This window comes from Protopterus annectens, chromosome 2.part2 (genome assembly GCF_019279795.1).
Source record: "Protopterus annectens isolate FY-2018-M chromosome 2.part2, PAN1.0, whole genome shotgun sequence".
NCBI lineage: Eukaryota > Metazoa > Chordata > Ceratodontiformes > Protopteridae > Protopterus > Protopterus annectens.
The window spans coordinates 680,960,684-681,032,772 of NC_056730.1; positions in this window are offsets into that span (position 1 = coordinate 680,960,684).

The following is a 72,089-nucleotide window of genomic DNA, read 5'->3' on the forward strand; positions in this document are numbered from 1 at the left end:
GGGCACTACTGTGAAGCTGCAAGTGATTTATTTCCTGACGTGGATTATTCCATTTTTATCTTCAGCTGTGGTCTAACCATTGGTCTTTTCATTTTTTTTGTATGTCCATATATACCTGTATAGATATATATGTGTTTACCTTTGAAAGGGAGACAATCATTTCTTTGAATGGCCCTTTCTGCAAACCGAAAGGACCAATCCGTCATTTCTAATTGCACCAGAGTTCAAAACACAGTAAATCTAAAGGCAGTTTCGCTGATTCTCAAACTGCAAGTTGGAAAACATATCGTAATGCAGGGGGGCAAGCCCCCCTGCACCCCCCATATGGGGGTCTGGGCCCCCACTACCCCCCTAATGTGATATACTAACTCCGAGTTCACACTACAGTGGAGATAGGCAAATATTCCCTATCCCCACTATAGTGCCATCCGCACACAAATTGCCAAATCTGCAATGAGCGAATGCATAGTGACATTCGCTCATTGCACATTCGATGCAGTAATTGCAAGACTACGCAATGCTGAGAACATAATTTCGGCCTTCCAGCTCTAGGAGACATGAAATTTTACCTTTGAAGGGTGAACCAGTAAACCATATATATGCTTACATATATGCATTTTTAGTACTGTATATATGTGGACATATACATATATATCTATAGATGTATGAGTATCTATGTATATATATGCATATATTGGCATATATATGTATATATATATATATATATATATATATATATATATATATATATATATATATATATATATACACACACACACACACACACACACACACACACACACACACACACACAAACATACATCTACATGGCGGAAATCATTCCCTGTACTGTTGTATACCTGGTCTGGAAGATATGTATGTGAAAACATCATGAATATGCATATGTGCATATGTGTCATGGCTTAGTGGTAAATCACTTTGGGCATGGTCCTGGTTTCGAGCCTGGCAGGAGCTGTTTATTTTGCTGCTGGACAGAACACAGCCCATTGGATATAGAGTGATTAAGGCACTTTAAAACAGTTGTAAGTGGGTTTGCGTGGGTTTGCATGATGGTAAGCACTGCTTAACTCCAGTTATGTTTTCATACACTCAAGTTAGCTTCTAAATTCCTTAACCTGTGTAGGCATTGCTTAGCTCCACGCAAACATGTGAAAGCACGCTTACAACTGCTTTAAAGTGCCTTAATCACTCTGTATCCAACGGGCCGTGTTCTGCCCAGCAACAAGATAAACAGCTCTTGCAAGGCTCAAACCGAGGACCCTGCACAGCCTAGACAAAGTGATGTACTACTAAGCCATGACAGATACACAAAACGTCAATGTTTTCAGAAACATATCATTCAGTCCAGTCATGCAACAGTACAGAGAATGTATACCAACATCTAGATGTCTGTGTGTGTAACTATATTAAACTCTTAACAGATACAACATATATATATATATGTGTATATATATATATATATATATATATATATATATACATATACATATATATAAATATATATTTTGTTTTACTAACTCTATATACATATATATCACTATATATGCACATATATACATGCATATGCCTAAATCGACACAAATATGTGTCGACATCTACATGTCTACATATACACAGTATGTTACATATGTGTACGCAGATATATATCTATGTAGATATATACGGACATAGTTATATATCTGTTAGCAGATATATATATATATATATATATATATATATATATATATATATATATATATATATATATATATGGCCATACATCTGTAGATATCAATTGTAGATTAACAAAAACACATATGTCCACATGCATCGTTAATGGGGATAAGAGGCCCCAAACACTATACGTCTTGTACGAATAGGCACCCCCCACAGCCAAACACATGCACCCTGTAATGCACTACCAAGTACAGTCTGCCTCCCATAGGACATGTAATATATGTAAGCCATCAACATCCCTAGGATACAGATTCACAGACACAGATATGCAGATACAGATATACATATATATATATATATATATATATATATGTATATATATATATGTTCTTATGACTTTCATCACACTACAAATCCGACACTCACCTCCCTCGACACCACCATCACACGTCCATATCATCGACAATTCTCTCGGTACGCGCTTTCCCCCCCACAGGACCCATGATTCCGTATAATCTACCTTGCAAGTGCTACCATGGGTCCTGTAAGGGGGAAGATCGCTTACCGGAATTGTCGATGATATGGATGTCAATGGTTTAGTGTCGAAGAGGTGAGTGTCGGTGATTTGACAGTTCGATGAAGTCATAGGAACCCATATATATATATATATATATATATATATATATATATATGTGTGTGTGTGTGTGACTACACATACACATGCAGATATCTGTACAGTAAGATACATATGTAGAAGGTGCACACAATATGGAACAGCCACTATGCCTACAGTTAACACCTGAACAAACTGGACAGTGTATGGGCCACACATACTAATGTTAATCATTGCCTGCAACATATACACATAGAAAGTTCATAGAAAAGACACCACACAGGCTTGCAGAAATAGGAATCCTTTAATTGTGTACTATGATTTCTATATGCCATGTCATATAGCTGTTCAGATACTGGCAACCATATAAACAGAGTACTGCAACTGTGAAGCACTTACACTAATACAGTAGTCTGGAAAGGTTCAAAGTTGTTGCTGTCTAGGCCAAGCCCTTTGAAATGTACAATAGTGAAGACAGACTGGTCCACAGGATACCACACAATCAACAGTATGTACTGCAGATGTGTAGTTCACCAGCCTCTATCTACACTCTGTGGAAACTCTGTAGGAGGTAAAGATGTTTTGTGATTAAATGGGTTGTAACCGGTATATAACAAGGCATAACAAACAGAACAGTCTGTATGGCAGGAGGCAGTAGGCTTGCAGTACCCCAATTCATGTAAGTAAAGTCAATATAGGTGAAGTATATGGTACTGTACATCCAGATACATTGTGGCAGCTCACCCCTGATTCCCTCCACATTTTGTAAGAGCCTAGGTCATTCATGGTGCTCCCCACCTAGACTCAATAATACAGGCTCATAAACCACTGTTACATACACTGGCCTCTGCAGTGCATAAGGGCACACGTGTTGTGTAGGTGATGCCCACACATATATGGCCCCAGCCTTACTGTATGTTTGGGGGATACAACAGCAGTGGACTAATGGCAGCAATGGCGCTGTGATATACTCACATCCCACTACAGAACAACCCCAACAGCATGACATATGTGCAAAGCTTGGTATGTAGATGGAGGACAGAGGCCAGAACACAGGCACATATGTGGAACATTGTTGCCATACACTAAGCAAGGTGCTGGTTTTACAGGATAGTCTGTAACATACCCTTTGTCAGGGGATTGAGGTTAGAAATAGAAATAAATGTAGCCATGTACTGATAGCACACAACACACACACTACCAGTGTAATATCTAACACAGGACCTGTGTGGTGGACAGACAACACATGATAGGCATACCTCTGTCCAGCAAGAGGATAGCCCCACAGTAGTGAGCTATGCAGACAGACTGCATTCCAATGTACGCTAGTATGTACACACACACACACACACACACACACACACACACACACACACACACACACACACACACACACACACACACCCTGTAACACCAGTACTAGGCAAAGCATAACACATCTCTACTCACAGTCTGTCTGTAGTTCCTTATCCTCCTACAAATGTGTGGCCACTCTGAGTGTGCAGATTCTCCTGTAAGAGGTATTGCTACCTGCTGTTTGTATCACTGATGCTCACGCAGAGGAAGGATGTCCATCACACAGGAAATGTAAAGGGACCACGCCCACATGCTGTAGGGATTTATAGTGGGTGGTTGCCATGACAGTGGTAACTGGAGGTAGTACACATGTGTAATTTCATATATATATATATATATATATATATATATATATATATATATATATATATATAGATAGATATCTGGATAAGTATATGTACATGTATTTCCACCATATGTCCTGGACATGGAGTGTAGTCCTACCCCAGCCCCTATAGTCCAAAAGTCATAGTGCAAGGGGATGTCAGGTATGTATAGCAGGTATATTACTAGACTGTTACTACTGTCATTGGGATCGTCTTCACAGACATGGTGTGTGTGGAAGGTGACATCTGCTTATAGCATTGCTATTGGCTACTGACAGATATCCTAAGGAAATCATTGTAAAGTACCGCCGCTAGCATGTAATGCCCCTGTGGAGTGCAGCAGATATATTGGCCACTATATGTGGAACTTCGGACACACCCTGTACAGTCCAGAGGTATACACATAATCCCTTACTGCACAACATGTGTACCAGGCCTGATACTATAGATGTAAACAGCCATGTAGATGGGTATAGCACATAATGACTGGTATACATTTGGCACCCTAGGTGTTGGATTCACACACTCCTGTCTGGCCTGACACATAATGACTGCTGGTACAGGGGTGCCATGGACACCTACTACCCACTAGATATTGACATACATCTGTACAGCATCCCACTGCTTTGTCTGACATACATGACTTTTAAGGGAGGCCCGGCAGCAGTACATGTGGCAAGTATCTGCACATGACATCCCACTGGTTAAGTAGACTAAGCTGCTAGGTATGTAACAATGCACTATGCAGGCTACATGCCGACTGGCTCAACACTCGTATGGGGGAATGCACATGTACCTGCATATATAGCAGGATCAACATCCATGTCACAGCACAGGATAAGCTACACCTGTGTGACAGTGCATAACCACAACCAATGTGAACAGAGTCACAGCCACATATGGTAAGCTATTGCAATATTACAGTATATGGACTATCTGTTCTACACCATCCTCATATGTGCCACTCACAGAACGACCCTACATATACTGGGCTGCTACACAGTTTGGTCTGATGGCTGTCTGTGGTATGAGATGTGTGTGTATGGCCCTACAAACATGTACGGCAAAATGGTACCATACAGTGGGCAGCATGTAACATCTGATGGAAGGGGAGCTAGAACAATGACATCTACCATGGTCTGTACACAGGCTAAAGTACATATTAACAATACACACACTGCTGACATTCACCATCACTACACAGACCTAATTACTGTACAAACATCCAGAGCTTATGTCATGAAATACAACCCCTATTGTACATGATATATGTAGCAATCTGATATATCACTGGCTTGTTATCAGATATGATGACACTATTTATGGTGTACAGCACATATGCACCATGTCATGCATGCCATATGTACAAAGGTTGACAGAGGAGTGGCTGACAGCACATACACAGGGCCAGTATAGACAGGTTGTTGTGATAACCTTATATATTTCCCATTGTAATGGGGTTTGTTGCAACATATGTCCTATGAGGGATATGAAGTCACTAACTGTCATGGCCTTCACCATCTACAGACTGCAATTCTCACACTACATTCTGCATTCCACAGATAGATGCACTGTGGCTAACACATGAAACCAAAGGCACAACACTACTCAGTCTGCAGCTGACCCTGCAGATGGGCATTCCTCATATACATGGAACTGACATGGCAGGTATTGTAACATGTATGACAGGCATATCCAGACAAACACTGTTAAACCAGCATTACTCCAAATGCAGTATAGCAGCACTTACAGTCTGTAGTCAGGTCAGGCACATCCCCTCCTGTTTGTTGCCCTCTTTCTACAGTGTATGTTGTTAGAGGTAAATCCCCAATCTATCTAAGATGCTGTTTGCCAAAAAACAGATATCGTTCCTGCTCACAGTGACTGAAAAGGGCCAACACCACCATGATGTTCCTAGGTACTGGAGAGTGTTTCCATGCAATTGGCTATGGGAATGTTACCACAGCTGTTCCACGTGCATTCAGCTAGGGGAGGGCTGAAATTCCTGCAGAGGCCATCAGCTGATCATGAGCATCACTTAAAATACACATGCTGCTGCCTAAGCAAGGTAGGTGTGGGTCTCCACATCCACCAGAGATGGAGTGGGGGAGGCAGACAGAGGCAAATACATGTCAGGGAGTGGTGGGAGAGTAAAACTGAAGCACGCTTGTGTCACACACCTACCAGCACAGGGTATCAAACCCCTGACAACTATGTAGTGCTATCACAGTTTGATGCAGTTATTGGATGCACCACATGGGTTACCTGATGTGGAGCACTCAGAACATATATGTGACAGGGACACACAGACATTGACACAAATGTCAGGGCCAGGAGTGCAACTCATCACTAGTGGGATTGCCACAACACATCAATGTGCAGGTATCATATGCAACATAAGGGTCATACAGACTTTGTATGGGCAAAGAGTATGAGGAGGTGTCAGAAATCAGGCAGCATGCTTTAGCATGCTCTGGGTGGTTGTAGTGAGTGTGGATGTGGACATACACACCATACAACACACACACACGAACACACAGGGTGTCAGTTCTGACATGCATGGGTGCATGTCTGCATGAGTGTGTGGTGGTCAACTGTGCAAGCAGGCTGTACAAGGGTAGGCGATTTATATACCTTGCATCAGGCCACATGACAATAGTCTGCATTGAGGCTCAGGCCTTTAGTTTCTGCATTTAGCCACACAGGTGGGTATTGCATCCCCCATCCAGTCACTTGGGTGACTATTGTGTGTGGCTAATGCTGTACATCACATGCCATGTATGTGTTCCTAAGACCATGACATGGATAGTGTCTGGGATGTGCACACCTCCCACATGCATGTACTGTGACATGTGGAACTGTACCTGGGGTGTCTGGCTCATGTTGTGAACACAGATTATCATCAGATGTGCCAGTCTTGCCCACCTGTGGCAGGAACTGGTAATGGGCAGCAGGATTACCCTGCACCTACATTGATAGCATGCTAACAGCATTCCCTGATGTCAGTGTCATCTGTCCATACAGGGCATGTTGTCAGGCATGGTATGTCCATTGCAAGTCACATGTGAAGGCACCACAGGTGGTGCAGGTGTCCATTAGGGAACATGGTAGAGGTGCACTCTCTGCATGTACATGCATATTGGACAGATGGGCAGGGTAACAATCCCTCTGTAGGCCACTGCTATCACTGCATAGTTACTGTCAGTTTCCAGTATGCACTGTACTACCCACATATTGGCTGTTGCCGAGGCATATGTGTGTATATGACACATGAGTTGAGTGTGTGCTTTAAGTAATAGTGGGGTTGCTAACTGTGATTGGCTGGCCTTGATGTCACATGTATTGGTATGGCATTGCATTCCATCCTCTTGGCTAATTTACATCTGTTATCTCTGTATGGTTGACATTACAATATATAGTAGGGCCACCATACAAGAAATAAGCAAAAACCCCCTTCACATTGCCCACCTCTACACAGGATACAAGTTATCACACACCTGTCATGTCTAGGAGTAGAACCCCGACCTAACTAGTTTATTACACTATAGCACTACGCAGTTATAGCATGCGCCACGGACATTACTGGAGCACTTTTGCCCTAAAGGTATATTTCACAATGAATGACATCAGCAGGATTACCAAAGTAGGGCATTTCAACTGTACTGTGAGTGACTAGCCTAAAATGCATTGCTCCCTACACAGACAGTGAGACACACACAAAACATCCACAACTGATGTGTTGGTATAGAACCCCTGACCAAGGCCTATGTCACACTACAGCAGGGAGCAGTTATAGGATGCACCACAGAGATTACTGAATAACTTTCTCCCCGAAGTTGTATTTCACAATGAATGACATCAGCAGGATTGCCAAAGCAGGGCATTTGAAATGTACTGCGAGTGAGTAGCCTATAATGCATTGCTCCATACACAGACATTGAAACACACACAAAACAACCTGAACTGCCATGGGTGGAGATGGAACCCTACCACAGTTCTAAATCACACTACAGCAGTACGCAGTTACAGGATGCGCTACATAGATTACTGGGCTATGACTTTCCCAGAGGTGTATTTCTAGGTGAGTGACATCAGCAGCCTTGCCAAAGTTGAGTATATGAATTGTACGGAGTGTGAGTAACCAAAAAAGCATTGCTCTCTACTCAGTCAGACACACACACACACACACACACACACACACACACACACACACACACACACACACACACACACACACACACACACACACACAAACAGTTGCTAGGTCTGGGGTTAGAACACCTACTTAATTACTTTTATCACACTACAGCTGTACTCAGTTATAGGGCATGCTATGATGATTACTGGGCTATGATTTTCCCAGAAGTGTATTTCTAGGTGAGTGACATCAACAGCCTTGCCAAAGTTGAGTATATGAATTGTACAGAGTGTGAGTAGCCTAAAAAGCATTGCTGTCTACTCAGTCAGACACACACACAATGACACAGCTGCCAGGTCTGGGGTTAGAACATCTGCCAAACTACTTTATCACACTACAGCAGTACACAGTTACAGAACGCACTACAGAGATTACTGGGCTATGATTTTCCCAGAGGTGTATTTCTAGGTGAGTGACATCAGCAGCCTTGCCACAGTTGAGTATATGAATTGTACAGAGTGTGAGTAGTCTAAAAAGCATTTTTCTCTATACAGTCAGAGACAGAGTGACATGCACAGAAACACACACTCATACGGTTGCCAAGTTTGGGATTGGAACTACTACCTACCTAGTTTATCACTACAGCTGTATGCAGTTATGGGCCGCACCATGGGGATTACTAAGCTACAGCTCTCCCAAAGGTGTATTTAACATTGGATGACCTCAGCAGGCTAGTCATAATACTGGAATGGGGAGGGTGTGTGCATGGGCTATAACCCATTCATGTAGGGGTTGACATGTCACATGCGGGCACACACGGGGTCATATGTCACAGGTTCGTATATACAGCTATTAGGTGACTACTTCCTTGTACAGTCATATTGCACAGCTGACACATGCACTACATAGTCTATCATGCTGACAGATAATGGTGGCTAGAATCTGCAGTGAGTGACATCTGCACCTCATGTGTTTGAGGCCCTTTGGCTGTGTGCTGGGTGGGACAGGCCCGCATGGCTCCTTGTCACAGTCACCCTCTTCCACACATCTATGTCCATCTACCTTTGGCTTATTATAGTGTGCTGTCCTTACATATATGTCTGTATTCCTATCCACTGAGTGTGCAAGGCAGGAGTGGTGCATACTGATATGTGTCTGCACTAAGAAATGTGACTGCCAGATATGTCTGGTCCACTGGTGTTTGCAGACATTACCTTCATTCCTTTGAGTGTGTGAGCATGCCCAGTATGGCCATCTATATTGCATGTGTGGATCAAGTCCAGGTAGTTTGTACTGCGGTGCTAAACTTTGTGTTGTACACCGACAGGTAGCATGTTATGTCTGCAGGGTATACATTGGTCATTTGGCATTGAATGTTGCTACATTTCTGCATAGCAAGGGGAGGGACACCTGACTGTTTCTACATTTCTATACAGGAGTGGAGGTCGCACCTGACTGTTACTATAAGTGTACGTAGGATGGGGGGGCACACCTGACACTTTTACACATTTGCTAGGACTGTACTGGTATGTCGGGCACACCATTTCAGTCTGTATTCTTACCTATTGTGCTGGCTAGAGGCATACCAGTGTACTACAGATCTTAGCTTTAACTACCTACATATTAGTTTCTGACTTCCTAGCCTTCACAACTTACATCCAACTTCCTGACCTGCTGTAGTCTGTCTGTGTAGGCCTGGGAGAGGGGTTACCCATAGGGCTCATTCAGAGGCCATAGTACAGCATTTGTTTGTGTTTGTCTACACCTATCCTGCTGGCTGTAAATGTTGTTGGGTATGTGAACCCCCCAACTGGCATGTGTGAGTCACTTACCTTGTGGGTGTCCCCAGTTTTGAGGATGGTACTGCAGGGCTGCCTATGTTGGATGCACATAGTACACTCCCTATACATGGTTGAGCACAGGTAGTGTCATGTTTATTATCCCTTTTATTGTATGTGCGAGTCAGAGAGAGTTGTCATTCCCTGGGTCCCTACTGTGTCAGTGCATGTGCTATGCATTGCCTCTTTGCCAAGGCCAGGTCATACTGGGCACACCTCCTTCTGCCTACTGGGGCAGGCTCAGGTTGTTCCTCCTCTGAGTCATTCTGTGCCTGTGCAGGTCTTGGCAATGGTGGGGGGGGCTGAGTGGCCCTGCCCCCTGCTGTTCCTGCTGCAGCTGTTTCCACAGGATCATATTGTGTAGCATGGCACATACAAGGACAATTTGGGTACATGTAGTTGGTGAGTACTGCAGGGCTCCACCAGATGTGTCCAGGCACCGGAACCGTGACTTAAGCATCCCAAACACATGCTCTATTATGATTCATGTTTGTGTGTGTGCCTCATTATAGAGTTTTTGTTCGGGTGTGTGTGCATTTCTGATGGGTGTCATCAGCCATGGCTCCAGTGCGTATCCGCCATCCCCCACTAGGTGACCGAGCGGGATGTCCCCATTGACAATTGACTGGTACAGCTGCATCAGATGCCAGATGTGGGAATAAGCTTCCACGGCAGCCAACACACACATTCATTATTATGCCCTGGTCATCGCACACAACCTGGCAGTTGATGGAGGTGAAGCCCTTGTGGTTGATGTAGACCCAACCCCGCTAACCAGGAGGTGTTTTGATGCAGATGTGTGTGCAGTCTATTGCACCCACTGTCTCAGTGTATTCTGCTATTTGGTGGAAGAGATGCACATTGCTCACGAATGCCTCACGGGTGATGGAGAAATATACGTGCTCACTGACATGTGCTGACATGGCATCCAGGAACTGGTGGAGAACCCTGGATGCTGATGCTTGTGAAATCCCCATCTTATGTCCAGTTGGCCTTTGGAAGGTACCTGTAGCTAGTATTCTTAGGCCTACACATACCTTGGTATCCACTGGGATGGGTTCCCCTCTGTTAGTTCTGTGTGTGAGACGTGGCTGTCACAACTCAACAATTTGCTGTAGGAGGTCCCTGTCTACCCTATAGCGCTCCACTATATCCAGCTCATGTAGCCCTTGGTAGGTTACCCTGGGTCTGTACACTCTTCTCTCTCTCTCCTTACTGTGGGTTGCTGAGCAGCATTCACATCCTCACCACCCTCAGCCTCTTGCACATGCTGGTTTATAATAGCAAAAGAAGCCTCTAACATTTTTTCTCTTGCTTTTGTTTTGTAAAATTTCCCCATCTGTATACACCGGTGGTGCAGAGTTTTTGGGAAAAACAAGGGGGAAAGGTGTTTGCATAGTTTATAGTGGTGTGCTGGGCTGGTCTGCTGCCTGTGTAATTGGTTGATTCTGATGCATTTCACCTGTCAGCTAAGCTTGTTCTCCTTGATTACCTTCCTACTGTTGCTTTCCCTTCCCATTGCCTCCCTGATTAAGCCTGTGTGCACTGCGCAAACGAAGTGCTCAAATGTGCATGGGGCTGCTATTTCCTGATTTTACTTCCTTTTTCTTCCTATAAAACCCGGTGCATGGCGCGCACACCCACTTACACTTTGTAAAGAGTGCTAGGCAGGTTTAGACACGCCCCTGGCTTAGCTGTGCTGAGCTAGGTGCAATCCTGAGCCACAGGGCTCCAATACACTTACAGTATGCCTGACACCCCCCCCCATGATGTCACCTATATCCTAGTTTTGCACCCAGCTATTTATACTCTTACACTCTTGGGGCCTGCCTCACACCCTGGGGAAATTTGGGTTTCACTATCCTTCCCCTCATTTGCATAGGATTGCCTGCTAATGCATAGTTACATGTCTCACACTGAGCCTCCCCCCTTAGCAACCACTACTCACTGGCCAGGTTGTCTTCTGCCTGCCATTGACTTGCATGGCAGAATACTGATTTTAGTTAGAATGCTCATTTTAAGTTTATTTTCTTATTTCCCCCAATCCCGTTTGTGCGCCGCTGCCCTATGCTTAAACAGCCGAGATCGGCAAAAAAAAAAAGTTGATTTTTTTATTAAACAGTTTGCAATGCCATTGGCCTTATACTTGGCTATTGGCATGCTTCCTCTATGATAAGCAACCTTTATTTGGAGCTGTCATAGCTTCGTTTTGGAATTTGCATAAATGTACTCGCTTACTAACTGAGTACATTTCTGCAGATTGCACTTGTCTTGCATGGACTATTGCAAGCTTCCTGGATTGCAAAATCACCTCATTTGCATGGATTTCTCCTGCAAATGAGGTGATTTGCATACCAAGGCTTAGTCCATGCAGGATTAGTGTTGGAGCTCTCATGCACGCTCCTGCCGGCTGTTCCTGGATCACACGGCAGACATATTGCCTGCGTGAGCTCCTGCACTCCGTGCAAGCTTTTGAGAAATCAGGGGTTTGTTTTGCAACATTTTAAGACACTTAGTAGTTTCTTTTCTTTTTTTTTTTGAAGATTCAAAAGGCATTCTTCTAAATTAGTAAGTCAAGTTTCTAGTAAATTTTTGCTTATTTTGTTTGAGAAAGTTTCATTTCATCAGTGCCGTGTGTTTTTAAGTGTTTTCCAGTTGTGTTGCACCATCTTTCAGCTCCTAACTTTAAATGTTATTCCACTCCAGTTTTTTTTTTATATTTTGCATGCATGCAAATGCTCTTCTGTTTTAATTTTGTTAGACTGTGTATTTGTTAGGGATAGAAAGAAGAATAAAGTGAAGCTTTCTTGTTATGTCTATAGGCTCTTACATCCTTTCCTCATGACTAGAAAATATTGGTCTGGATTGTGTAAAGTGCATGGAAGCTATTTTTGGACAGCACAGCAATGTGAAGGAAGACTTTAGCATACCAAATGCAGATGCAATTTCAGAAAGCACACCGAAAGCACTCCAAGTACTCAACTATTTGGCATAGGATAATTACAGATTCTGTGCATGCCAGTCTGATTCTAAAACACATTGCATGCACCCAATGCAACTTAAATGTGACTAACTGCAATGTTTACTCTGTTTTCAAAATCCTTGGTGCATGGTATATGGCCCACAAGGAATGGAAGCTACCACTTTGGATTCTGCCATATTCAGTAACAATACCAAAAAAAAAATTAAAATGCAACCTGCAGTTAATGAACTGCAACAGGCTGCAGTGATACAAGTCACAGATGAGGATGTAGCTGTGTACCTTAGAAGGTAGACAGCTAGAGTCAGAGCAAGGCTGCAACTAAGCCAGTTGTCAGACCAGCAAATAATTGAAAGACACTGGCTGGACAGACTGCTGGTCCAGGCTGTCTGCAGCATGTATGCCCTACACATGAAAATGTGTCTCAGCCTGGGGGTGTACCTGTATCTGGGACATTCCATAGGCACATGGAGATGCTGTGGGAGTGTTACAGACAGCTACCAGCCATATCCTGTCAAAATTCCTGGCAGCAATGTGCAGCAATTTGGATGACTACATCCACTTCTCATCTACTCCCATGGACCAGAGAATTATAATGCACCAGTTTACAGCTTTGCAAACTGCCCTATGTATTCAAGGTAATAGATTGCACACACATACCTATCAAGACACTGGTACATCCTGAAGCAGACCAATACTTAACCAGAAAAGGCTGGCCATCCCTTAACTGTCAGTTTGTGTGTGCAGCAGATGGCAGCATAACAAACACCATGACAACACCCTGGAAGTGTCCATGATGCTGCCATATTGAGGGAATGTGGACTCAGGGCTGCATTCTAGCAAGGTGAAATACCTGATGGACTACCACTGAGTAAGTACAAGAACACAGGTAGGATGTAAGTGAAGGTATCCCTCCCAGCAATATCCATGCTGAAAAAATGTGTGTTTATTTCACAGAACAGGTGACTGCGATTATCCAATTGAGATGCAGCTAGTGACCCTTTACTTTGAGCTATCCAACCTTGCAGAAGAGGCTTGCAAAAGAACACACACAACAACCAGAAACACCAGTGTACTGAAAACTAGGTTAAGATGTCTGGACACAATTGGGGCTGCACTGCAACGCACACCTGTGAAGACAGATGGCATGTGCCATACTACACAACATACTAACTAGAGCATATGGCAGTCTTCCAGCTGTAGGTATGGGTGAACTACCTGAAGAACCACAGATGTCTAAAGATGACTTCCCACAGGTATCAGAGGAGGAGCAAGAGGGCATAAAGGAAAGAAGACACAGGTGTAGGCAACATAGAGTGTGACCACAAGTGCAGGCCAAGGCAACACAACAGCATCTGACCCACAACTTTGAGTCATTACATGAGCATTGATGTTCAGGTGTTGCCTCACCACAGCTGCACAGATTGCATATAATGGAAATTACACTCTAGATGTACACACTAAGCATCAGACATAGCACCATAATCATAAGATATAAAACCATGGAACATATGCAACAATATCACAACAGGGATCATCAGCTCAGGTCACAGCTGACACAGGTATGCATGCAGACTCAGATTGTTGTAGCAGTGTATGGCACACACTATGGGACACACATTAGTGCAAAACATTCTTATCTCACCCCTCTCAAAAGCTGCAAATACATAAACAACAAAGGAAATAATGCAGAAATTTTAATATCACAAGTCAAATGCATCACTGTAAAGTATTGATAAAGTAATGTAATAAATGGAGGCATCTATGTTTATTAAAGCTGTTGAACTCAGATTGTACTGAGTTTTAAATAAGAAGTTTGATGTATGCTACTCCACTTTCAGTCTAATATTTGTATTTGCAGAACTCACAAGTGGATGGGATGTTAAAAGTATGTTAGATTTCAGATGTGCACATCAGTTTCATGTAAAAGTCAGTTATGATCTTCATGGGAATGTGAGGCATGATATAGATATGCTTTTCATTTCTGTCATGTTTTGCAATTCATCTTGACAGAGCAAAGGACCCGTGAATGATTGCCAATCAAGCTCAAATGGCAAGCATTTGCCAGGCCTCAGATGATGACAATGATGACAAAGATTATGAGTAAGCTTTACCCACATCTGCCTGAACCATCATGCCTGCTGTACTCTGGAGGAGATGATGCCAGGACCAGAAGAGAGACAATTATCAGGAGGAGATACAGGAGGTTGTGACCAATGTATTTTGAACAAATGAGGAGGGACATGATGGGGGACGTCTTCCAGGATATGGCACAGGCTATGTACAACTTGTTCAGAGAGATAGCCCAGTAGTTAATTTTTGAGGCTCATCCCCATCAGCCTGGTCCCTTAGGTCTGTAAGTATTGTCTGGGTTCTCCATCTGTGTTATGATGCCAACACGCTGATTGCCATGTAATTTCTATATGCACTCTTGTGCATGCATATCATGTAGCTGCCATGCTTATGTGTTACATGTGCAGTCATACCATGCAGATATTGTCATGTGGCATTTAATTATGTCTCAATATGTGTACGATACACATTAACAGATTAAACTTTCCTTCCACATTCAACTGTCAATGCATTGTGGCAGTTAACCTGCAGCTAGTGCTGCAACAGTTAGCCTGTAAACATGTGTTTTACTGAGGGAAAGTGACAGACAACAGACATTGTCCATAGTCCATCACTACCACTGTGGCATGTTTCACATTTGTGTATTGCCATATCATGTCTGTGCAACAGAAGGACATGTCATTTCCCATGTGTTTTGGATGGCAGTTGTCATGCTGTCCCACTGGCATAATGTGATGTTGAGTGCCATGTGTTGGCAATGCTAATGCCATGTAGGGTCATATGCAGGTATGTCATATGTATGGGCAGTCCTCCTTTTTTGACTGCATCAAATGCCAATGTAGCTATAATGTATACCCCATGGTAAGGATAATTTATTCTGTAACAGTACATTACGATTTGTTTGCTGTGTGTTACATTTCCACATCCATTCCTTATTCACATAAGTTCACACCTTCTGCTAATAGTTGCACACATTAACTGATGATTGTACATGTTTCTGCACATACTCCACTCCATACTGACACACCATTGTACCTTTGACATGTGAGTATTCTCTGGCGTATCATTGATGTGTTATAATGATGCTCACAGGAGTGTCCTCTCTGCTTAGTAATGACCATGATGCATGACCTACACCTGCAGTTGTTTATTCATCATTGCCATGACAGGATTTGTGTATATGATTAAAATTCTTAGCTTGCTTACCCATGCCTGTTGATGTTATATGATTGCACATTGCTGTGTATGTAGGATTTATTCATGCCCATTTCTGTGGACATTAGCATTCAGTCTGCACATGTGACATACATTTGCCATTTGCTTAAATGTATTTTGGATTGGCTTCAACAGTACCCTTTGTTCTGTACACATGCATTTGCAATGTGTAAACTAACCTTGTTATCCTGCTTTTTTCATGATGTGGGCCCAGGTTGTCCACCTCACTTCAACCTTCATATTCACGTAATATATTTTACAGATATGTTTACCTGCCATGCATTATGTTATTGTCATGACGAACATATGCCATATGTATGGCCATTTTACTTATATGCATATCTGCACACAAGTCACTGGCTACTTCTTGCAATAGATCCTTGTACTCATTATACCCATTTGTTAACCAGCATACATTGTTGAAATGCATGTTCACAACCTGATAAACTTTTTTAGTTGTACTGTTAGATTTGTGCAAATATTCTTACATGTCACTGGTGTGTGTATGTGTATTGGCACTGCTTTCATGTATATTCCATTTAAGCCACTGATAGTCATACATATATGCCTACACCTGTGTCTCGTCTTTGACATGGTATATGTTTGGCACAAATATGCATTCCATTGCACATTTGTTTGGGTTGTATACACCAACTTCTGTATATAGCAGCCATTTTGCTGCTATGCTGCAGCATTGCTGTTTGGCACAGTACTTGGTTGTTTGCCTTACATATGCATGATCGGAGATTCAGTTTTATCTTCTGCTGGAGTTATCTGGCATTCTTAGATCAGCATTTGCTCATCTGTGATGTTGCTTGGCTTATACTTGCACTGCTGACAGAGTACTTTGATATGTGTTTATTTATCCATTGTGTACTACAATTCTTATTTATTACCCTACAACACACATCTACCATTGGTCATACACATCCAGGTATGACTGCCACACAGTTTGCAAAATGTCATAACATGATAGTGCATGGGTAGATATGCATTTATGCATTTCATCATGGCTGGTATGCATCCCGATCCTGTTTGACAACTTGCCATTGTCTGTGTTGTGCAGTGTGCCATTTATGTAACTTACCTGTCCCTGCTTTCTGTTTCTTTCCAACCTTTGTCTGTTATGTGTTGTGATATTTGTTCTATGGGTTTACCTGCTGTGATGGTCTTTGCTTCCTTTATCCTATCTTTACCTTTCCTTCTATTCTTAAAATAAGAAACAATTGGGCCAATTCCCAAAAAAAAAAAAAAAAAAAAAAATTGCTCACACCCTTTTGACTTTCACTCTGATTGTCCTATTCCAGCATCCCTCCTGTGCATCCCTCTTCTTCACCCATATCCCACATCTTCTTTTCTATCACCTACTTATCTTGGGAGTGTGCATTACCTGTGTTCCACATGCAAGTCTCACACCCATTGTTAGCTAATATTAACTATAACTATCTGGCTGCAATTGCCCTTCACCTTTTTTAATTTTTTTTATTAGAAAATTTATGGATTCTGTCAAATTTCATAAATGAGAGTTAGCATAGTTTTATAATAATGGAGTTACGGTATTATTCTGTAATTGTCCTTAAGCTTACTGGAGAGATTCTGTTATAGGTATGTATTTAAGACTTTTAGAAGATGCTTGAATTGTGAGATTCTTTCTGTAACTTTATGTATATCTATATCACTCTTTTACAGTGACTTTTTATTACTTACAGAGTACTTGCGGGTAATGTTCAGTATGCCACAACAACTGAGATACAGCTTTGTGCACAACTCTATTCAGAGTTCACAGTGGCACATTTAAATATTACATTGTTATCCTCAGTGTTGTCTTGAATCTGATGCTGAAGTAATAAAGTAAAGCTAGGTAATTTTCTCTTGAGTTTACTATCCATCAGTAGTTGAACATGCGGCAGAGGAGTGTTTCTGTATTGTACAAAATGCAGATGCACATTTACATAATAGTCACATTTAATGCTCTGAACTTTCTTCACAAGGTTACTCACAGCTTAAATTGTCCTTTTAGCTTGACTATTGCATAGGGGACATCATGGACTAGAGGTCCCATGTCAAAATTCTCATTGCTCTAAAAACATTCTGAATTCCCTACTACCATAGCTGTAGACCATTATCAAGGCACTGTCATGTATTCTACTCTATGTCTTGAAAACAATGATGTAAGCATGCTGGTAACACCATCACTTATGTCTTGCAACATTATAACCCATTTAAACTTCAGATAATTGTCAACGTATATTAGACATAGTCTCTGATCTAAAAAAAAAAGTCTGTTCGAACTTTGCCAATAGTCTTCCCAATAATATGAAAGATACCATCTCTGTTATACTAGGCAGCACACACACAGAACAGTCTTTCTTCTTGTTCAATTTTCATTGACATGCCTAACCATTACAGTGAACCATGTGGTCTTTCTTAACATATCATAATTAATAAGTGTGCGTCTTATATTTTGACATTTCTTCCCTTAACTAATTGATGCTGTTATATAATTTGCATTACACATTACATTTTGTATGCAGATTATTTTGTATTTAAACAAAAAGCACTTCTTTCTTAACATTTTTTTAATTATGGCAAACAGTCCCTTTTTACATCCAAAAAAATTTCAGCTCTGGATCATTATAATGCAGTGTTGAAAAATTCCCAATTTTTCTCAGGTCATTTTATTTATTTATTTGACATTTGTTGACCGGGTTGGTCCATCTGGGGCGAAGCCCTTTTTTAGTGGAGACCCAGGGAGAAAAGATCCAAAGTTACAAACATATGCAAGTACACAAGAGTGATACATAGCAATGTACAGAGAGCACACAATACAAAAAAAAAACTGCTTAACAGATTATATACAGTGTTAGCTAACTACGCATATAGTTGTAGTTAATCAGGAAAAAAAATATCTACAGTATAGAGAAAACAGAATAATAAGGAAGTTAAATTAGTAACAGTGAGAAGAGATTAAAGTGCAGAAGTGTTTTTTTTTTTACATTCAACTGTTGAGGAGATTGGAACCAGTACAAAGAAAGTGTTAGGATTTTAAGCAGGGAAGAATTTTGAAGTGAAGAAGGGTGAGTGAGTAAGGATGGAGGAAGGGTTGGGTACTTGTAGGAGAAAGAGAAGAGAATGGTTGGTCAGGTGAGATAGGTTAGTCAGGGGGCTGATGACAGAGGCATAGTTTATTTATGCTAAAGTGATTTTTCTCAGCCTTTTTGAATAGTGGTTTGGATCTAGTGTTTCGAATGTCTGTCATGGGTAATTGTGAAACACCATAATTCATTTCACATTCTTTCCCATGCAAATTATTTCATTGCTTTAATAGATATGAATTTCTAAGCACATTTGTTATAAGCCTTTGCTTGTCTGACATACTCATGTCCTATTTTGCAGACTCGGTGACATTGTTTATATTGTTGGTGGTATCTTTTAGAATGAATTCTTAAATGTTGTTTACAAGTGTTTATGATTTTTTTTAACTAGGCTGTCTTTTAGTTAGGAAACCTATAGAGTTTTTCCATTCTGACTTGAATTTACTTATACTGTGACTGACTTACTCAAATCAAAAATATTTTGATGTGGATACTTTGGTTAGTTACTGTTTAATAATTTCAAAGCTATCTTCTTACTCTTCAATACCATAACACATTGTGGTCCAATAATTTACCTAATAGCAATATGGCATCCAACAATTTCTGAATAAGCTTAGATACTACATCATTGCTATAAATCGGACTGCCCACACAAAGCTATCACAGCACTCACAGAAACCTGATGAGAGAATGTTTGTCCTCTGGCCATGGCAGTTACACTAAGATTCTTACTTTTTCTCTGCACACCTTCATATCTTCAGATATTAAGACATGACCAATATATTTCAGCCCTTTAACTCAGACTTTTGTTCATTTCTCATTATTCTGTTTCTGTCCTTTCAGTAACTGTTTAAGTCTCACGTATTTTGTTCTCTGGCTTGGCCTTACACCAATGTATAATCAATTACATTAACAGCATCATCAAACCCCTCAAATATCTGTCAGATTGTTTTTTGAAATACTTCATCTGAGCATGAAACACCCAAATGACAGTTCTATAAATGATTACATTCTCAGAGATGAATTAGAAATACACAAAATTGAACTTCCTCATCAAGCTTTCTTTGACCAAAACAAAAACATGAATTGGATCAAGTACAGAAAGATAGTTTGCTTGTGGCATTATAGACCCTCCTTCAGTTGCACAAAGTGGAAAATGTGTCTTTCACTAATTTTACTAAAATGTTGTAGAACTGTTCAGATATAAATTTTGTTTGGCTTTGTTATAAGAAGCATTCTGCTGGCTCTTTCTGTACCATCTACTTGCTTCCTTGTAAAGCTATTAGAACTTTCTCTGGAATTGGCCACACAGGCTTCACTGTAGGATTTCTCCGAGTACATCAAATTCATGGCAAACTGCCCAAATGAAAAAAAAATATCAGCCTGATATTTTTTTGATGTGCACTTGAACTTTCCGTTCAGACCGACATCTTTTTATGACTCTAAGCTTCTGACAAGACACACTACTTAACATCGATGAAGCATTGCAGTATAGACTGTCTTTATCTGAATCTTGCATGTTGTTATTCTTGCATTCATACACAAACATTCTCTGACATTTAGTTGTGGGTGATGCACAGAAGACAAAAATGTATACAATAACTGCTTCAAATTGCTCTTTTTTTCTGATCCATTGAGTGAATGTTGGGCAAGATGTTTTTTTAGAAGTTGCATTGTTGTTCAGTTAAAATGTTATACTTCAATTATTAATTCTGGGTTTTCCTCCCAGATTTCCAGCTTCATTACTGTCTCAGCTTGTTTGTACTTTTATTGTGTATACTATTCACACTATAAACATTCTCAGCACAAATCTTAGCTACAGATAATTAATTTCCCATGAATGTACTCTAATGCATGCAATCTCTTTGTAAATTTTCTTTTGTCACATCTTCTATAGCCTTCAATAATAGGCTCATTTATTCTGTCAAGCATATAGACACAGCTGTTCCATGATGATTTCTCTGTGTCACATTTGACAGACTTCTCATCACTGACAAAGGCTTAATGAATACATTTACTCTGCTTTAACTCACTTTATCTTTTCTGTCACACAATTCACTTGTCAATTTGAATACAACTCATCTATATTCTTCTAATTGTGATGCGCTGACTTCAATACCTGCATATGCATTCATTTCTTTCCACAATGATACATTGGATTCTCTCATTAATTTGATCCTTGATGGATTATTTCTGACATTACACACAATCATGTCTCAAATTACACAATCATCCAAAGAGCCAAATTTAGTCTTTTGGCATCAACAAACTTGGAGGGGTATAAGAGTGGGGATTCTATACCTTCATGAAGAACAAATGCCAGCTACATGACATATTCCTTCTTGGCCCACTGTAACTCTGAAGTATTTATTTTTCTCTTTTCCCTCTTAAAAACCAAGTGTATTATAAATGTTTAGAGCTTATTCTGTCATACCTTGCAGAAATTTAGCTCGCTGTACCTTTTCTAGCTTCTTGGAGATTCTCTACACAATACAATAGTGAACCGATCACATTTCTGGATCCACAATATTCAGTTCTCAGACAAACTGTCTTAAAGATAGAGGATGTCAGGTTGCTGCAGCTGAACCATTTCTTAAATGAAAGACAAAACTACTTATTTTCAGTTACTCTGACACTGTACTTTATTCTCTCCATGGAAGAGTTCACTTCCTCATTTGTGTACCAAATGCATACATGTGATACATAAAAAAAATATTGTTCTCTCTACGTGTGACACTGTGGAACATTTGGCATACTGGAGTAGCTGAAAGAACAAGATGGACACCAGTTGTATGTAACCACATTCACTGGCATATATTTTCAAACTGCATTTGTACATCACGTCAGATTACTTTTTGTAGCTTGATACATTAAACTAACATAACATTTTATTTTTTAATAGCTTTATTGATGCATGCAAAAGTACAGAAAAGACAACACAGAAAATTGCAATCACTATTGAGAAATTAACAGGTATCAAGCTGCTCCCAGTGCAGACAGGGAGACAGTCTTAACTATAGCCCAGTTGACCCGGGGTCAGTTAGCAGCTTGAACAGACTGACAGAGTGGCAGGAAAAGGATGGGCATACCCATCCGAGATGGAGGACACTTGTTGATATGCTTACTAAGAGGAAGCATGGTCCAAAGAAGGGAGTTGCCCTCATATGCAATCAATGAGCATGGGGCGTGAGGAAAGGGAATGGGCAGGTCATAAAAAAATCCCCTCGGATGGAAGCACAGATGAGCCAAACTCCCAGCACACTCTCAGGATCCACAACCATCCCCAGAGAAACTGGAATAAGTCTGGCAGTTGAAGAGTAGCTGGTAGACCCGGCATAGACATTGGGTACTGGGATCAGGCCAGTAAAGAAGTTTGAGCGGACCTAAAAAAAAAAAAAAAAGAAGAGAAATTAACAGGTATCACAAAGAAAATATAAACTGTAAAATACTAACAAACATGCAGAAATGTATGATCTAAACCAGGTCAGCTACTAACATACCAAATATACTAAAATGTATTATTCCATCAAAACAAGAAAATGACCAGCATTTGTTAAAGCCTCTTGAAGCTTGATTGCCCAATAAAGTCTTATTGTGACAACAATTTACAGGTTCATAGGTGTTTACTAGGCTAATGACCACAAGGGCCTTTTTAAACCGAGCCATGCATCCCAAATCTCTGACAAGTTCTGATACTCTTGATAAGTGTAAACATGGGACTGGGAGATGAACCATTTACAGGTTACTTGTGCCCATTACAGACATAGGTGCCAAACCAGGGATGAATTTCTGGTTTCCCATTCCAATTGTCCAAGTTGCACTTGAACTGGGTTAGGAAGGAAAAGGTATCACTACCCAGGACACAAACCCAGGATGTAGTACACTATAGGTCATCATTCAACCTATGTCCCCACAAGAGGAATTTCTTATAGATGTACCATATATTCCAAGGACAATCATTTTTTATGACGATGCACGTTTGAAAAATAAATATTTTCAATGAAATGTAGTAGCTATAGATGCTACCTCTCACTTGCAGGCCTTCCATTATCTCCAGCTTTCTTTTAATAATTTATGTACATATATATTCAATGGCACACATGTATTTATTTAACATTTGTTTACCAGGAAGGTCTGACTTGGAGGCCTGGGGAGAAATGCTCCAGATGCATGTCTTTGAAAGTGGGAGGAAACCAGAGCACCCGGTGGAAACCCACATGAATGCAGGGAGGACATGCAGACTCAACACAGAAGGCACCCCAGTCAAGAATCGAACTAGATAACCTCTTACTGTGAGGTGACAACATTATCACTGCACCACTGCACCATCCCAACATAAGCACAGACAGACACAGAGATACATATACACACACATATGCATTTTTTGGAGGGGAATTATGCAAGCTTCACAAATGGGGATTGATCCCTCATACTCCTGCAGCTGAATATAACTCACTCCAGGTGTGCAACAATACCTTAAAAGAGAGCAGTCCCAAAAAAATCAGAAATTTTGATCAACTGTATTTTATAAAAAATGGGCAGCTGTACTTTTCTTCTTGAAAATGCCAATCATTTATTTCTCATCCTCAGGGAAAGTGTTTGAATTTTATGGATGTTGGTTTCTGAATAATCTCTGTGACTGCAAGACTTTATTTATTTATGTATTTATTTATTGACTCCCTCACAGCTGATCATTTCCTGCTCCAGGTGTCTCTTCTCAATACCCAGGTCCACCAAAACCTCCCAGCCTCCTCCTCCAGGTTTGTAATGACCATTATAGGGCAGTTAATGAGAATGAGGCATCCTACAGCAGCACCATACTGCTGCTAAAGTAGTGTTGTGCCTGTCCGGCAGTACCTTGAGGGTAGGACATGCGATATGTATTAGGAATAATTTGTTCCTCACATCCACAGGGACTGATGCCAACAGGACATCTTACCCACCCTCAGGCAACACCTTACCATTGTTTCCCCATTTTCTATCAGGAGAATCAGACTGAACAAGTATGCTATCAGGAACTGGAAAATCGTATTGCATACGTAGTGTCTGTCAAATGTTAGGCATTCAACTTCAGTTCTCCCATTTCCACATACATCAGTAACCACAACAAACAACGTCACTAAAAAACACTTCAAAAGCAAAAAAGACATGACTGATAAAACCAAAGAAACAAATTTAATATACCAAAACAGTTAAGCTCTTTCATCTTTACACTCTCCAAAGAGTTCATTAGAACAGACTTAATGACACCACTTCCTTTTATAACTTCCAGGTCACTCCTTTCCTTTCATTTACAGAGGTGTCATATATAAAAAGGATTGTAACCTTAAAACAGCTACATATATAAACCATCTCATTTAATCCAGATGGACAATAAGCATACAATTTCACCTGCCAACACAGTTCTTTCATTTCTATTTGTTCATTGTGTGCACCACCTATCATGTCAGTTTGCATTACTTCTATACAAAAAAAAAACAGAAATTTATGATCTTTTATATGTCTAAATAATGAATTTTTAACATTTTTTTTTAATGTTATATAAATGTTCATATATTCTGTCCTTAAAATGTCTTTCAGTTTTTCCAACATAAACGTAGGGCACATTTTACCAAATGCAAGATAAATCACTCAGTTTGTTTTACAATTAATGTATCCATTAAATTTCACAATACCATAAGAGGAAATATCTACCTGGGTTCCTTCTTGAATATGTCAGGCATATTACGGATCTTATGAATGACAATTGGCATATATTTACATCAGACAATGAAATTTGTTAAATCTTGGGAAAACAGCCCAAAGTAGTTTATAAAAAAATGAAAAAAATTTAGGAATTTTCTGGAGACACATTTTAACAATGTTGCAGTTTTTTACCAAACTGGTAGGAACGTATAAATGACATAGGTGCAAGCAGTGCCCCAAATTCAATAACCAACTCATATAGATATTTTCTCCTATGGTATTGTGAAATCTAATGGATACAGTAATTGCAAAACAAACAGACTGATTTATGTTGCATTTTGTAAAATGTGCACTGCCTTTTATGTTTGAAAAACTGAAAGGCATTTTACGGAAAGAATATATGAACATTTATATGACATTAGAAAGAAAGATGTTACAAATTCAGTATTTAAGCATATAAAAGACAACCAAGATCATAAATTACTGTTTTTGGTATAGAATTGATGCAAACTGATTTGAGAGGTGGTGCACATATTGAACTACTAGAAATGAAGGAACTGTGTTGGCAGCTTAAATTGTATGCTTATAGTCCTCCTGGATTAAATTATATGGTTTACATTGTATCTGTTTTAAGGTTACAATCCATTCATGTATGATGCATCTTAAAATAATAGAAAAGGAGTGACCTGAAGTTATAAAAGGAAGTGATGTCATTTAGTCTGTGCTCTGATGAAGTATGCTATCAGGAACTGGAAAATCGTATTGCATACGTAGTGTCTGTCAAATGTTAGGCATTTAACTTCAGTTCTCCCATTTCCACATATATCAGTAACCACAACAAACAACGTTTTGGTACATTAAGTTTGTTTCATTAGCTTTATCAGCCATGTCCTTTTTGTTTTTCAAAGTATTTCTCCATACATACTCTATACATACCTGTTTCTCCTTGATATCCATTTTAATTTATTACAAAAATACCCCATTGCACAAAATTAACTGCATATGTATCTGCCACTTACAGATTATATGCATCAGTCCTGACTTCCATTTTTATTTTTTCTTCAGATATATGGAGTAATTTTAAACATCAATACTGTGTATTTTAACAAATTTATTTGCAGCTGTTCAGCATGTTTTCACTGTAATTTATTATTATAAGCAAAACCCAACCTTTAATTTAAACTTAAACTGTATTTTGTGGTAAAATCAAAAAGCAAATACCAGTTTCTATGCTTCTTTAATCTTACCATTTATAGGAGTTCACTGAGTTCGCTGATTAATACATGTCAGAGTATGATTTATGACTGAAGCGTTCGTGCATCTTGTATGGCTTCATTTGCTTGTCTTGCCTACGTAAACAAAAACATGTCAAAATGCATTTGCATGTATTTTTCCCTAATGGGTGTGTGGATGTATATATGTATGGATGGATATGCACATCTAAATGCACAGGCATGTGGTGTGCGGCGTGTGTGTGTGTGTGTGTGTGTGTGTGTGTGTGTGTGTGTGTGTGTGTGTGTGTGTGTGTGTGTGTGTTTACAGTTACAGTTTAATTATAACAATAAATCCTCAAATTATAAGCATAACATTGTGTATAATATTTCTAGTCCTTAACTGTACCTGAAATATTGAAACACTCTCATCACAACTATAGTCAGCATGGATGTACAGCTGTGAAGCATCATAGTAAACACTCTTTCAAAAATAAGTAAAAATAGGAAAGCAAGTAAACATGAAAAATGAAAACAGGCCGTCATCATGTAAACCCACTCAATACTACAATGACAGACAGATAGGATTCACAACAGGCAAAGTCGCAAATGTTGTCCTCATTTCTTCAGGCATAATTAAAATATTCTTTAAAACAACTGTGCAAATGCTGTAACAATAGAAATACAAGTCAATTTATGTTAATTTTTATTTTACTATATCATTTATAAACTTGATAAATGGGGTTATTCACAACACAGGAAAAATTATAAAAAAAATGCAGTCATGAACAAATAAATGCTGAGATTATGTGCGGTATGCAAATTTAAATAAAATCAACAGGCACTGTAGAGCAAACCAGGAAGCACTTTTAGATGGCTGTAGAGTCAAAAAGTAATGTTTATTAGCACAAAATATATGTTATTGGTGCTAATAAACATTATTTTTTGACTCTACAGACATCTGTGAGTAGTTCTTGGATTCCTCTGATGTGATGGGTGGCCGTTTTGTGTGTGAAGTGATGCAAGATTTGCTGCTGTTGTTGACCGGTAAGTCTCAAGGCAACACGACACACCCACTTGATTATGAACAAGTTCTTCTGGGCAGAGCCCTGTGAAGAGAAACCTGTGGTTATGTCAACTTTGTGAAGGTTAGAATGTATGCGCCTCATCCGCAGACTCCAGTTACCTTCAGAAATGTGAAACCTTTTTAAATACGAGTTGCCATTAAGGTTTTTATACGCTATTCAGCCTAAATGGGGCCATTAAGAGAAAGGTAAAATGGTAAGATGCTAGAAAGCACTTTAATATGCTGAATGTTGCACTAATGCGACAGTCTGTTGGTGCAATTTAACCTTATGAAATGCTAACAAGAAGATTTTATTTTCCTTTCTGTGACAGATACATTTTTGAAGTTCCCTTGTAGGGGATTTGCTTCCTTATGCTTGATATGTAAATCTTTCTTGGATTCAATTTAAATAGTGATTCCATTCGCATTTGATTTATTGTTGTCAGATCTATCCTGCATTCTTAAATGCCCATTTTAACAAGGTGTTATTTTAAATATATGAATGTGAGGTTAGATTTATCCACCTGCTGTTTGCTTTTAGGCATGTAATGGATGCTTGTAAAGGGTGGATATGTGTTAATAATTAATGTGTTGATTACTGTGAGGGCTGTGCACTACATTGGTGGTGTTGAGGCATGTGATTTTAGTATGTTTCACGACCAACAAACTGAATAAAAACTTAAAACCTTAAAAAACAAACACCTGGATTCAAGTGTAGTCGGAAAAACGTAACTCAATAACCAGCGAGTAAAACACCAAAGATTTATTGTAAGCGCTTTCGAAAAGGTCTTTGCCCCAACTTCTTCAAACAAATGACATTCCATAAAACTTGCTTTTTATACATAACATTAACAATAATTCAATTAACAAAACCAATTTACATTATAAATGGTAATTATCTAAATAATTACAATAAAATATAGCTTCACTATGCCAGTTAAGGGCCATCACAAGCCACACATTACTTGGCAACCAGACAATTCTATGAAATAATATTAAACATTCTATTACTAACTACTAGATGCTATATAGCAACTACTGACATTAATTAACTAACAGCCTTGGTGAATCTTTTTAAGAGAGCACATATCCGAATACACAGCTATAATACAAACTTCAAAGCTAGATATAATAAATTGAACAAGTCTGATCAACCTAATAACTAGTACGAGTAGGCTCCACATGTTCTCATACCTATAGCCTTCTTGTTATTCTTCTTTTTCTCAAGCAGGCACTTCAAATTTGCCCCCCTTCTATAAGTAAACCTGGCTTTAAACCCAACATCTTACTTAGACTATTGTCCTCCAAAATAACTGTCCAGTTTTTAACAAAGGTATCCTTTATATTCTTATACTCAATAGAATAAGTGAATAAAAAATTAAGGCTCAGGCTTTTAGTTTGAGATGTCCTGCTTATACTATCCTGTTGTAAAACTAGTACAGGATTGTTATTATTGCTGTTACATGACAAAGGTCTAAAGTGCCCTGAACATCTCTTAGCATTAACTTCCAACATGATTTCCCTTACAAATACCTCCGGGTAGTCCCTTCTAATAAACATTGATTTTAATACTTCACATTCTTTCATGAAATCAATGTTGTGTGGAGCCTGCTCGCAATGTAAATTTATAAAACTAAGAAATCAAATAATGATCAGGGATAAGCTATACACAATCAACGGAAAATGTAATTGCAATTCTAAGGGGGTAGTGTACCTTGCGTGCAGTGAGTTATGCCCATCATACTACACTGGAAAAACAGAAAGGAAAATCAAATAGAGAATATATGAGCATCAATATTGTATTAATAGGGGCGATAGCACAAATGCATTGGCAAAACACATAAATGAGAACCCAGATCATAAATTTACTTACACTGTATTACAACAAGTTAAGTGTGACATGAGAGGTGGACCATGGCAGCTGAAGCTGGAAGAGAACGACCTACAGACACTAGATCCTACCCAGTTCGGCTTTGTCAAGGGCAGATACTGCCTTTTGAACCTGGTTGACTTCTTCAAAACAGTCACCAAAGCCATAGATGAAGGGAAGGTAGTCCACACAGCCTATCTGTCCCTTGCAAAGGCATTTGACACAATACCCCACTCGGGCATCATAGATAAGCTATCCAGCTTAAATATAAACCCCTATGTCACAAGATGGGTCGCAAACTGGCTCAAAGACAGAACCCACAGAGTGAGAGTTGCTGGAGCCATGTCAGACTCGAAACCGGTCACAAGTGGTGTCCCACAGGGTTCTGTCCTGGGACCACTCTTGTTCGGTATATACTTTTCCGAGGTACAGGCAAACATGGGAGGACTATGGCTCACCAAGTTCGCAGACAACTGCAAACTGGGAGCCATAATTGACTCTCCAGCTGACACAAACATCCTTCAAAAAGGTCTCACAGAGACAGATAACTGGTGCCAGCGCCATGGTTTAAAGCTAAATGCCAAAAAATGTATATTCATACCCTTTGGCAAAAACAATGTGCCCACAAATTACCACATAGGCAGAAACCCATTAAGTACAGAGAAAGTTATTAGGGACCTGGGGACCCAAGTTGATAGCATTCTCTCCTTTGAAAACCACATTGCCAAAGTGGTTAGAGAGACCTTCTACATAGCCCACCTCATCACGAAGGGTTTCACATCTAGATCAAGAGAGGTAATCGTGCCCCTTTATTCATCCCTCATCAGGCCCATCATAGAATACAATGCCCCTTTTGGGATGTACCTTACCCTACACCTGCAGCAATTAGAAAGACCCCAAAAGTATCTCACCAAGAGGATCAAGGGTCTCAAACAGATACCATATGCTGCTCAGTTAAAAAAAACTCCAGCTCTACTCAGTTGCATACCGCCTACTTTGAGGCGATCTATGCCTGACATACAAAGCTATGTCAAATCCAGAATTAATGGACATGCTCCACCTCAGTAAATCTAAATCCCTTAGAGCCACACAGGGACTTGAACCTCAGCACAGAAATAAATAGAACTTGCTGGAGGGACAGGTTCATAACCCAGATGCTCCCTTCGCTCTGGAATAGAATTCCAGTTCATGTGAGGCAGAGCACCTCACTGAATCTCTTCAAGAAGAATCTCGATAGGTGGATGGGGGAATCGTAGGTTTGTCCCAGGGATTACTCCCGTGTCACTATTAGACAGAGACACAGTAAACTAAACCTTAAAAAGGGCACAATATACTCAAATCAAGGGGTGGCGTAAGCCATACAGAATCGGGCTAGGCTTATAATTGCCCCCAACCTATGAACCTATTGTGGCAGATTCGAACCTCAGCTCACATTCCGCCAGGGTTAAATGAGTATGGGTCAATTAAAAGCATATTGAAGCTAAAAGCTTTGAGTAGATGAATATGAGTTTTAAATATGGAAGATCATAGGTTTGTGTATACATATATAAGAAGGTATAGGAATATACTGTATAGATTTAGATTGATGTTTTATTAATTTAGGATGTAGTATATGATGGTGAAACAAGAAACACAATAAATAATCAAATAAATTTATAAACAAAATTCTGGTAGTAATAACCTTATAACCACATATACAATATAAATATAAATACTTATTTATTTATTTCTTTATGTAGAGTAGTGATACACTGAAATACCTATAGAATTATAAGTGTTAGTACGCAGTACTAGTTATTAGGTTGATCAGACTTGTTCAATTTATTATATCTAGCTTTGATGTTTGTATTATAGCTGTGTATTCAGATATGTGCTCTCTTAAAAAGGTTCACCAAGGCTGTTAGTTAATTAATGTCAGTAGTTGCTATATAGCATCTAGTAGTTAGTAATAGAATGTTTAATATTATGTCATAGAATTGTCTGGTTGCCGAGTAATGTGCGGCTTGTGCTGGCCCTTAACTGGCATAGTGAAGCTATATTTTATTGTATTTATTTAGATAATTACCTTTTATAATGTAAATTGGTTTTGTTAATTGAATTATTGTTAATTTGGTTATGTATTAAAAGCAAGTTTTATGGAATGTCATTTGTCTGAAAAAGTTGGGGCAAAGACCCCTTCAAAAGCACTTACAATAAATCTTTGGTGCTTTACTCGCTGGTTATTGAGTTACATTTTTCCGACTACACTTGAATCCAGGTGTTTGTTTTTAAGATTTTAGTATGTATATTTTTAGGTTCCCCTTCACAAGATCGAATATATGAATACACAAACTCATAAGCCCTAGCCCAAAATATCGAGTATTCATATACTCGAACTTGTGAAGGAGCTCAAAAGGAAAGTAAAAAACACTTTTTCTAATGTTTCTGCAGGGGGCTGTACCCCACTGCACCCCCCCCCACACCCTCCTACTTAAATATACCAACGCCGGGATCGCACTACAGCAAAGGAGATGGAAATGTACCATTATGAGCTATATGCATAAGCGCACAACGGGATACTTTCCATTCCTCAGCTGAAGTGCGGTCACAAAACCTGCACATTAAGGAAGGAACAGTACAGGGGGATCCAGCACCCTACAAAAAAGTAAGTAAAACCTTAATCTACTTTTTTACACTTCCCGTTCACAATTTCGAGTTACTAAAACACGAGATTTTGAACTCGATCTTATGAGCTTCGAGCTTTCAGTAATGCAATCTTGTGAAGGGGAACCATATTTTTAATGGAATGTTTTTAGTTAAAACTTTTTTACAGTCTGAGGAAGTTCGGCCAGAGAGTCAAACGAAAGTGTACATTGATTAAAAGCTACTAACACATTGGTTGGAGTTTGCCTGTGGCTTTCTTGGCAAGTTTTGTTTTGAAGATGTTTTAGTTTGTTTTTAACACAGTATCTGTCTTTTTAGTTAGTATTGCTACATACGAATATTTATTTATTTATTATTTATTTATTTATTTGACATTTGTTTACCGGGGTGGTCTGACTGGGTCTGCAGAACCCATTTTCAGCAGAGGCCTGGGCAGAAAAGCTCCACATACAATACATTACAATACAAATACAGTATAATCCAGTGCAATAAGAATGACATTAGAAATACTATACAAAAAATAAGTTGAAAGAACAAACTGCTACAAGATGTTGAAATATATTACTACACATCTAGACAATTCGATACAGTTAAAACATTACAGATAATAATAGTCACTCTCACCATACATGATGTAGACATTATCCAAAAAAAGTAGTACATAGGTAGTGCATTGTGTGACATTGACTGCAATAGTGCAAGCAAAATAGAAAGTTAGTTTCAGTTAGGAAAATAGGAGCCAAAAAGTTAGTGATGCAGACAGATAGTGAGAGACAGTCACATTTAAGAAGAATAGAAGCAATAAAGCAGGTGCAGTAGCTTAAGGATATGGTATAGAAACAGAGGACTTAGAAGAGCCTTAGGATCTTGTAGTCTGTGAGGGATTGAAATGTGATAGAGGGAGGAAGACCTGAGCATTAGGCGGGCTTTATGCAGGAGCAGAGCCATGTATTTTTGAGATGATTTTAAAGAGGCATTGACATATTATCTCTAATAAAATTAACCCACAGGCTATCCCCTTTCTATCCACTACTCCATGACCAACTGTAAACTAGCTCAATCCCTGAAACACAAAATTAGGCTTTTCCAAAAACTGATTAAAGACATCAACCTTGAAAACATCTTACCCCTTCTCCAACCATTACACCATAATCCAAATCTCAAGATCAATAATAAAATGTTTGACCTCACTGAATTTCCTCTCATCAAGGATCTTAATATATGGGATATCCTCAAATTTAGAACTAAAACTCTTGCCGAGCTGTGGTTAATTCTTGGGACCAATAACAAATACACAGTTATTCTCCGGCAACTAAGTGAGTTTATACTTGCACAACCTTTCAATCTCTCTCCCAATCTTCAGGAAATCAACAAACTAGGTGAAATCATTTCTGCAATCTCGAGCCCTAAAAAAACAATTTCATCCTCTTACAAACTATTGAATCACTCGCTATACAATTCGAATTGTCTTTTCTCCAACTATTGGAATAACCTTGGCTCCCCTATTACAGAGGATCAAAAACTCTCAGCCATAAAATCTACTTTAGAACTCTCCCTCTTCAAAAAACTCTTATATACCCAACTGATGCTGAACGATAACTCTTACTACACTCCTGTAACACTTAATAAATTTAACCCCAATCTATCCCCCCTCATGCACTTGCTGTCCCTATCCGAGAGCTGATCTACTACACATTATGTGGTACTGCAACCACTCTCACAAACTCTGGTGCTCTCTAAAAGTCTGTCTGCAAAAAATGGGTTACTATAACTCCACACTTTCATGGGAAACAGCCATTCTACATATCCCCACCTCTAAATTGTCTAAACTACAACTTCACATTTTAATTATTCTCTGTTCCCTTATTAAACTATACATCACAAACAACTGGATGGATCGCACCAGACTTTGTTGGAGGGGTTTCAAAGAGATGGCTTACAAACACATTTCAGCTCATAAGTTCATTATAAAGGGTCCCAAGAAGAAAGCCTATTTTAGCAAATTATGGAAACATCTTATTGATTTAATCCTGAGCGAATAACTCCCTATTCCTGCATTTAGTGCAATACATATCTTTATTCCTGTGATTAATTGGAGATCCACTGTCAACTCAAATTAATTATATCTTTCCTCCTCGCCTTATTGCCTCTGTAGAGGATTGGTAGCATATTATTTTGTAAATACTGTATATAAGTGTTTTTAGTTAGATTGATTACAATGCCTTCTTTCATTTTTTTCCCTTCTTCTTATGTACCATTGCTAAATTGTCTTCATATCCATAACAACCTGTGATAATTCAACGTTTTATTTTAATGTTCATAATTGCAATGTTCTCTATTTCTCTGTATGCATTGTTTTTTATTATGAAAAATAAAAGAAATATTTGAAAAAAAAAGATTTGCTGCTGTTGTTGACCGGTAAGTCTCAAGGCAACACGACACACCCACTCGATTATGAACGAGTTCTTCTGGGCAGAGCCCTGTGAAGAGAAACCTGTGGTTATGTCAACTTTGTGAAGGTTAGAATGTATGCGCCTCATCCACAGACTCCAGTTACCTTCAGAAATGTGAAACCTTTTTAAATAAGAGTTACCATTAAGGTTTTTATACGCTATTCAGCCTAAATGGGGCCATTAAGAGAAAGGTAAAATGGTAAGATGCTAGAAAGCACTTTAATATGCTGAATGTTGCACTAATGCGACAGTCTGTTTGTGCAATTTATCCTTATGAAATGCTAACAAGAAGATTTTATTTTCCTTTCTGTGACAGATACATTTTTGAAGTTCCCTTGTAGGGGATTTGCTTCCTTATGCTTGATATGTAAATCTTTCTTGGATTCAATTTAAGTAGTGATTCCATCCGCATTTGATTTATTGTTGTCAGATCTTTCCTGCATTCTTAAATGCCCATTTTAACAAGGTGTTATTTTAAATATATGAATGTGAGGTTAGATTTATCCACCTGCTGTTTGCTTTTAGGCATGTAATGGATGCTTGTAAAGGGTGGATATGTGTTAATAATTAATGTGTTGATTACTGTGAGGGCTGTGCACTATATTGGTGGTGTTGAGGCATGTGATTTTAGTATGTTTCACGACCAACAAACTGAATAAAAGCTTAAAACCTTAAAAAACAAACACCTGGATTCAAGCATAGTCGGAAAAATGTAACTCAATAACCAGCGAGTAAAACACCAAAGATTTATTGTGTAAGCGCTTTCGAAAAGGTGTTTGCCCCAACTTCTTCAGACAAATGACATTCCATAAACCTTGCTTTTTATACATAAAATTAACAATAATTCAATTAACAAAACCAATTTACATTATAAATGGTAATTATCTAAATAATTACAATAAAATATAGCTTCACTATGCCAGTTAAGGGCCATCACAAGCCGCACATTACTTGGCAACCAGACAATTCTATGAAATAATATTAAACATTCTATTACTAACTACTAGATGCTATATAGCAACTACTGACATTAATTAACTAACAGCCTTGGTGAATCGTTTTAAGAGAGCACATATCCGAATACACAGCTATAATACAAACTTCAAAGCTAGATATAATAAATTGAACAAGTCTGATCAACCTAATAACTAGTACTATGTACTAACCCTTATAATTCTATAGGTATTTCAGTGTATCACTACTGTACATAAATAAATAAATAAATACGTATTTATATTTATATTGTATATGTGGTTGTTTATTACTACCAGAATTTTGTTTATAAATTTATTTGATTATTTATTGTGTTTCTTGTTTCACCATCATATACTACATCCTAAATTAATAAAACATCAATCTAAATCTATACAGTATATTCCTATACCTTCTTATATATGTAAGCACAAACCTATGATCTTCCATATTTAAAACTCATATTCATCTACTCAAAGCTTTTAGCTTCAATATGCTTTTAATTGACCCATACTCGTTTAACCCTGGCAGAATGTGAGCTGAGGTTCGAATTTGCCACAATAATTCGTTCTCTTTCAGCTTCAGCTGCCATGGTCCACCTCTCATGTCACACTTAACTTGTTGTAATACAGTGTAAGTAAATTTATGATCTGGGTTCTCATTTATGTGTTTTGCCAATGCATTTGTGCTATCGCCCCTATTAATACAATATTGATGCTCATATATTCTCTGTTTGATTTTCCTTTCTGTTTTTCCAGTGTAGTATGATGGGCATAACTCACAGCATGCAAGGTACACTACCCCCTTGGAATTGCAATTACATTTTCCGTTGATTGCGCATAGCTTATCCCTGATCATTATTTGATTTCCTAGTTTTATAAATTTACATTGCGAGCAGGCACCACACTTTCTCATACCTATAGCCTTCTTGTTATTCTTCTTTTTCTCAAGCAGGCACTTCAAATTTGCCCCCCTTCTATAAGTAAATCCTGGTTTTACACCCAACATCTTACTTAGACTATTGTCCTCCAAAATAACAGTCCAGTTTTTAACAAAGGTATCCTTTATATTCTTATACTCAATAGAATAAGTGAATAAAAAATTAAGGCTCAGGCTTTTAGTTTGAGATGTCCTGCTTATACTATCCTGTTCTAAAACTAGTACAGGATTGTTATTATTGCTGTTACATAACAAAGGTCTAAAGTGCCCTGAAGATCTCTTAGCATTAACTTCCAACATGATTTCCCTTACAAATACCTCTGGCTAGCCCCTTCTAATAAACATTGACTTTAACACTACACATTCTTTCATGAAATCAGTGTTGTCAGAGACCATCCTAAGTTGCACAAAAGTCATGTGAACCCACCATTTCGACCTATAGTCGATGGTCGGGGGTCAATAACATACGCCTGCGCTAAATGCATTGATAATATTCTTAAACCACTCATTAAAGATGAGCCCCAAATCTGTAGGGATTCCTGGAGTTTCTTAGAGTATATAAACAAGCCTGACTATAATGAAAAGTACATTTTCCTTACAATCAATGTGAACGACTTGTATACAGAGATCCCACAAGTTTTGGGGATAGCATGGACTAGGGAATTTATGTTTTCAAAAAAAGTGGAAGAAAATGACATCTACCTAGTAGAAACATTGTTGGACTTAGTCCTAGCTAATAATTACATGATGTTCAATGGTCAATTTTTTCTTCAAACCACAGAGGTGGCTATGAGGTCACCCTGTGGTGGAAGCTTTGCTAATTGCGTAATGGCGCAATGGGAATAAACTTTATTGTTCAGCAATGAAATGTTCCAGGAAAATGTCGCATGGTACACTAGGTACCAGGATGATATGTGTCTTATCTGGAAAGGGGATGAAAGCCTGATTGGGACTTTCATTTCAAGTATATCAAATATGACGGAATTCTTGGAATTTAGATATAATATTGGGTATGATAGTATTAATTTCCTTGATGTCACATTAATAAAAGACAGGGTCAATGCTAAATATAAAACTGTGATTTATAGGAAACATACTTTTTTGAATGCTCTCTTGCATTTTTCCAGTAGCCACCCTCACCACCAGAAGAAGGCAGTAGTTAAGGGACAGATGGTGAGGGCGGCAAGGATGGTCTCTGACAACATTGATTTCACGAAAGAATGTGTAGTGTTAAAGTCAATGTTTATTAGAAGGAGCTAGCCAGAGGTATTTGTAAGGGAAATCATGTTGGAAGTTAATGCTAAGAGATCTTCAGGGCACTTTAGACCTTTGTTATGTAACAGCAATAATAACAATCCTGTACTATTTTTAGAACAGGATAGTATAAGCAGGACATCTCAAACTAAAAGTCTAAATAAGATGTTGGGTGTAAAACCAGGTTTACTTATAGAAGGGGGGCAAATTTGAAGTGCCTGCTTGAGAAAAAGAAGAATAACAAGAAGGCTATAGGTATGAGAAAGTGTGGTGCCTGCTCGCAATGTAAATTTATAAAACTAGGAAATCAAATAATGATCAGGGATAAGCTATACGCAATCAACGGAAAATGTAATTGCAATTCCAAGGGGGTAGTGTACCTTGCATGCTGTGTGTTATGCCCATCATACTACACTGGAAAAACAGAAAGGAAAATCAAACAGAGAATATATGAGCATCAATATTGTATTAATAGGGGCGATAGCACAAATGCATTGGCAAAACACATAAATGAGAACCCAGATCATAAATTTACTTACACTGTATTACAACAAGTTAAGTGTGACATGAGAGGTGGACCATGGCAGCTGAAGCTGGAAGAGAATGACCTACAGACACTAGATCCTACCCAGTTCGGCTTTGTCAAGGGCAGATCCTGCCTTTTGAACCTGGTTGACTTCTTCGAAACAGTCACCAAAGCCATAGATGAAGGGAAGGTAGTCCACACAGCCTATCTGGACCTTGCAAAGGCATTTGACACAATACCCCACTCGGGCATCATAGATAAGCTATCCAGCTTAAATATAAACCTCTATGTCACAAGATGGGTCGCAAACTGGCTCAAAGACAGAACCCACAGAGTGAGAGTTGCTGGAGCCATGTCAGACTTCAAACCGGTCACAAGTGGTGTCCCACAGGGTTCTGTCCTGGGACCACTCTTGTTCGGTATATACTTTTCCGAGGTACAGGCAAACGTGGGAGGACTATGGCTCACCAAGTTCGCAGACGACTGCAAACTGGGCGCCATAATCGACTCTCCAGCTGACACAAACATCCTTCAAAAAGGTCTCACAGAGACAGATAACTGGTGCCAGCGCCATGGTTTAAAGCTAAATGCCAAAAAATGTATATTCATACCCTTTGGCAAAAACAATGTGCCCAAAAATTACCACATAGGCAGAAACCCATTAAGTACAGAGAAAGTTATTAGGGACCTGGGGACCCAACTTGATAGCATTCTCTCCTTTGAAAACCACATTTCCAAAGTGGTTAGAGAGACCTTCTATGTAGCCCACCTCATCACGAAGGGTTTCACATCTAGATCAAGAGAGGTAATCGTGCCCCTTTATTCATCCCTCATCAGGCCCATCATAGAATACAATGCCCCTTTTGGGATGTACCTTACCTGACACCTGCAGCAATTAGAAAGACCCCAAAAGTATCTCACCAAGAGGATCAAGGGTCTCAAACAGATACCATATGCTGCTCAGTTAAAAAAACTCCAGCTCTACTCAGTTGCATACCGCCTACTTAGAGGCGATCTATGCCTGACATACAAAGCTATGTCAAATCCAGAATTAATGGACATGCTCCACCTCAGTAAATCTAAATCCCTTAGAGCCACACGCTCAAGGGACTTGAACCTCAGCACAGAAATAAATAGAACTTGCTGGAGGGACAGGTTCATAACCCAGAGGCTCCCTTTGCTCTGGAATAGAATTCCAGTTCATGTGAGGCAGAGCACCTCACTGAATCTCTTCAAGAAGAATCTCGATAGGTGGATGGGGGAATCATAGGTTTGTCCCAGGGATTACTCCCGTGTCACTATTAGACAGAGGCACAGTAAACTAAACCTTAAAAAGGGCACAGTATACTCAAATCAAGGGGTGGCGTAAGCCATACAGAATCGGGCTAGGCTTATAATTGCCCCCAACCTATGAACCTATTGTGGCAGATTCGAACCTCAGCTCACATTCCGCCAGGGTTAAATGAGTATGGGTCAATTAAAAGCATATTGAAGCTAAAAGCTTTGAGTAGATGAATATGAGTTTTAAATATGGAAGATCATAGGTTTGTGTATACATATATAAGAAGGTATAGGAATATACTGTATAGATTTAGATTGATGTTTTATTAATTTAGGATGTAGTATATGATGGTGAAACAAGAAACACAATAAATAATCAAATAAATTTATAAACAACATTCTGGTAATAATAACCTAATAACCACATATACAATATAAATATAAATACTTATTTCTTTATTTCTTTATGTAGAGTAGTGATACACTGAAATACCTATAGAATTATAAGTGTTAGTACGCAGTACTAGTTATTAGGTTGATCAGACTTGTTCAGTTTATTATATCTAGCTTTGATGTTTGTATTATAGCTGTGTATTCAGATATGTGCTCTCTTAAAAAGATTCACCAAGGCTGTTAGTTAATTAATGTCAGTAGTTGCTATATAGCATCTAGTAGTTAGTAATAGAATGTTTAATATTATTTCATAGAATTGTCTGGTTGCCGAGTAATGTGCGGCTTGTGATGGCCCTTAACTGGCATAGTGAAGCTATATTTTATTGTATTTATTTAGATAATTACCTTTTATAATGTAAATTGGTTTTGTTAATTGAATTATTGTTAATTTGGTTATGTATTAAAAGCAAGTTTTATGGAATGTCATTTGTCTGAAGAAGTTGGGGCAAAGACCCCTTCGAAAGCGCTTACAATAAATCTTTGGTGTTTTACTCGCTGGTTATTGAGTTACGTTTTTCCGACTACACTTGAATCCAGGTGTTTGTTTTTAAGATTTTAGTATGTATATTTTTAGGTTCCCCTTCACAAGATCGAATATATGAATACACAAACTCATAAGCCCTAGCCCAAAATATCGAGTATTCATATACTCAAACTTGTGAAGGGGCACAAAAGGAAAGTAAAAAACACTTTTTCTAATCTTTCTGCAGGGGGCTGTGCCCCACTGCACCCCCCCACACCCTCCTACTTAAATATACCAACTCCGGGATCGCACTACAGCAAAGGAGATGGAAATGTACCATTATGAGCTATATGCATAAGCGCACAACGGGACACTTTCCATTCCTCCGCTGAAGTGCGGTCACGAAACCTGCACATTAAGGAAGGAACAGTACAGGGGGATCCAGCACCCTACAAAAAGGTAAGTAAAACCTTAATCTACTTTTTTACACTTCCCGTTCACAATTTCGAGTTACTAAAACTCGAGATTTTGAACTCGATCTTATGAGCTTCGAGCTTTCAGTAATGCAATCTTGTGAAGGAGAACCATATTTTTAATGGAATGTTTTTAGTTAAAACTTTTTTACAGTCTGAGGAAGTTTGGCCAGAGAGTCAAATGAAAGTGTGCATTGATTAAAAGCTACTAACACATTGGTTGGAGTTTGCCTGTGGCTTTCTTGGCAAGTTTTGTTTTCAAGAAGTTTTAGTTTGTTTTTGTATACTACACAGTATCTGTCTTTTTAGTTAGTATTGCTACATACGAATATTTATTTATTTATTATTTATTTATTTATTTGACATTTGTTTACTGGGGTGGTCCGACTGGGTCTGCAGAACCCATTTTTAGCAGAGGCCTGGGCAGAAAAGCTCCACATACAATACATTACAATACAAATACAGTATAATCCAGTGCAATAAAAATGACATTAGAAATACTATACAAAAAATAAGTTGAAAGAACAAACTGCTACAAGATGTTGAAATATATTACTACACATCTAGACAATTCTATACAGTTAAAACACTACAGACAATAATAGTCACTCTCACCATACATGATGTAGACATTATCCAAGTAGTACATAGGTAGTGCATTGTGTGCCATTGACTGCAATAGTACAAGCAAAATAGAAAGTTAGTTTCAGTTAGGAAAATAGCAGCCAGAAAGTTAGTGATGCAGACAGATAGTGAGAGACAGTCACATTTAAGAAGAATAGAAGCAATAAAGCAGGTGCAGTAGCTTAAGGATATGGTATAGAAACAGAGGACTTAGAAGAGCCTTAGGATCTTGTAGTCTGTGAGGGATTGAAATGTGATAGAGGAAGACCTAAGCATTAGGCGGGCTTTATGCAGGAGCAGAGCCATGTATTTTTGAGATGATTTTAAAGAGGCGTTGACATGGGTTAGTGCAGGCATAGACCCGGTAGCTAGAGGTAGTGAATTCCAAAGTACAGAGACAGTATGAATAGAGTGAGTGACCAGGTTTTCTTATGGGTTTTGAGATAGCTAACAGATTTTTGTCTTCTGATTGTAAGGATCGATTTGGTGTATAGGGTGTGACTAAACTGGTTAGTGCAGGGCAGGCAGTAGGCTTGAAAATAAGGTTGTGTAAGGTGGATAGCTGAATAAAGACAAGTTGGTTGGGGAGTTCAAGCCAGTTTAATTCTAGGAGTGGTTTACAGTGGTGTGTGTGATATTTAGAGTTTGTGGCAAACTTTGCAATTTTGTTGTAGCACTTTTCCAACTTGCTTAGGGTAGAATTTTGTAAGTTAGTTAAGATAGGGGCAGCATAAAGAAGGGAGGGAAGTAAAAATGTTTTTGCAAGGGTAGTTTTGGTTGCTGCAGTAAAGAAATGTTTGTTTCTATATAAGAGTCCCAGTTTTTGATGAGTTTTCTTCATACTTTGCTGTATATGGGGGTCACATGAAAGTTTATTGTCAATGATAATACCTAGAAGTTTGGTTTCCTGCACTATTTCAATGACAGTGTTGTCATATGCAAGGATATTGAAATGCTCATTGACAGGGAGGTATTTTTGGGATGAAAGAGTACTAGTTTTGTCTTCTTTAGATTAAGAAAGAGTTGGGCATTTCTTAGCCAGGATTTGACTGCAGTAATGGACTGCTGAGTTTTTGAAAGTAGTTCTGGTAGTGATTGAACAGTGGAGATTATGGTGGAATCATCAGCATATTGAATGAGGGTCCCAGGGTGAGAGGCAGTGTGAAGGTTGTTTGTGAAAATGTTGAAGAGTAGGAGTCCTAAGATGGAGCCTTGGGGGACTCCAGTAGGGTTGAGGAGAAAGGGTGAGAGTTCATTGGACCATTCCACTGCTTGTTTATGATCCTTTAGGTAGCTCTGAAACCATTTTACTGTGTTATGTGAGAAGCCTAGGTTAAACAGTGTGTTCAAAAGTAAGGGGTGAGACACTGTGTCAAAGACCTTGGAGAGATCAAGGAACACTGAGGCTGTATAGCATCCTGCATCTCTGGCCTTGTTCATGGTGTCTGTAAAAATAATAGGGCTGTAGCTGTGCTGTGTCTAAGGTGGAAGCCATCTTGGGTTTTGGTTAAAATGTTGTTTTGCAATAGATATTGCATTACCTGCTGATGGATACCTCTCTTGAGAATTTTGGATATGGGTGACAAGATGGATATAGGATGGAAATTGGATGGATCAAAAGAGTTGCCTCCTTTGTGGATGGGGGTGATGTGAGATTGTTTCCATATGGTAGGTACTTCTGTTTCAGATAAAGACCTTTTTATAAGGATACTGATTGGGTAGGCGGCTGAGTTAGCAGCCAGTTTGAGGTAGTATGGGGGAAGATTATCAGCTGAGGTAGAGCAGGGTTTTAGTTTTTGTAGCAGTTTCTTAATGGTGTCAGTGGGTATGGGCTGACATGAGAATGGGGTATGTATGACATTTTCTTCAGTAGGGGGGGTTAGTTATGACAGGGTTAGAAGTAGTTGATGGCCTGGGGTTGGTGTCTGAATAGGTTGAAGGGTGGAGGGTCCAGCATTAGGAGTATTAGTTAATAAGTCTGAAATTAATTTTATGAACTGCTTGTTAAAGTTTTTGGCTATTTGTGATGGAGGGGTATCTGATAATAGGGTGTGCTCTCCATTTCTTCCAGGGTTAAGTAGAGAAGTTATGGAGTGTCAGCATTTACTGGGATTGATTTTATGCTGGAGTTGAAGCTGAGAATAATAGAACTAATTATCTCTGTTGATTAGTTTTGTCACTTTGTTACGTAGTGTTTTGAAATTAACATGATTTTGCTCATTTTTGTTTTGTTTCCAAGTTGACCAGGCTAGCTCCCTTTGCTTCATCAGGTGTTTACATTCCTTAGAGAGCCATGGTGCTGAGTTCTTTTTGATTCTTTTCCTACGAATGGGAGCTAGTGTATTAAGTACGTGAAGGAAGGGGTTATTAAAGTATAGTACAGCATCATTAAGGGGTAGTTGTTTAAGGGGTGTCCAGCCTATTTCCTGTAGGAGACTGTTGAATTTATGCTGACAAAAATTAGTTGAGTTCCTAACCGATTTTATAGTGTGTATTCTTAGTTGGGAGTTTGTTCTAAGGGAATAAGCTGGTAGATGAGCACTTAGGGAGTTAGACAGTGTACCAGAAGAGGGGTAATTGGCAGGGTGGGATACTAGAATCCAGTCTAAGGTGGATTGGCAGGTAAGAGCTTTTTTGTATCTTGTTGGAGCATTGATAAGCTGAGAAAAAAACATACAGATTTATATTATTTGTGGGAGAGTTGGAAGCTATGGTTTGCCAATCTATATTTACATCTCCTAAGATTATTGTTTTAAGGTTTATTGTTTGGGATGTCCAGGATAAAATATTTTCCAACACTGGTATATTGTTACCTGCTGGGATATATATTACTATTGTGCAAATTCTTTTTGATATATTGAGGTTCAAAAAGGAGATTAGTACCTCAGCACTGGAAAAGATGGGTATATTACTAGTGTAGGGTGTGATGTTAAGTGTAGAGGGATATAGAAGTGCTATCCCCCCCTGTTTTTTTTTTTTTAGATCTGTCTCCTCTGGTTAATGCAAAGCTTGGAGGTATTATTTCTGAGTCTTTTACATCGAGGTATAGCCATGTTTCTGTAAGGGCTAGTATGTCAGGTTTATTTTGATCAATCCAGGCATGCAATGGGGCTATTTTATTACATATACTTCTAAGGTTCAGCATAAGTATGTTTTAGGGTTACTCTTTTGGTTAGGATTAGAAGGTGGGCCAGGGTTAGGCTGTATGTCTCCACATTTGAGTAGGTAGGTAATGAGGAAGGAGTACCATGGGAAGTGTTTTTTATTCCTAGGTGATGATACTGGTGTCAAGTGTGGTTTTATAGGAGGTGAGGAGGCCAATTTGTGGCTTGAATAATATGGGAGGGTAGAGGGGAAAAGCTGGGAGGAGGTATGGGAGAAACTGTGTTGTTTATTGGTGAGATCGTTGGAGGAGGTTGTTGATGTGTATTGATGTGTGTGGGGGTAAGCAAGAATATAGCTGTATCGAGGTTGAGAATTAAGAGTAAAGAAGCTAGGCAGGTAAGGAGGAGCATGTCAACTGTGATAGTGGGTTTAACAATAGTAAAAGTGGTATTTATGTGTTAGAATGTAATATCAGGTGTAAACAGAGATTTTATCTAGTGATATGAGTGCAGCTGAAAGTAAGGTTGGAAATATTTTGACTTCGGGGTGGGCTTTGACAATGTGGTTATGTGTTTTGCCCTGTGGTTTGTGCAAAGGAGGGGTGGGGGAGATGTGACTGGTCAGTAGTACAATTATGGCGCAATATTAGTTTATGTGTATAATAGAAGAGAAGGTGGTAAGCCTGGAGTTAATGTAAGACAGTCTGAGGCAGTGATAGTATAGTGATGGTAAAATAGAGTGAGATGCAAAGAATTATAGTAGGGGGGATAAGAATTCAAGCTGATGGATGTAATGGGAAATAGATACGTTTGGTTAAATAAAAGTAGGTAAGGTGTGAATGAAATGTGGGTGTGGACAAGGTAGAGTTGTATATAACTGGATCAGAGGAATGTGGGGGTGGACAAGGCAGAGTTGTATATAATTGGATCAGAGGAATGAGGGGGAGTGGCTTGCTTGGGATATGAGTAGAGGTGCTGGGAGAGGGTGGGATATGGGGGAAGGGCAGGGGCAGAGTGAGTGGAGTGAACGGAGCAGAAAAAAACCTTAAACCTGCCGAAGATTTACCACCATAAATAATCAATGAGGTAGAATATTCCTGAATACAAAGACAAAGTGACTGAACTCTAAAAACATGACCTGAGTCACAGCATTTAATTTTATAATTATGGGCTTTTCAATGTCTTAAAGATGTCAATGTCTTAAAAGATTTCAATGTCTTTACTATCTTAAAGAACAATATAATACTGACACTGCAGCAATTTGCAATTAACCTATTGTTGCACATATGAAGAATAATGTTCATTGTGAAGGGTGGATAAGGAAAAATGCTCCATTTATTGCAGTCAACTAAAACAGCATAGGGACATGATGAAATTCTACTGCTCACTAAACATGATGCAGCAAAAACAAAAGTTCCCTTTGGAAGTCCATGCCCATGTTTCTCCTATAGCTACAGTGAAACAAGTAGCTCCTGATATTATCTTCTACAAGAAGTGAATGGTAAATACAAATGTTTCCTCATTTTGACAAATGTTATTGGAGAGATGTGTCATTAACATATACTTCTTACTCACTCCCTCACAAATGTTATGTCAACCCCCACATATGCAAATACAGTATTAGAAAACATAAAACTGGTCTTAATAAAGTCTTGCCAATGCCATATATTAAGAAAGTGGAGTCAATGCCAGTTGCATTGACATAAAAAAGTATCTACCTTATGACATTTGTTTTATTAAACATGTTTTCACTAGGCCGATTGTGAGTTTTGGTATCTAATAACGCAACGTTGCTGATAATACAAGGTTTAATTAATACATCCTTTTAGATATTTTTTGCATTGGCTGTTGCAATCATATGTAAAGATGGTGGCAAGTTAAGAGAACTAAATTATTATTTTTATTGTCCCTTCATTAGGTCATGCCTTGTAGAATTCTCTGAGTACCTTTTATAATGACTTGCAATATAATTTCTACTAGCCCCACACATTAGGTTTTGACTGTCTATTTTGAATTCTATCAGCATTTCTAACATATTTGCTTTACACCATGCTGAGAATTGATTTGCCAGATGCACACAGACTTTAATAATGTGATGAACAGTGTTAGTAACTGAACAGATAACAAAGTGTCAATGGCTCAACAGGTTCCATACACATTTGATGCTGCAAGATCAGAAGGCTTTGGGCTCTATCCCCATGTCAGGGACATGGATTCTTTTGTGGCCTAATGGTTAGGATTGTGATTCTCTGTATTTAATTTTCTGAGCCCTGTCTCTGGTAACAATAATAAATGTTGATTTCTTCTCTTTTCTCTAGTAAAATCCAAGCTAATGATATTCTGTATATAAAACAAAAATTAATGCCACAAACTACAGACATCAACTTGTCTTCTTTTATGGCACTGTTGGTTAAGCCTACAATGGTTGACATACTGCTGGCTTAGTATAAACCAACAAACCTTTATGCACCTTAGACATTATCAGTGTACAGTTTCATTTCCATTAGATATAAATGCAGGGGCAGCTCATGCTATAGTACTGCGGGACTGCAGTCCTCCCACCTGTGAAATAAAGTCCCCAGTCACCGCAGTCCCTGTAGAACTAAAAATGAAAATAATAAAAAATCTCTTGGACTGCACGCATGCGTGCTTAGTTCCTGGCTGCTGTGTTAGGCAGACCAGAACACCAAGCACACATGCTCAGGCATTCCTGAGCTCCAGACTGCTCAGTTAGGCAGTCCAGATAGGGAAGGGAGTAAACTCCTCCCTTCCAACCCAGAGATCTGTGTTGTGATGACCGCACAAACCAGACTGTGTCCAGACTGCGGGCGATGCAGTCTGGACCAATAGCAGGAGGCTCCAGCCTCCTCACATCTCACGGGAGAGTATGCGGGGCTACAGGATCATGCCAGCATGGAGGACTGAGAAGCTGCAGGATGGATTTGTTGCACGCCAGCCCAAGGAGCTGCAGGATTGGATCGCCTGGCCATGAGACAGGTAGAGTGTATGATCGGGAGGTGTGTGTGTGTGTGTGTGTGTGTGTGTGTGTGTGTGTGTGTGTGTGTGTGTGTGTGTGTGTGTGTGTGTGTGTGTGTGTGCGTGCGTGATCCTTTTTATCTGCAAGCTGGGGTACACCAGAATTAAACAAAATGAATACTGAATAGAAATTAAGGCATATTTATAGTAAAATAGATGATGATAAAGACAGTGAGAAGTATTAAGAGCATGGATGCTCCATCTGGCCACAAGAGGAAGAGAAAGGAGTGGATAGAGGTAGAAAGATGAATAGAAACAAAAAAATGTTCATGGACTGACTGATTATTATCTACCACAGAGGAAGAATTTTAGAATGGTTAGTGGGCAGAATAATCTGAGCTTGTTTAGTTGTTGGTAAGCAGCCATCAAGGTGGCTTTATGCTGACACGGTTAGGTTTGACGTTGGAGGAGGTAGTTATGAGGAGAAGGCATGTAAAAGCAATGTGAATATAATACAAATGAAAAGGAGTCTAACAGGGAATTACATGCTTTTACTTATATACATCTTCAAATGTTTCAGAATTTTGTAACGCCTCACTTTTTGAAAGTGTATTCTAAAGTAACATCCCTACTTCACTGTCTATTTATTTATGACCATTGAAAATGTTAAAATTGCAGCAGTGTTCTTTTACTAAGGACACAAAGATTTTCAGTGTTAAAGACCTGTGATGTAGGACAACAGACTGTTAGTGTCCTCTTGTATTTTCATGTAATTGACTTTAATGTTCCATTTTATTATTCCACGCCTTGCTTTTGACAGTGGGACTGGAGACAGACCAGGCCTGATCATCTGAAGTGGTGTAGTTGTGTGTAAAGCAAGAGAAAGTGCACCTCAGACCCTCTTTTCTTTTGCCATTGCTCTGAGCATGTGTTCCACCCACCACTGTGCAATGACACTCAACTTTACACACCTGTATTCATTGTATGTACTTCTGTAATTGCATTACCTTCATTACTCTGATTCCCAACCTGCTGCATTCCATTTGTTCTTCTGGTGTGTGTGTGTGTGTGTGTGTGTGTGTGTGTGTGTGTGTGTGTGTGTGTGTGTGAAATGTCCTAGTTGATATATACTGGTGGCTAGAGGGAATACCTCAGGCTTGAACCCTGTACCTTGGGGTTCAGGTAGCAAGTGCCTGAATTCTCTACCCAACATCATTTGTGAAATTGTTGCAGATTTTTGCCTCATATTTTTGTGCTGTTCTTTTCCTCATAAATCTGTGGTTTCTGGATTTTTAATGAATTAAATAGTTGATAGTGCAGTGGTAATAAACTGCAAAATAAAACTTTCAAATGAAATCCAAATCATCACAGAAGTAAAGCAGTATGCACATTACACAGTTTATGGTAAATGGGGTGAAATAGTCAAGTAATGGGACTTTGGAATGGCTGCAGGGGAGGGCTCCATTCGACCATGAATTTGTGAGGGCGGTAAGGGCGGCAAACTCAAAGACAGCCCCGGCTGAACTATACTTCTCAACTGTCCATATTTTTGCAGAATTAATAGATTTTTGCTTCTTATTTTTGGTTTGTTCCTCATAAAATTTGTGGTTTTCTTGCCAATCATTTAGGAATTAAGTGACTAAATAATGACAGACATTGAGTTTCAGATTTCATAACCTTCAGAAAAATGCATGCTAAAGCAAGACCTGTTATTCTATCAACTGTCTAAGTTTATATAAGAGCAATTTTTAGTACTGTTTGTATGTTCCTGCAATATATTTGGCCTTGTCCAGATTTCCTGCATTAAGAGGTTGAGAGGTATGTGCAAATAAATCGCTTTATAGAATTAGGAATACCCAAACCTCTCAACTGTCCCCAATTTTAGCTCAAAATGTTGCTCTCCCCCTAATAATTCCTCTGCAAAATGGCAATTTTGGAAGAAAACGTGGAGGGTTTACAATTATAAATAACTGTAATGATCAGATTTATAGATTACTTTTATTTCAGAAATGCATGCAGATGCTCTTATTTTGTCAGCTGCTCAAATTAAGAGTACTAATATTAAAAAGGTGTCCCTTCTTTGACTGGTTCCCAGTTGTATTGTGTGGCAATTTTATATTTTTGCATTGAATTTTTGGTCTGTTTTTCATAAAATTGCAGTTTTCTGGCAAATTAGTGGCAAATCATTAAAGACTGAAGTTAGAAAATAATGGCAGACATTTGAGTTTCAGATTTCATACCCTTCAGAAAATTCATACTAATGCAAGACCTACTACTATTCTATTATCTTTCTAAGTTTATAAGAGCAATATTTAAAAATTGTCCTTATTTTTGGGCCTGTGTCCCACTTCTATGTATGACTTTGTCCAGATTTCTTGCTCTGAGGTTGAGAGGTATGAGTGTCAGAGCCATCACCATCAGCCAGAGACATTTCAAACTGTGACCTACTTGTTGCACCCCACTCCCCATTGTAGTGGCTCTGGATGTGTTTCCTTAAACCTAAGGACTATACAGATGTGTGACATCATGTGCACATAACAAATTAAGATCATGGTCCAATGTAATAATGTACAAAGTCCCCTGCAGCCATTTCAGTGTCAATACTTGGCTATTTCTCCCCACTTGCCATAAACACTGTTCAAACCTGTCAGTGTGCATATTATTTTATTATTTACTTTTATATTGATTACAGAGTTTGATATTTAATTTAAATGCTATTTTAAATTTTAGAGCACAAATACTGATGGCCATTTCCTAAAGAAAACAGTCTCACATTGAAAACAGTCTTATTAAAAATGCATCTGAAAAGTTTACCTTGGGCCATGGACTGTTTTTAAGTCATGGGGACCACCCGCAATATTTTTAGGATCATCCATAAATCCTTGTGTACTTTGAGTCACCTTTCTGGTTGTTTTACACTAAATTTCTTGTTTAATGCAGGAATATTTGTTAGAGTGAGTTTTACAATTGTAGTTTTGAACATTTTTCCAGTAAGCAGTGAAACAAAATGTATGAATCTATAATGACAACATGTATCAATTTCAGAACATTTTAACAATAAAAGACCACTCAGATTGTTGTCATTGTAATTTATCAATATCCATACTCAACAACTTCAGCCACTTTATCAACTGTGCACACATCATACATCTGATTGTGATAGAAAAGGCTACAAGTAAAGTAATCCAGTTTGATTTACACACATGCATACTAGTCTTGCAAAGACAGACTAATGACTTTAGCTTTTATCAGCACTGCAGAGTCAGTCATTTTTATCAACATACAAACCTGGCAATTATACCTACATGGTTGACTGCATCTGTCTCAGATGTCTGTGTCAAATAATAATAATAATAATAATAATAATAATAATAATAATAATAATAATAATGACCAAAGTCACACATTTCAAATTTGTTTCACACAAACACACAGTAGCCAAAGTATTCCAGCTTTATTCACATACATGCACACTACTCCTACAAAACCACACTAAAAAACATTTATTATTATTTAGTTGAAATGCTTGTTTGGATTCCTTGCTGGAGTATTTGTTTGGCTTGCTTGCTATACTCTGAATTTAACTGATCTCTGTCTGCATTTTATTGTGAATTGAAGTTTTTTCATTTAAGGTTTTGTTACTTCTACTTTTTATCTTTTTCTTCTACTACATTTGCTTTGTTTTAAGTTTTCTGTTCTGTTGGAGTTTTAAGAGGTCTTGGCTAGGGTCATTTAGAAAAGGTAGCAATGAATTCCTTTGCAAACTGTGAATAACATCAGCTAATTAGTAGCAGGAGATGAGAAATAGCATTCCTCATTTAACTAGAAATATTTGGAGGCATCTCTATTTAGCTGGAGTGGTTGTATGGCTTGCTTGCTGTACTCTGCCTGAATGTTGCTGATCTCTGTCTGCATTTTATTGTGAATTGAAGTTTTTTATTTAAGAATTGGTTACTTCTGTTTTTTATCTTTTTCTTTTATTACGCTTATTTTGTTTTAAGCTTTTTGTTTTGTTGGAGCTTTAAAGGGTCTTGGATAGGTCAGTTAACAGGATCATAGTATCATTGGCGATTACTAGGCTATTGACCCAGAGGTCATTTTAAGTCTAGCTGTTTCATCCCAATGTAATACCATAGAAATGCTAGTCAATACCCAAGATTGCATTTAGTGATGACTGCCCATATCCAGGAGGGTTGTGAGCTCTATCCCTGGTAAGAATTTATGGTGCCCCATCCACGCATCCAAGTTCCTCTAGAACAGTGTCATTGAGGTGCTCTGTTTCTCATGAACTGGTAGCCTGTTCCAAAGATGTGGCAGTTGTTGGCAGATAAATCTGTCCCTCCGGCATGTCCTATTTAAGTTACAGGTCATATTTATGTCCCTGGAATGGGTAGTTCTAGTCCCATTTGATTTATTGATATGTAACAAGTTTATTAGGTTTGGGTCTTAGATTGCTCTGATGGCCAGGCATAAGTCTCCCTTAAGAAGTCTATATGATACAAAGCATATTGACAGGGACTTCAGTCTGTGTAAGGCACATGCTGGAGCCCCTTCATCTTCTTTGTTAGAAACCTCTGAGGTCTCTCTAATAGTTGCAGGTGCTTAGTACGGTGGATGCCAAATAGGGTGTTATACTCAATTATGGGCTGGATAAGTGCTGAGTATAGGAGGCGTTATAACTTCTTTTGCCCATGAGGTGATGCCTTTACCAATCAAGTGTGCTACGTAGAAAGCTTTCCTTACTACAGAAGACATATGGTGGTGGAAGTTAAGGCTGCAGTCAACTTGTGATCACAGGTCCCTTATCACTTCATTGGTGCTCAGGGGGATTGTTATTGATTTGATAGTGTGAGGGGACATTGTTTGTGCTGAAGGGAATGACGATGCATTTCTTTGTATAAAGTTTGAGACCATGACTAATACACCAGTTGCTGGTCTGTGTGAGACCCTCCTGGCGTATACTGACATCATTTCAGGATTCAGTGATTGCACCTAGTTAGCAGTCGTCTGCAAACATGGTCAGCCACAACCACTTAGTTTAGACCTGAACTTCTGAGAAGTATATACCAAACAGTAAGCTACCCAGCACTGCCCCCTGTTGCACCCCACTGGTAATAGGTCTGTTGGTTTATGTGGATTCACCCACTTTGATAGTGTGTTTCCAGTTTGTGAGCCATTTGGCAACCCATCTTACAACAAAGGGGTTTGCATCCAGTTTGCTAAATTTATCAGTAATGCCTGAATGTCAGACTGTGTGAAAATCCTTTGCAAGGTTGAGGTATGCTGTGTGCACAGACTGGCCCTTGTCAATGGCCTTGGTCACATTTTCAAAGAAATCCACCAGAATTACAAGGCAGGATCTGCCTGTCACTAAGCAGAACTGGGTAGGATCCAGGGTCTGGAGGTCATCTATGTCTTTATTTATTAGGCCAATAATGATACTTTCCTTGGCCTTACAGATTAGTCTGGTCAGGCTTACAGGTCTGTAATTTCCAAGCTCTATTGCTAGGCCATCTTTGTGGAGGGAAATAATTGTTGCTGTTCTCCATTCCACAGGAACAAACCCCGTGGTTAGGCTATGACTGAAAAGTGTACTTAGTGGTGATGCTAGTTCATGTTTTAGCCTGTTTAGAAGACAGCCTGGGATGTCATCTAGTCTGACAGAGGCTGTGTTTTTTGCCTTGGACAAGGCTTTGAGGACCTGCTCTTCAGATATATAGGGTGGGGGAAGTTTGTGGAAGGTTTGTTGTAAGTTAGGAGGGAATAAGGGAGTGAAATTTTCACCAAACCTATTCGCTAGCATGTTTGCTATCTCTGTGGGGTCAGTGTGTGTGATACCATTTCTAGATCAAAGTATGTGCATTTACCTTTAAGAAGTATTTCCAGATTTAAGCACGTGCATATAAATAGTGAGCACATGCAGGCAGCAGTGCCATTTTGAGAGAACTGCCAGAGTGTTAACATGTATGTGTGTGGTAGTCAGTCTGTTTACAAGTTTAAGTTTAAGTTGCAAAGCCTCATTTCTGATGTGTTTGTGTGTCATAAAGCTGCTTGAACTGAACCGATGAATGTTTGTCTGTTTTATCCTGACCAGACGAGCGACATGGTGGCAGAACCAGGATTACGAGAACAACTTCTTCAAGCCATGAGGTGCAGAGTTGAAGGTAATGGCAGATTAAGCTAGTTGAGTGAAATAGAGCTCAGACAAACAAAAAAAAGACCAGAAATGAACATAAGGTAAAGAAAACCGCACGGATTATTTATTTGGCAAAGAAAATGAAACAGCACATTTATAAGGCACAAAAATCATTATTAATCAAATGAGTAGCACAAAACATATTATTAATCAAATGAAAGACACAAGCCACATTACTAATTAAACAACATATTTTAAACTATGATATTTGATAAAACTAACAGAACAAAACCAATAATCCAAAAAGATGCCACGCAGTAATAGGACCCGGAACTCACTGGCAAGAATAATTGTAATTAAAACCACTTTTAATGAAGTAAAAAACACTGAACAATACTTTAAAAACTTACCTTTCAAAACATCATAAAGATGTTCATAGACCCTTCTTCTCAGAGGTCTCTCCATTTTCCCCACATAAAAACTGTGACAGTGCATGCATAGCCCTAAGTAGACTACTCCCTTTGCTCCACAATTAAAATATTTAGTGGCGCTAAATCTAAATTTTCTAGAGGGAATATAAATTGTATCTCGGTTAATCATAGAGCTACACTGTTTGCAACTATGACATTTGTGTGTACCTGTTCTTAATTTATATGCTGCAAGCCCAGGTTTTCTTTTAATCTCAAATAATTCTTTCAAATTAACATCTCTTTTCCTTATAAAGTGGGGATGCTCAGAGACAAATTGGTTTATTTCTTCATTTAAGGTGAGTATCGGCCAATATTTAGATATAATGTGCTCAACATCATTAGAGTTAGCTGAAAAAGTGTGAATAAAATTGTTATTCTGCACTTCTAGCTGCTCTACTGATGTCTTTTGATCCAGAGTAGTGGATGACACTCCTATTAAGGGGGAGTATTTCGTTTCCCTATTTATCAAAACTTCTTGACTCATACCATCAATCAGGGATATAGGATATCCCTTCTCTACAAAAAGTGTCCTAAGAGTACGTACTTTACTCTATAAAACTTTCAAGGGAGCTGGACATTCTAGATGCTCGAAGAAGCTGTCCTTTAACAATGCCTTTTTTCTGATAAAAGGGGTGTCCACTGTCATAGTGGAGGTACGAATTAGAAAACGTGGCCTTCCTGAATAGCTTGGATTGAAAACATTGATTATCATAATCTTTAAATAATGTTATGTCTAAGTAGTTGAGTTGGTCTTGATCAATCTTATAGGTAAATCTCAAAAAATCTGTACTATTATTAATATAGTTCAAAAATTCTTTTAAATTTTCATCAGTGCCCTTCCATAACAGACAAATGTCGTCCAAATACCTCCTGTAATGTACTATATATTCGGACCATTGATTAACAAGCATGTGGTTCTTCTCCCAGTGGTGCAACACAATGTTAGCATATAGTGAAGCACACGGGGCCCCATTGCTACCCCTTTCCTTTGGCGACAGAATTCACCATTAAAATAAATAAAATTATTTTCAAGAATAACTTCCATGAATTCCAACACCAAGTTAGTAATCTTGTTATCAAGAGCAGCTTCAGTTACCAAAACGTCTCTGAACCATTCAAGGCCTATTTTATGGGGGATACTTGGAAAAAGCTCAACGATACCTATGGTGACCATAAGTAAATTTGTGTTAAACATCCATTGATCTATTCCTTTTAAAAAATCCCAGGAATATTTACAAATGTGCGTAATAGAAGCTAGAAATCTTTTCACACTAAAATCAACAAATTTTGCAAGAGGCTCAGTGATGCTCCCTGCTCCCAAAACTATTGGCCGAAATCTGATTGGATCAAGGCCCTTGTGGGTTTTGGGGATACTAAAGATAACCGGAATTCTTGGTCTATCCACATGCAGCAAGTTATATAAATGTTCATTGATTACCCCTTGCAATAAGTGGTCATGTAAAAGAAAACTGATTTTAGAATGTGCAATATTAATTTCATTTCTAGAAACCAGTTCATACTGATCTATGTCCTGTAACATATTGTATAAATGTGAGTCGTAACCAACCTTGTACATACCCCCTCCTTTGTCTGGTTTCATGACCCTACATGCTTCCTGTTTCAGATAATCAATCAGCTGTGTCTCACTAGCATTCAGGTTGGTGGGGTAATTGCTGGACTTGTCATATTTCATCTTCCTAATGTCCTTTTTGACCAGTTCTTCAAAAAGCTTAAGGGAGGGGTGAGTGGGGTGATTGAATGTACTAGCCCTGGATAGCCCCATTTTCATGTGAATTTGTCCTTTAAAAAATAAGTTGAGATTTAACTGCCTAATAAATAGTTTAACATCAATTAATGTATTAGTAAAGTTTGACGGGCGGGAGGGAACAAAATGGAATCCCTTAGTGAATAAATCAAAATAGCCCTGGGTAGGTGTTATCTCCTGAGGTATCAACAACAGGGTTGGAACAACCCCCAGAAATAGACCCTTTAAGAATTTCTATTTTTCATATGGACTCACAAGAAGTACATAATAAACAAATTGTATTTAGAAATGGTAATTTTACTATTTTCAACTTTACGGAGATAACACCTACCCAGGACTATTTTGATTTATTCACTAAGAGATTCCATTTTGTTCCCTCCCGCCCCTCAAACTTTACTAATACATTAATTGATGTTAAACTATTTATTAGGCAGTTAAAACTCAACTTATTTTTTAAAGGACAAATTCACATGAAAATGGGGCTATCCAGGGCTAGTACATTCAATCCCCCCACTCACCCCGCCCTTAAGGTTTTTGAAGAACTGGTCTAAAAGGACATTAGGAAGATGAAATATGACAAGTCCAGCAATTACCCCACCAACCTGAATGTTAGTGAGACACAGCTGATTGATTATCTGAAACAGGAAGGGTGTAGGGTCATGAAAGCCGACAAAGGAGGGGGTGTGGTGTTGATGTACAAGGTTGATTATGACTCACATTTACACAATATGTTACAGAACATAGATCAGTATGAACTGGATTCTAGAAATGAAATTAATATTGCACATTCTAAAATCAGTTTTCTTTTACACGACCACTTATTGCAAGGGGTAATCAATGAACGTTTATATAACTTTCTGCATGTGGCTAGACCAATAATTCCGGTTATCTTTGGTATCCCCAAAACCCACAAGAGCCTTGATCCAATCCGATTTAGGCCAATAGTTTCGGGAGCAGGGAACATCACTGAGCCTCTTGCAAAATTTGTTGATTTTAGTGTGAAAAGATTTCTAGCTTCTATTACACACATTTGTAAAGATTCCTGGGATTTTTTAAAAGGAATAGATCAACGGATGTTTAACACAAATTTACTTATGGTCACCATAGATATTGTTGAGCTTTTTCCAAGTATCCCCCATAAAATAGGCCTTGAATGGTTCAGAGAAGTTTTGGTAACTGAAGCTGCTCTTGATAACAAGATTACTAACTTGGTGTTGGAATTCATGGAAATTATTCTTGAAAATAATTTCATTCATTTTAATGGTGAATTCTATTGCCAAAGGAAAGGGGTAGCAATGGGGCCCCCGTGTGCTTCACTATATGCTAACATTGTGTTGCACCACTGGGAGAAGAACCACATGCTTGTTAATCAATGGTCTGAATATATAGTACATTACAGGAGGTATTTGGACGACATTTGTCTGTTATGGAAGGGCACTGATGAAAATTTCAAATAATTTTTGAACTATATTAATAATAGTACGGATTTTTTGAGATTTACCCATAAGATTGATCAAGACCAACTCAACTACTTAGACGTAACATTATTTAAAGATTATGATAATCAATGTTTTCAATCCAAGCTATTTAGGAAGGCCATGTTTTCTAATTGCACTCCACTATGACAGTGGACACCCCTTTTATCAGAAAAAAGGCATTGTTAAAGGACAGCTTATTCGAGCATCTAGAATGCCCAGCTCCCTTGAAAGTTTTATAGAGGAAGTACATACTCTTAGGACACTTTTTGTGGAGAAGGGATATCCTATATCCCTGATTGATGGTATGAGTCAAGAGGTTTTGATAAATAGGGAAACAAAATACTCCCCCTTAATAGGAGTGTCATCCACTACTCTGGATCAAAAGACATCAGTAGAGCAGCTAGAAGTGAAGAATAATAATTTTATTCACACATTTTCAGCTAACTCTTATGATGTTGAGCACATTATATCTCAATATTGGCCAATACTCACCTTAAATGAAGAAATAAACCAATTTGTCTCTGAGCATCCCCACTTTATAAGGAAAAGAGTTGTTAATTTGAAAGAATTATTTGAGATTAAAGGAAAACCTGGGCTTGCAACATGTAAATTAAGAACAGGTACATACAAATGTGGTAGTTGCAAACAGTGTAGCGCTATGATTAACCGAGATACAATCTATATTCCCTCTAGAAAATTTATATTTAGCTCCACTAAATATTTTAATTGTGGAGCAAAGGGAGTACTCTACTTAGGGCTATGCATGCACTGTCACAGTTTTTATGTGGGGAAAACGGAGAGACATCTGAGAAGAAGGGTCTATGAACATCTTTATGATGTTTTAAAAGATAAGTTTTTAAAGTATTGTTCAGTGTTTTTTTACTTCATTAAAGGCAGTTTTAATTACAATTATTCTTGCCAGTGAGTTCCGGGTCCTATTACTGCATGGCATCTTTTTGGATTATTGGTTTTGTTCTACTTGCTTTTTTTGTGGTTTTGACACGTCCATGGCAGAAGGAACGGAACAGGTGACCATTTTGGAGACACATATTCTCCTCAGGGATGACTCTGATGATGCCCCTGTAACCCGAGGTGAGTTTAAGCAAGTGATGGCTTTATTAACTCAACTCACGAGTAGCATCAATGAGTGTACCGGGGATCCTATTTCAGGATTGCCTTGTAACCAACTACAGCTTACAGATTTAAGAAGAAAGCATGTCATTTCCTCTCCGCCGAAGGCGGCTAGTAACATGCAAAATGAACTTCCTGGTAGTATTCCACAGAGCAATGGCATATTTCATGTACTGCTTACAAGAACAGGTAATGCACAGAAAAACAAAGTGGATATTAGCAACAAGGATTGTAATTTTGGTGTCTGGGCTGGTCAGCAATTTCACTTCAAACAAGGTACTGTAAATTTTAATTTCAATGAAAATATTGAAAACAACTTTAACAGCCTAAGGGACAAAGTGTACGCATTTAAAAGCAACCAATTGGAGATAGGTTACCTTAAGGAATGCGTGCAAGTTAAGTGTGTTCCTAAAGGTCTCCGATTTTACAAGTTTCCTAACAACGCTCAACCAGGGACTTCTTTTTATGACAAACTTTGTGATATTTTTGATAAAGCTGGCTTAGAAATGTTAAAACTAATGATATCTGAGTATGAGACTAAAGCTGATATTTTGTTGAGAGAACTTAACATTTTAAATGAAAATGTAATTAAGGATATTAACTTTGCCAGTGTCAAGATAAACTATGATAACGTTTTCCATGAAGTGGATCAATATTGTTATAAAATCATGAATCGTAAAGTTAAGAAATTAGAAAGAGATCTTATAGAATATAGGGAGGGGGCAGCTTATCCGACCTCCAATAAGAGGGGATGGATGAACCACATAAATACATCAATCCCAGACAGAGTAGAGGAAACTAATAATAGTAGCAACCATCCTAGACTGGGGGCAGAGCCCCTCAGAAGAAGTGAAAGAATCACAGAAAAGGGAAGAAAACACTCTTTTCAGGATTTTCAGCACCCCCCGTCAGAGGGGGGTGGGGATTGAGGTATCCACAACTAGGTTGGAACAACCCCCAGAAATAGACCCTTTAAGAATTTCTATTTTTCATACAGACTCACAAGAAGTATATAACAAACAAATTGTATTTAGAAATGGTAATTTTACTATTTTCAACTTTATGGAGATAACACATACCCAGGACTATTTTGATTTATTCACTAAGGGATTCCATTTTGTTTCCCCCTGCCCCTCAAACTTTACTAATACATTAATTGATGTTAAACTATTTATTAGACAGTTACATCTCAACTTATTTTTTAAAGGAGAAATTCACATGAAAACGGGGTTATCCAGGGCTAGTACATTCAATCCCCCCACTCACCCCTCCCTTAAGGTTTTTGAAGAACTGGTCAAAAAGGACATTAGGAAGATGAAATATGACAAGTCCAGCAATTACCCCACCAACCTGAATGCTAGTGATACACAGCTGATTGATTATCTGAAACAGGAAGGGTGTAGGGTCATGAAACCCGACAAAGGAGGGGGTGAGGTGTTGATGTACAAGGTTGATTATGACTCACATTTACACAATATGTTACAGGACATAGATCAGTATGAACTGGTTTCTAGAAATGAAATTAATATTGCACATTCTAAAATCAGTTTTCTTTTACACGACCACTTATTGCAAGGGGTAATCAATGAACGTTTATATAACCTTCTGCATGTGGATAGACCAAGAATTCCGGTTATCTTTGGTATCCCCAAAACCCACAAGGGCCTTGATCCAATCAGATTTAGGCCAATAGTTTCGGGAGCAGGGAGCATCACTGAGCCTCTTGCAAAATTTGTTGATTTTAGTGTGAAAAGATTTCTAGCTTCTATTACGCACATTTGTAAAGATTCCTGGGATTTTTTAAAAGGAATAGATCAACGGATGTTTAACACAAATTTACTTATGGTCACCATAGATATTGTTGAGCTTTTTCCAAGTATCCCCCATAAAATAGGTCTTGAATGGTTCAGAGAAGTTTTGGTAACTGAAGTTGCTCTTGATAACAAGATTACTAACTTGGTGTTGGAATTCATGGAAATTATTCTTGAAAATAATTTTATTCATTTTAATGGTGAATTCTATCGCCAAAGGAAAGGGGTAGCAATGGGGGCCCCGTGTGCTTCACTATATGCTAACATTGTGTTGCACCACTGTGAGAAGAACCACATGCTTGTTAATCAATGGTCCGAATATATAGTACATTACAGGAGGTATTTGGATGACATTTGTCTGTTATGGAAGGGCACTGATGAAAATTTAAAAGAATTTTTGAACTATATTAATAATAGTACGGATTTTTTGAGATTTACCCATAAGATTGATCAAGACCAACTCAACTACTTAGACGTAACATTATTTAAAGATTATGATAATCAATGTTTTCAATCCAAGCTATTTAGGAAGGCCATGTTTTCTAATTCGTACCTCCACTATGACAGTGGACACCCCTTTTATCAGAAAAAGGGCATTGTTAAAGGACAGCTTATTCGAGCATCTAGAATGTCCAGCTCCCTTGAATGTTTTATAGAGGAAGTACATACTCTTAGGACACTTTTTGTAGAGAAGGGATATCCTATATCCCTGATTGATGGTATGAGTCAAGAGGTTTTGATAAATAGGGAAACAAAATACTCCCCCTTAATAGGAGTGTCATCCACTACTCTGGATCAAAAGACATCAGTAGAGCAGCTAGAAGTGAAGAATAACAATTTTATTCACACTTTTTCAGCTAACTCTTATGATGTTGAGCACATTATATATAAATATTGGCCGATACTCACCTTAAATGAAGAAATAAACCAATTTGTCTCTGAGCATCCCCACTTTATAAGGAAAAGAGATGTTAATTTAAAATAATTATTTGAGATTAAAGGAAAACCTGGGCTTGCAACATGTAAATTAAGAACAGGTACACACAAATGTGGTAGTTGCAAACAGTGTAGCGCTATGATTAACCGAGATACAATTTATATTCCCTCTAGAAAATTTAGATTTAGTGCCACTAAATATTTTAATTGTGGAGAAAAGGGAGTAGTCTACTTAGGGCTATGCATGCACTGTCACAGTTTTTATGTGGGGAAAACAGAGAGACCTCTGAGAAGAAGGGTCTATGAACATCTTTATGATGTTTTGAAAGGTAAGTTTTTAAAGTATTGTTCAGTGTTTTTTTACTTCATTAAAGGTGGTTTTAATTACAATTATTCTTGCCAATGAGTTCTGGGTCCTATTACTGCGTGGCATCTCTTTGGATAAAACTAACAGAGATATTCATATGGGGCTCAGAATTACATTTGGCTTGCATAAATAGCATGTTTAAAGTAAAATGGGCTGAAGAAAAGTATAATGAGCATGATAAGAGATTTAAAGGGCATAACGAGTACAATAAAAGGGCAAATTAAGCTTAAAGAGCAAGGTAGCTGCATGTTTTTTTTTTAGTAAAAGACCATGTTTGGGCATAAACTACTATTTCCTATTGACCAAAGCCAGTCAAAGCATAATTGGGGTTGTTTGAAGTATCTCAGAGTGTGCAGAGTGTTTGTAGAGTGTGTTCTTTAATAAGGTGCAATTATTTCAAGGCGTTTGCTGTGTGCAAAGTACAGTTATATTGCAAAGTGCAGTCAAAGTACAACAATTTCAAAAAGTTTCTTGTGCTGTGTGCATTTATTCACTGAGTGCCACCATTTCAAAGTGTTGCTTACACTGTGCAGAGTAATTTCGCAAAGTACAGACATTTTGAAGTGTTTCTGTGCTGTGTACAATTTATTTGCAAAGTGTATTCATCTCAAAGTATTTCTTACTCTGAGCTTTTTCTGCTGTGTACAGTTTAATCACAAAGTGCAATAATTTCAAAGTATGTCTTACACTAAGAAGTGGTTTCACAAAGTACAGTGATTTCAGAGTGTTCTTGTGCTACAGAGACTTATTTGACAATGTGCAGTTATTTCAAGGTGCTTGTGCTATTGGGCATAATTACAAGTACTGGCATAAAGTTCTGGTATATATATATTTGTGTGTGCATGTTCATACATAATTTCAAGCACCTTCACTACTGGGTGTTCGTATGGCAGAGGCATTTCGCAGACCTAGTCCACTTGTGTTTGATCATATAATACAGCAAACAATTGGAGAGTATTTGAGCAGGAATATCATATTTTCATAGAAGCAGATTTTTCTGACAAAGATACATGTACAAGGGCATTCATTTTTCTTAACTTAGCTGGGTCAGAAGCTATTGAAAGAGAGCGTTCATTTGTGTATGCACCAGAAGTATATGCAGGAGAGGGGGAACTGCCATATTGTGCTACTGTCTGAATCAAGTGAGGACCTATAGTGTTTAAAACATAAATTTAGAGAAATGTGCAAACCCCAGACAATTGTTACATTAGAGAGGCACTTATTTTATACAAGAGACCAAAGCCAGGTGAAACCTTTGCAGCTTATATCACTGACTTGAGAAATAAGGCCAAAATGTGCAGATTTGCTGACTTCAAAGATGAGTTAATAAAGGACAGGGTTGTGTGTGGTGTTAATAGTGGCTGCAGTGAGAAAGATTTTGTTTTGTGACAGTGATTTAACATTAAGCAAAGCCATAGTGATTTTTGAAATCCATGAGCTCACAGAAAGGCACACAGAAAGGCACAAAGCCCACAAAGCCAGTGTGCCAAATAGTCGCAGCCCTTAAGGCTAAACAACACACCTGATACACTTGTAATAGGTGACTCTATTGTCAGGCACACTGACGTCCCACTCACCAGGCTGAACAAGGAGAAGGTCACGGTGAGCTGCTTGTCTGGCGCTAAGATCCGCAACATAACACAAGCACTCAGGTCACTCCAAGGCAAGTAAAAATATGACTTAGTCATTGTCCATGCTGGTGTGAATGACCTGAGATGTACCTCCCTGGACTTCATGAAAAGAGACATAGAGGAGCTCTCTGAGCATGTAGCCCAGGCCGGTTTGACCCTGACCTTGAGTAGCATCTTACCCTCACCAAGAATGATGCCACAATATGAAGACAAGATGATCAATTTCAACAATTGGCTTAAGTATTGGTGTCATTCAAAGGGGATCCAATGCCTGTCAACCTGGGATGACATGCTCGACAAGCCACAATGCTTTGCTAGGGACAGCTTGCACCTGTCACCCCTGGGCTTTCGGATATTGGCAAAGGCTCTTGCCACCCCCATAGTGCCTTTTTTAGGCTAAGCTCAAAAGACAAACCCACCTCCATAGGTATCACAAGGGATAAGAAACTAAGAGTAATGCTACTCAATGCCAGAAGTCTAAACCTCAAGATGCACACACTCAAAACTCTCCTTAGCATGGAGAACATTGATATCTGTACAGTAACAGAAACCAGAAAACTACCAGGTTATACCTCATACCATACTTTTCGGCCCCAAAACTTGGACCGCACCACAAAAGGAGGGGAAGTATCAATATTCGTCAAAGATACCCACACCTCCAGGTTAGTGGCACAGCACGAAGCATCAGAGACTATCCATGTGCAACTAACAATGGGTAAAACTGCCTTCCAGTTTATAGCCTGCTACAGACCACCCTCCCAAACCCAGGAACCCCACTCGGCCTTCCTGAGAACACTGGAAAATATGAAGGTCTCTCCAAACACCATTATATTGGGCGACTTCAACTACCCAAACATAGACTGGGAGCATTACTCTAGCTCCAACACACTAGCCCAAAGGTTCCTAGAATTTATAAACTAAAATGTTATGGAACAACTTGTTACCACTCCCACAAGAGGGGAAAACATACTGGACATGGGGGCTCTATGCTCCAGACCAGAAGTGTATCCCTCACTGGTAAGATCAGACCATAAACTAATCTCACTGGATATTCACATCCCGACCCCACCACCTGCCCAGAAAACCACAGTGGAAAACTTCTCTAAAGCAAATTTCACACTCCTCAAAACTGAGGTGGAATCCTTAAAAGCCCCCGGGCCTGTGGAAAATATGGCCCAGACTGCAGAATCCTTTATAAACACATTCTATGAACACCTTCAGGAATGCATGGATCATGCAATCCCAAATAAAACCAAGACCCAATCCTCCAAAGGCAGGCATCCTGTCTGGTGGACCCCAGCCATAAACAAACTATACAATAGAAGGAGGAAGCTACTACATGATAGAGCAAAATCCCAAAAAGGGAAGGCATCTCTGATCAGTATTAGCAAAAAACTACGGGCACTCATAAAATCATCTAAGGCCAGCTTCGAGAGAAAAATTGCACAGGACACTAAGGATAATCACAAGGCTTTCTTTAGTTATGTTAGGAACCTGGGTGGGAATTCCCAGATATGCTCAGAATTAGTCCAAAATGACAAAAAATACAGCGAACCCACAGACGTTGCCAACATCCTAGCTGACAGGTTCAGCACAAACTTCTCCCCCCCTTCCCCATCAAAAGGGCAAATATCTATCCCAGCAGAGTGCTGCCCCCCTGACATCTCAGATGCTCAGGTAAGAGCCGCCCTCTCCAAAGCAAAAACCACAGCATCAATTGGACCAGATGGTGTCCCGGGTTGCGTCCTACATGAACTCCAAGAAGAGCTAAACCCAAACATAAAACTACCGTTCAATCTCAGCCTTACTACAGGATATGTACCCAAAGAGTGGCGTACAGCAACAGTGGTCCCTCTCCACAAAGGTGGTGCCTCAACGGATACTGGAAAATATCGCCCCATAAGCCTGACTAGCTTGGTCTGCAAAGCTATGGAAAGGATCATCATGGACCTCATAAATAAAGATACTGGGGACCTTCAGACACTGGATCCTACCCAGTTCGGCTTTGTTAAGGGCAGATCCTGCCTCTTAAACCTGGTCGATTTCTTTGAAACAGTCACCAAGGCCATTGACGAGGGGAAGGTGGTCCACACAGCCTACCTAGACCTCACAAAAGCCTTCGATACAATACCCCACTCGGGCATTATAGATAAGCTCAGCAGCTTAAATATAAACCCCTATGTCACTAGATGGGTTGCAAACTTGCTCAAGGACAGAACCCACATGGTTAGAATTGCTGGAGCTATGTCAGACTCCAAACCAGTTACAAGTGGTGTCCCACAAGGCTCAGTCCTGGGACCTCTCTTGTTCGGTATATATTTCTCGGAGGTACAGGCCAACACGGAAGGACTGTGGCTGACCAAGTTCACAGATGACTGCAAACTAGGTGCCATAATCGACTCTCCAGCCAACACAAGCATCCTACAAAAAGGCCTCATAGAAACAGACAACTAGTGCCAGAGCCATGGCCTCAAGCTAAACGCCAAAAAGTGTATAGTCATCCCCTTTGGCAAAAACAAAGTGCCCACAAATTACCACATAGGTGGTAATCCATTAAGTACGGAAGAAGTAATTAGGGACCTGGGGACCCAAGTTGATAGCAATCTCTCATTTGAAAACCATGTGGCCAAACTGGTTAGAAAAACATTTTATATAGCCCACCTAATCATGAAGGGATTCACATCTAGATCAGGGGAGGTCATCGTGCCTCTTTACTCATCCCTCATCAGGCCCATAATTGAGTACAATGCCCCTTTTGCGATGTACCTTACCAGACACCTGCAGCAACTGGAAAGACCCCAAAAGTACCTCACCAAGAGGATCAAAGGGCTCAAACAGATGCCATATGCTGCCCAGTTAAAGAAACTCCAGTTCTACTCAGTGGCATACCACCTGCTCAGAGGCGATCTGTGCCTGATGTATAAAGCCATGTCCAACCCGGAATTAATGGACATGCTGCACCTCAGAAAATCCAAATCCCATCAAGCTATGTGCTTGAGAGACTTGAACCTCAGCACTGAAATAAATAGGACATGCTGGAGGGACAGATTCATAACCCAGAGGCTCCCTTCACTCTGGAATAAAATCCCAGTCCAGGTTAGGCAGAGTCCCTCATTGACTCTCTTCAAGAGGAATCTTGATGAGTGGATGGGAGATCGTAGGTTTACCCCGGGTATCACTTCTGTGTCACTGTTAGACAGAGGCACAGTATACTAACCTCGAAAAAGGGCATAGCAAAATTCATTTAAAATGGGTGGCGAAAGCCCTAGGGCAGATAGCCTAGTATGAACCTATGAACCTATGAAGTATGCTTGCAAGTGATAAGAGAATGGTTTCAGCAGCTTCTAGAGCAAATGTAGACAGCATGCAACACATGGCAAGCAGAAACAGGCCTAAGCACATGGCAGCATCAACCCCTGTGGGTCTGGCAGGGGAAACTCTTAACTTTCTAGCAAGTTCCAAAACTAGCTCAGTAAAAAGGGCATGCTCAGTGCAGTATAAGAGTGAGTCAGCAAAACCCAAATCAAGTCTTATTGTTAACTGTTGTAATTGTGGAGCCAATCATGAGTTTAAAAGAGAGAAGTGCTTAGCATTTGGTCAACAATGCCACAGTGTAAACAAATGGAACAATTTTCAAAGGTTTTGTAAATCAAGCAAGCCTCATTCAGTTATCAAGAAAGGTCACTTGAAAAAGCAAGTTGATCATATAGAAAGCTGCAACCCTACTTTATATCTAGATGGTGTATCAGTGGTCAGTGAAAAGGTTAATGCAGTAGATTTTTTGGCAAAGAATGAAGTATTTTGTACTGTGCTGATCAATGGTAAAAGCACAGAGCTCAAAGTAGACACTGGTTCAAAGTGTAATGTAATGTCAGCAGAAACATTTGCTAAAGTGAGGGCTGATAAGCAACTTAATTTGGTCAATTTTGTAAAGCTTGCTGTTTATGGAGGTGAAGAGATTCAAACTGAAGGTTCAGTAGTGATTTAATGCTATTTGGTTGGGAACAGTTACAGTTTGCAATTTTATGTATTCCAAAGACCTGTGCAGTCATTATTAGGTCTCAGAGACAGTTTGAGAATGAAACTACTTTATTTTACCAAAGAAGTCAATCATCTAAATAAATGTCCCAGTTCCAGCATCACTGATGCTATTTTCTCAGAGTTGGATGATGTTTTTGATGACAAGCTAGGAAAACTTTGAATTGTGTACTCCGTGAAAGTAGACCCTGAGGTCATTCCAGTGGTCAGACCAGCAAGAAGAGTTCCAATCGCTATGCAGGACAAAGTTAAGGTCCAGTTAGACAAAATGGTGCAGCAAGGTGAGATTTGTCCAGTCATAGTACCAACTGAATTGGGTATCTTCCATAGTAGCTGCTCATAAGAAAAATTCAGATGAAATCAGAATATGCACTGACCCAAGAGACATGAACAAAACATTAAAAAGGCCTCATCATCCTATGCATACAGTCAAGGAGATTGCAACCCTTGTGCCAAGTGCCACTGTTTTTTCTGTCTTACATGCAAAGAGTTCATTATGGCAAGTAATGCTTCATTGCAAATTTTCACTAGTGAGTACATACAGTACCCTATTTGATAAATACAGATTGATCAGGATGCCTTTTGGAATAAATTCTGCCAGTGAAGTCTTTCAGCTTCCAATGGAACAAATTTTTTCAGGCTGCCCATGTGCAATAATAGTTGATGATTTAGTGGTTGGAGGTAATGGTGAAGCAGAGCATGACAGAAACCTCAGGAAAGTTCAGGAAGAGTGCGTAAAGTGAACTTAAAGCTCAATCCTCTGAAGTGCAAATTCAGACTTCCAGAAGTTACTTATGTAGGTCATTTATTTACTAGTGCAGGCTTATGACCAGACCCTTTCAAGCAAGCAGCCATTCTTGAGATGCCAGCTCCAGATAATGCCCAAGCTCTACAGCATTTTCTTGGTATGGCTAACTATTTGGGCAAATTTATCCCTGACTTTAGTGAGTTATCAGCACCTTCAATAGAGCTGACACAAAAATGTTGCCTGGTCAAGGTTAGAACAACACCAGAGAGCATTTGATGGCCTCAAGCAGCAAATTGCTATCCTGCCTACATTAAGATATTATGATGTCCACAAACCAGTAGTTCTTTCCTGTGATGCTTCAAAGTTCGGTCTTGGTGCAGTTATTCATCAAGAGGGCAGACCTGTTGCCTATGCATCTAGAACTCTTTCCCAAACAGAGATGCAGTATGCTCAAATTGAAAAGTAACTTTTGGCAATTGTGTTTGCATATTTGAAGTTCCATGATTATATTTATGGCTGACCTATCCAGATAGAAATTGACCATCAACCTCTAGTCACTATTTTAAAGAAGCCTATGCATTCAGCTCCAGCAAGACTACAAAGAAAGATGCGCAAACTGGTAGACTTCTTTATCTGGCTGATACCTTATCCACATCACCCAGAAATACCACAGAACAGCTTGATAAAGAGAATTTTGATTTTGATGTCATGGAAGTGCGTACTCTTTCTACCACGAGACTTGATGAGCTAAGAGAACATAAAATGACTTATCCAATTTTGCAACAACTCAACCACTTCATCAGTGTAGGATTGCCATCAAAGCAATCCTGTGTACCACCAGAAGTGCAACCTTACTTTCTATACAGAGATGAGATGCTGATGGAAGATGGTGTCATTTTCAAAGGTCCAAAAGTAATTGTTCCTACTTCATTACAATGTGACTACATTCAGATTTTGCATTGTGGCAACCCTGGTTCTGGTTCTACCAAAAGAAGGGTGAGAGGACTAGTATTTTGGCCTTTTCTATCAAAATACATTGATAAAGTGCTTTTTCTTGTTCAGTGTACAGCAGTATTAAACCACATTTGGAAAAAGAGCCACTTCAGCTAAGTCAAATTCCTGAACTACCTTGGTCAACAGTAGCCACTGACATATTTGAGTGAAATAATCAGCATTACTTAGTGTTGGCAGAGTCTTATTCAAACTGGTTTGAGATCGATTTGCTACCTAAACTAACATCCAGTGCTGTTATTACCAAGATGAAAAGTAATTTCTCAGTCCATGATAGTCCACACAAAGTAATTTCTGACAATGGTTATCAGTTTACCAGTCAATTGTTTCAGAGATTTGCAAAAAAACTGGGACTTTACTCATGTTACTAGTAATCCTGAATACCCACAGTTGAACAGCCTTGCTGAACGTACAGTACAGAGTGCAAAGAAATTACTAGAGAGGTCAAAGCATGACAATACAGATATCTTCTTGAATTTATTTAATTTCAGAAATATACTCTGTGACAACCTAGTTGGCTTGCCTGCTCAGAGTCTTCTATCTAGGCAAACCAGAAGAACCTTGCCTATCAGTTCTAGTTTGTTGGTGCCTAATGCTAAAAACAACAGAGCAATCAAACCCAACTTTTTAAGAAGCATTCTTCTCAGAAGTCCAGCTATGATAAAATTAGCAGATTTCTTCATCTGTTAAAAGAAAAAGAGACAGTGAGGATGCAAATGGTGAAAGGCTTTGATCAAATTGGTCAAGTGAGAGGTATATGTACCAAGCCAAGATCCTAATTAGTGGAATCTGAGGGTATAGAATACAGGAAAACTGCAGACATCTTTTTTCTGTATCAGAAATAATATCTCAGCATCATACCGGTTATACAGACTCTAGATCTCATAGCAACCCAGACAATGTTTGTACGGAAGATTATATCTCAGTATCCATTTCTGTTCTTGATGATGTCCTAGATTTCCCCAAAGTTGAAATTTCCTTGAAGACAGTCCCCGTTGCTAGATCCAATTCTGACTTTTATGTTACATGATCAGGTCATATTTCCAGACCTAGTGCAAAATACACAGCAACCTGGACATGATTGTTTTATATGTCTTTAATTTTGCATGATTACATGTCAAATAATTAGTTTTGTATAACTGCATGTCAAATGATCATTTCTGTAAATTGCATGTCATTGAATATTGTCATTTCGTACATGGACTATTTCTTAAAGAGGGCGGATGTAGATCAGAGCATGTGTATGTACCTTTAAGAAGCATTTCCAGATGTAAGCATGCACATATAAATACAGAGCACATGCAGGCAGCAGTGCCATTTTGAGAGAACAGCCAGAGTGTTAACATGTATGAGTGTGGTAGTCAGTCTGTTTACAAGTTTGTTTAAGTTACAAAGCCTCATTTCTGATGTGTTTGTGTGTAATAAAGTTGCTTGAACCCATGAATGTTCGTCTGTTTTATCCTGACTAGAAAAGCGACACCATTGGCCACTAGTTCTACGCTTGGATCCTACCATTTAGGTTATGTATGCAGCTGTAAAAGGCCTTATGGTTATCATTGGCTGTACTTGCTAAGTTTCTCTCAAAGGAGTCTTTGGAGGATTTGACAACTTGTCTTATTTGCTTGTTGAGGCTGAAGAGAGTGCTTTTCCATTGTTGGGGCCTTGTCTTTCTTTTCTTAGACAGCAATTTCCTTGTTTATTGTAAAGTTTTTTGTTGCTGGATGTCCACCATGGCAACTTGATTTTACTTGGGTCTCTGACTTTTATTCTTTTCAGTAGAATTGAGTTTATACACTTATGGAAGTAATTGCACAGGGCTTTAGTGTAATCTTCAGTGTAGTTACCACTTCCAGCTTGGGGTGGGGCTTGGAATACATTTATACCTTCACCTAGGAGGGTATAGTTGCCTTGGTGAAGTTTTTTATTCTGATTTCATCCTTTGTGAGTTTTGGTGTTAGTGCCAGCACAAAGGTGACTGATTTGTGGTCAGTTTTAACTAATGAGAGTCCAACAGTTGTGGCAGTGCATCTGTTTGACATGTTGGTGAGGACCAGATCCAAAATGTTTGCTCCCCTTAGAAAACTTAGCAAATAATTCCTTTGCACACAGTAAATAACATCAGCTAATTAGTAGGAGGAGCTGATAAATAGAATTCCTCATTTAACTAGAAATATTTGGAGGCATCTCTATTTATCTGGAGTGCTTGCTGTACTCTGCCTGAATGTTGCTGATCTCTGTCCAAATTTTATTGTGAAATGAAGTTTTTCATTAAGGTTATATTTTTATCTTTTTCTTATATTGCATTTATTTTGTTTTAAGTTTTCTTTTCTATTGGAGTTTAGAAAGGTCTTGGCTAGGTCAGTTCATAGGATCATATGAGATTACTAGGCTATCACCTTGAAATTCATTTTAATTCTAGTTGTTTCATCCCAAAGTAATACCACAGAAATGCTAGTCAATACCCAATATTGCATTTAGTGATGACCACCCATGTCCAGGAGGGTTGTGGGCTCTATCCCTGGTAAGGATTTATGGTGCCCCATTCACTCGTTCAGGTTCCTCTAGAACAGTGTCATTGAGGTACTCTTTTTCACATGAATTGGTAGCCTGTTCCAAAGATGTGGTAGTTGCTGGCAGATAAATATGTCCCTCCAGCATGTCCTATTTAAGTCACAGGCCATATTTAGGTCCCTGGAATGGGTAGTCCTAGCCCTGTTTGATTTATGGATATGTAGCAAGTTCGTTAGGTTTGGGTCTTGGATTGCTCTGTTGACCAGGCATAAGTCTCCCCTTAGAAGTCTATAAGATACTGAACATACTGACTGGGACTTTAGTTGGTCTGTGTAAGGCACATGCTGGAGCCCCTTGATCTTCTTTGTTAGAAACCTCTGAGGTCTCTCTAATTGCTGCAGGTGCTTAGTATGGTACATGCCAAATGAGGCATTATACTCAATTATGGGCTGGATAAGTCATGGGTATAGGGGGTTATAACTCCTTTTGCTCTCAAGATGATGTCTTTACTAATCAAGTGTACTACATAGAAATCTTTCCTTGCTACAGCAGACACATAGTGGTGGTAGTTAAAGTAGCAGTCAACCTGTGATCACAAGCCCCTTATCATTTCATGGGTACTTAGGGTATTGTTGTTGATTTGATAGTGTGAGGGGACATTGTTTGTGCTGAAGGGAATGATGATGCATTTCTTTGCATTCAGATTGAGACTGTGACTAATACACCAGGTGTTGGTCTGTGCAAGGGCAATC